The sequence below is a fragment of the Bubalus bubalis genome, chromosome 17 (assembly GCF_019923935.1).
Source record: "Bubalus bubalis isolate 160015118507 breed Murrah chromosome 17, NDDB_SH_1, whole genome shotgun sequence".
NCBI lineage: Eukaryota > Metazoa > Chordata > Mammalia > Artiodactyla > Bovidae > Bubalus > Bubalus bubalis.
The window spans coordinates 3,895,820-3,946,989 of record NC_059173.1 but is presented as its reverse complement, the minus strand read 5'-3'; the positions used below and the strand labels follow the sequence as shown (position 1 = coordinate 3,946,989).

Sequence of the window (51,170 nt, the reverse complement as noted above, 5' to 3'; positions counted from 1 at the left end):
TTATTCACCTTCTAAATAGGGGGCCCTTGCTGGGGGTTCCCATGGCCCTCTCATCTTGTGATTCAACATAGATTATGGGGGGACTTCCCTGGTGGTTCAATGGTTAGGACTCCACGCTTCCACTTCAGGGGACACAATCCTTGGCTGGGGAACTAAGATCCTTCAGGCCATGCAGCATGGCCAAAAAATGAACAAGGATAAAAATTGATGCCAAAATAAATCCATTATGAACAACAACAAAAAACTCCTCCCAAAGCAACAACAACCGAAAATTCCCAACGTGGATTAAGGGGGAACGTCTCAGCTGGGCCAGTGGTTTAGACCATGCTTCCACCACAGGGGTCACAGTTCAATTCCTGGTCAGGGAGCTAAGAACCCACAAGCCATGCGGCGCAGCCACCAATAACAACACAACAACCACAAAAACACACAGATTCTAGAAACAAAGGCCAGCTCTGCTCGCCTCCAGCTAGGTGACCTTGTTGGGGCGGGAGTGCAGGGTTGGGTCGAGTTGCATCTCCACTATGATCTTCAGTTTCCTCATGTGGAAAATGGGATGACAATATTAATAATAATAATAATGCCTAGGGGTGCTTGGAAAGACGTGAGAAGATGCTTGTGCCGTGCTTAGCACAGGTCTATGGGGTAGTTTTGTTACATTGCTTTAATGAGGAAGTTAATGGGGTGGGGGGGGAAGCTGGCACAGTTTGCAGGGATCAGCGCCTAATTAGCATATTCAATCCACAAAATGCAGGCTGAGAGCTTTGGGCACGAGTGTACAGCTGAATCGTCCAAGTGACCCCCTCCCCCCACAGCACTGCTGTCTCAGCTGCTTTAAAAGGAGGTGTTCCCTACCTCCTTTGCATCCCTCGGAGGCCGGCACTTTCTCGTGTTCCCTTCTGTCCCCCTTATCTTGTTCCTGGCGTCTTTAACACTGTTGCAAACCCAAGCTGCCTCGTGCCTTCCTGAGACAGACCTTATCTCCTCCCCACACCTTTCTCCATGTAACAGAGTCCTGTCTGCCTCCGACCACCTTCCTTCCTTCCTGACGACTTAGCAGACTTCTGTCTCCCTCCCCTGTAGGCCTTCCAACAGAGAAGCCGCTTCCCGCCCTAGAGCTGCAATTCTGTGGGATGCCTTATCTTTTTGGTTCGCTAAGCTTTCCTAATGAAACCCATCCTTCAAACTGCAACCTCCAATGGGTATCCTTTCCTTCTGCTAGAAGACTGTGGCAGAGTGGAAATTTGCAAAATATGTCCTGTCTGACTTGCTACTCTCCTTTCTGTTCTCCAGCCCCTCTGTCAATGCAATGACTTGACTAGAGGGCTTGTATCAACAGAAGTATGGAGTGTAGAATGAGGGAGGTGATAGGTTCTCTTTTTCATGCTGAGCCAATCACATGTGGAGTATTGTGGTGGCTGGTTTAAGCGCCAAGCTATACTGAGGTGGGAAAACCAAGGGGCTGCAACTATGGACTTTGGAGGCTGGCATATCTGGGTTTGAATCCTGACTCAGCCATGAGCAAGTGACTACCTTGCTAAATGAGGCTTATAATAACACGTACCACCCGGCTTTGTTTCAAGGATTCAGTGAGGTAGTTAACGTCCAGCAAGGCTGAGCGGGGCGCCCAGGGCACCCAGCACACACCTATAGGCTGGCTTGTGCCTATCTCCTCTCCCTCTGCTCCTGTGTGTCCAGGCCATCCTGAGCCCTGGGAGGACTTCTGGGAGGACTGCCCTGGAGCACTGGCGGGAGGCACCCATCACCCCTCGCCTGGGGCCCTGTGAGCGGGGCTCTGCTAGGTCGCTGGCCACCTCACAGCAGGCCGGGACTTTACACACCTTATGCCAGCCATCCTGCCAACATCTCCGATCTACAGACAAGACAGCTCTGGCTTAGAGAGGAAAGGCCACCTTGCTCAGAGTCACAGGGTCGGGGAGTGGCTGAGGCCAGCTGCGTCCTGACCCCAGAGCCTGGCTCCTTCTCTGAATGGCAAAAGCAATATAGGCTGCTGGCCATTCAGAGGCCCCTGATCCCTGGTGGGACGTTCTGGCCTTGCCCTTGCTGCTACTCTGAGTTTACAGCTTCGGGGGTGGGGGGACCAGTGCTTTTGTGTGCGGACCCCTCCTGGGCGGGGGAGTCTGGTTTTCCAGGTGGGACAAGCACATGCCTTCCATTTAGCAGGTCACCCACTGGTCCTCACGACGTCACTCCTCTCCTGGGACCTGGGGGTGGGGCTCCGCCCATTGGCACGTGGATCCGGTGAGCCTGGCACAGGAGCGGGCAGTGGCCTTCCCCTTCTCTAATCAGACTCCCCACCAAAGGGGTCTCAGCTCCATGGTTCCCCGGCTCCCTAGAGGCAGGGGCCTGGGGGAGGCTGTTTCATGACAAAACTTGCCCACAAAGGCAAAAGCCTTCCCCTCATTTTCTGTCCTTCTGCTGGGAACTGTTGGCAAAAACGCAGACGCTGGCAGCTCTGGAACTGTTCATGCCCCTGGCACCCCAGAAGTCCATGTTGACTAATGCGCCCTGACCCAGAAATAACAGGTGATTTGGGCAAAGAGGTTTCCGGCAGGGTGATTAAAAGAGAGCAGAGGATGGGACTCCTCTGGCCATCCAGTGGTTAAAACTCTATGCTCCTAGTGCAAAGGGCACAGGTTCAATCCCTGGTAAGGGAACTAAGATCCCACCAATGAGGCAATTAAAAAAGAGAGAGAGAGAGAAAGCAGAGGAGGAAACTGCCCCAAATGCAGAGTGAAGGGCTGCCCACGACAGTTTTTTTCTCTCAGCTGAACGAGGTTCACTGCTCTGAGTGTCCCCCAATCATGATCCAATCTGACCCCTCCAGTTACTGGCCCCCACGAGGTAAGAGGGCTTGGAGGATGATCATCCCCATTCTGCGCAAAAAGAAATAGAAGCCCAGAGAGTGACTGACCTAAGGTCACACAGCTTATTGAAGGCTAGGGCCTGGGCCTCAGCCTCCTGCCTCTTCATCCAGTGCCTTTTTTCATCACCTCTGGCCACCTGTATGAGCAAAGTAACAATAAAAAGGGTGGACAAATAAGGCCTGGGGGTGTCTATGTGAAAGAACGCTGAGTAGACCAGATGGGAGACAGGGTGGGCGCCTGCATGTGATCTCTGTAAATAAAATTCCTAAGTGCACAGGAATGGTGGGTGCTCGTCCCATTGGAGGCTCTTTTTCTGCCAGGCTCTTCTATGAAAACCACTTTAAAGAGGAGAAAACCACAATTACCCCTTGGGATGGCAGAGCACTTAAGGGACATGTCAGGTAGCGGAGGGTGGGATCATGCCGCCAGAAAAAGCATATTCTGTCACAATTTCATCTTTGGAGAGCTAGAATTAAGAACCTCTTGTTTTTATAATTCAGACCAAGTCGAGTGAAAGAAAGCTCCATACCACCTCCAGGGCTGGGAAAGACCCATGGAAGCCTAGTAAATTCTTGAACAGGGTACACCTCCCCATCCCCAGGGGAGGCGCTGGAATCTGAAATCCCAGGGGCCTGAGATTGGGGCGAGTTGGGGGTTTTAAATAGGTTGAAAAACTCTGGACTCTGCGCCCTTTAAGGCTCCCTGAGTTCTGCCAGTCTGTGTAAAATTCTGTTGATGATTATCGACTGCTGGAAGAGAATTTCTCTTACGATGTGAAGTTGGAATTTAACGCTCATTTAAAGATGTCCCCAGCCCCCATCTCTCTCCCTCTCTCTCTCTCTCTCTCTCTCTCTCTCACACACACACACACACACACACACACACACGTAGGGCTGGAGATGGTAAATTTTAGACAGATTTTTTTACCTTGGTTCAGCCAGTGGAATTGCAAGAGCTTCTGACCACAGCCAAGGCCCTTCCCTGCTGTCCCAGCACGGAGAACTAGATTAGAGTTGGTGCCAGGTTGCCCCTGGTTCTACTGGGCTGCTCTGAGAGCTCCAGGGGGGTCCTGGCTCCCCGCTTCCCCTCCCTGAGGACCAGCCGCCCTGGCTCCTTCTAAAGACCCCATAAACACGCTCTAAGTGCTAATACGCCTTCCTCACCGCTGAGCCCTCACTTCCTTCTCTTTGATGTCATTCCTTTAAAAAAAATTTTTTTTTAATATTTATTTCTTTGGCTGTGCAGGTCTTAGTTGCTGTTCGTGGGATCTTTAGTTGTAGCATGTGAGCTCTTAGTTGCGGTATATGGGATCTAGATTCCCCAACCGGGGATTGAACCCAGGCCCCTGGCATTGGGAGTGAGGAATCTTAGCCACAGGACCATGACGAAGGTCCCTCAAGTGCCTTTTACATGGGCTCACTCTCCTGCCTACCTGGTGGCTCAGACGGTAAAGTGTCTGCCTACAATGTGGGAGACTCGGGTTCAATCCTTGGGTCAGGAAGATCTCCTGGAGAAGGAAATGGCAACTCACTCCAGTACTCCTGTCTGAAAAATCCCATGGACGGAGGAGCCTGGTAGGCTCCAGTCCATGGGGTCGCAAAGTCCAACACGACTGAGCGACTTCACTTTCTTTCTACTCTCCTGCCTCCTCTTCCTCATGTCCCATGCTTCCCATTGGCTATTTCTCCATCACTTCCTGGCAAAGCTGGGCATTGAGCCCCACTCCCTTAGCCTGCTTGACCTCGAGGCTGCAGCCTGACCTGGCATTCCCTCGCCCCTGTCCCCTCCCACTTTCACCCTGATCCTTGACTTTCCTGCCTCTTGGCCCCCTCCAGGGCCTCCATGCCCCCCAGCCTCTGCATTCCCATCTTAGCCTCCAGCCTTTCCCTCACTTCCCCTGGAAAGAGTCTCAGTGCAAAAACGAAGAACCATTCAGTAGGCTGAATGGCAAGGCTGGACACAGAGTTGAAAGGATACATGAATTTGAAAATAGAAAAAGAGAAAGTGAAGAAATGGAACAGAGCGCCTGAGCTCTGGGGACACAGTGGCAAACGGTCCAACACACGCGTGATCGATCGGGGTCCTGTCAGCCTGGCCTGAGGAAATGGCATTTCCTGTCCTCTTGTTCTATAGCTGTTGGACTTGTATTTTTTTTTACTTTGTAAGAAAGGTAGTACAAGCATTCGGGGGTAGGGGGAAGAGGGATGGCAGGAGACTTCAGGGTTAAGAGTCGGCTTTAGGGGACACTTCTGAGACCAAAGCCTCTCTTGGTCATTTGCTAAACGTGTGGCCTCAGGCAGGCCACCTACCCGCTGGGTTCCTCAGTCTCCCCATCTATACCTATAGGGTGAGGATTAAGCAAAAATGAGCCAAGCAGAAACTCTGGCCAAGGCAAGTGCACAGTAAGCGCTTTTTATTCTAATAATGAATAATTGTGGTTTCACCACCACCATCATCCATGCTCTTATCATCATTTCTCATTATGTATATTCCCTTCCAGACTTGGAAAAATGAAAAAAAACAAAAACAAAACAAAACCTTTTTTCTAACATTTTCACAATCACAGTGTATTATCATGTAGTCTGCTTTCAATTTTTTTTTTTAAATTTTACTTGGCCTTGCTGCTTGGCATGTGGGCTCTTAGTTCCCCGACGAGGGATTAAACACCCGCCCTCTGTACTGGAAACATGGTCTTAACCATTGGACTGCCAGGCAAGTCCCTTAAATTTATTCTTAAAAAAAAAAAATTCTTGCATTTTTGGTTTCTCATGTTGCTGCTAAGTGTTCATTGACATCATGTTTAAGGGCTATGCAAGAGCCCCCTGCATTTTTGGTGGGCTTAACTTTTGTTTGTTCTCTCCCTGTGTTATTTAACCCAAGCTTCTGGTGTGGCCGGGACAGGCGGGTTCTTGCCAAGCATTTAACTCTTCCAGCCTGTGCCTGGACGTCTCAGGGGGCCACTCAGATAGGATCTGCGTTCAAGCTCTACTGTTGTCTTAACATGGGCTCTGGGCAAGTTACTAGGACTCTTGAGCCCCCCCGCTTTTTACTCACAATGACAGGCTCTGCCCACCCACCTCACAGAAGCACAGGTGTACTTGTTCAAACTAACACGTCCACCATCACTGCCCTTCGTGGACTAGAAACAAAGACACTCTGGTCTTCAGTCCTTTTGGAGGTGCAAGATCTTAAAAGCTTCCTGGGAGATGCCTCTGATAGTGGGGTTCTCTGCCAGGGTACAGAGAGGGCACTTACAAGATTCCTGCTTAGGAGCAGTCATGGGGGTGGCAGAGCCATTGAGCCGGTGGGCAGGGTTCCAGACCCCACTTCATTTATAACACTGCCCATCTTACACCCTGGGGCTTTCTCGGAGGATCTAATTGGCACCAAATGGAAACCATTCATCTGGTCCAATGTACCCACTTTATAGATAGGAAAACTGAGTCCCCAAGAGGTGAAAGGGTATGCCTACCAGCACTATTCTGGGGAGTGGTTTTCTTTTTTTTTTTTTTTAGTTCTACCAGTTTATTGCTACCAACCCATCACCCTCCACCCTCATGCACACATGCTCAGTCATGTAACCCCATGGACTGCAGCCAGCCAGGCTCCTCTGTCCATGGACTTTTCCAGGCAAGAATACTGGAGTGGGTTGCCATTTCCTTCTCCATCTGGTGACCCCTGAGTGGTTTTCTTTCGAAGCACCCCTGAAAGGGGGCCCTCGTGGTCTGAAATGGAAAATCACCATGAAGTGATGCCTCCAGGGAGACAAAGTTGGACCTGGAACTTCATTCTGGAAAATTTCAAAAGTGATCTGTCTTCTCATGTCCTTTACACCAGGATGCCAACGTGAAGCCGGAACTCCAGGTGGTCAGGAGGAGATGATCACGTGCAGGTGTGAGGGTTTGTGTAAACAGTGAGGCAGGTATGGCCAGGGAGCCCCCCGCCCCACCTCACTTCACTCCAGGGCCAAGAGATGGGCTTGAGCAGTTGAGAGAAAGAAAGAGAGAAAAAAATGGGCCTGACCCTGATCTGGGTCCCTGGGAAATGCCTCCAGGAGGAAAGAGAGTCTTCCCACTGCCTGTCAGGACGGCTGACCCGGGGCCTGATCTCAGCTAACTTGACATTTCGAGGGGAGCACATCCCCACCCCCGTATCTGCTCTGCGTCTCAAACACGCTGAGAGAACTGGCGCCACAGAGGAATTGCTATTGATTTCCACTTGTGTGGGCCGGCCTAACAAAACCAATGCGTCGAGTGCCTGTCTGCCTCACTGCTTCAGACACTCATCCCAACCATGTGCAAATAAATGGCACCAGCATCTGGGGTGATTTGTCAAGGTCCAGCTGGGCAGGGGCCCTGGCTTCCGCCGACGGACTCCGGGCCAGGCCAAATGCGGGGGCTCAGCCCAGCAAATGCCCCGCCGCTGATCCGTCACCGATCGGCCACGTTCTGGGCGGCCCAGGAATTGGGAAGTCTGGCAGCCACGGCCATGCTGGGAGCTGGTTGGCCCTGGCTGGGAGGGGGCTTTTGAGGAACAAGGCCTGAGGCCCACTTGTGTCAATGCAACAGGGCCCGGTAGTGGCATTATCACTTGTTTCTTCCTGTCTGTGATCCCTTGATTTCGGAAGATTTAATGGAATGTATGTGTGACCAAGAGCCACTGAGTTCTGGCTCTGGTGTGGCCACTGGCCGGCCATCCTTGGGCAGCTGTGAGATGGAGAAAACACCCCTGTTGGGACCAAGGACCCTGTGAAGGCCAGGGCTCAGCCTGCGTGTCCAATCCCTGGTCGCCCACCTCCCGGCTGTGGCCTGGGCAGCCACCTTTAGGTCTCAGTGCCTGGCCGCCCTCCCTGGCACTATGGGACTGGAAATTGTACCTGCCCACTCCCTAGGGTGGCGGCTGTGGGGGCTGCGTGAGCTCACGGTAGGGGCTGGACAGCAGGGCCTCACACTGGCCCCTCCTTCCACAGGCAGGGAGTGGAGGCTCAGAGAGCGGGGTGATGGTCTCCGGCCACACAGCGAGGTAGAGCAAGATCAGGAGGGCTTAAAGTGGGAGGCAAGCACGAAAGGCTGATGGACAGAGCACCGTCCTGCCCTCTTCCTCTCCTGATGGTGGCCATCGCTGGACTAGGACGGCGGGGCTGGGTGGGGGCTAGGGACGGGGAGGGGAAGAGGTCACAGGCCGGGCACGGATCCTTTCTTGAAAGGGTCAAAAATTTTATTCGAGGGCCTTTTTTGTTTTCTGTTTGTGAATATACAAGCTTCCCACTGTCCGGGAGAAAGCGAGGTGGTGTCTGGCTGCACAAGGTTTGGGAGGCTGGCCCTGGGGCTCCGTTCCCGTCCCTTCGCCTGCTCGCTGGCCTCGTGGTTATTCGGCCGCGGGCTAAGGCACTGTGTGTTCTGCAGGAAGGCGCTCACGGCTGGCTGGTGGATGACGAATGAGGTGGCCTTCTCAGGGGCTGCGAAGCTGAGGCTGTCGAGGGGTAGACTTGAACTTGGGGCCCTGGCAGGGGGCCGACTGGCGAGGAGGCCCGGACCTCCCGCTGGTCCCGGCGCAGCGGTCTCACGATGGAATCATGCCTTTGCTTCTCTTGCGGTCGGCCATGGTCCTCCGGTTGTGGTTGGCTCGGGTGGCCTTGCTGGCTTCCTTCTTCCTGCGTTCCTGCATGGTCTCTCGGCTCTGCCCGTGGCCCCGGGGGCTGCCGGCCACCGCTGTGGAGCTGTCCTGCCGGTACCTGAGGGAGGAACAACCCACCCCCAGAAGAATCCATCAGCCAGAGGAGGTGGCCCTGACCAGAAGGGGAAGAGCCCGCTGCGTTCCTCCGAGATCCCCAGGAGCAGACACCAAGCTTGGGCCAAGACACCCCCGTGCCAGCTTGAGGTCGGAGGAGAAATGGAGTCTGCCACCCACTGGCTGTGTGACCTTTGGCAGATTACTTAACACGTCTGGGCCTCAGTTCCTTCATCTATAAAATAAGGACAATGACAAGACTAGCTACTTCCTAGATCTGTTGCCAGAGCAACATGTTAACACATGTAAAGCACTTGGGGGGTGTGTGTGGGCTTCCTGGGTGGTGGGCTGGGGCTTCCCCTGCCCACCGATAATGGCACCGTAAGCGCTCACCCCTTCCTGGCCAGGAAGGCCATGCGTCTGGCTTCCGCTTTCTCTCGCAGCACCGCAGGGTCCTGCACAAAGTGGTCGGGCTGTGGAGAAGAAGGGAGAAAAGATCACGAGCTGCCCCCTTTCCCGAAGCTGGGCTGTATCTGGCCCCATCTTGGAGATGCCCCCCATGCCAGGAGCCGGGGGGCAGCCACAGCGCAGCAGGGCAATGCCCCAGAACCCGGCTGGTTGTTCTGGTCCAAGGTCTCCACCTGAAGCCCCCTCCTCTGACCCTTGGCCTTCCTTGTGCCCATTCGCGGCAGAGGTGGCTGACAGGTGGTCACAGCCGGAGCCGGATGATGACAAGGGGGAGTGAAGGGGTAGGCCAGGAGTGGGACCTCTAGAGACCACGGGGAGCCTGGAACCCAGCAGAGCCGCCCGGACACTGGCACTTCCCCTCGCTGGCACCAAGGCTGGGGGAGACCGGAACCCAAGGACCACAGACAGACTGTGGAGGCCTGGGCTGTGTCAAAAACACAACACAACAAGGGGAATCAGTAATCTGTGGAAACGGCAGGATTTGACATAAAAACCTGGGCTGACCCCTTGCCTGGAAGGAGGGAATGCTCTGGAAGGTCCAGGCCTCCGCTGTGCCGAGGAGCTCCCGGGCAGGGGTGCCTGCTGGCCCAGGCCTCAGTGCCCATCAGGCCCTGCCACTCACTGACGTTGGCGGCCCGGCCCCGGACACAAATGAACTTGTCACCCTGGTGGGAGGACGCTGTGGCGGGGTTGGGGAGGGAAGGATCCAGGCCTCCAGGCTGCAGCCCTGCTCACCCCGAGCAGTGTGGCTCTCATCTGTTTTCCATGAGGCATTAAGATTTCAGTAGAAGAAAAAGTTTAGTGGCTAAAAAATAGTAAATGTTCAAACCCATCATCACAGATGACCTTGGGCTCTAACGCCTCTCTGATGTCAAGAACTGCCAACCTGGGCATGGAGGCTGGCCCCCAGGTTCCTGGGCCTAATGAACCCAGCAGCTCAAAGGCCTGGCCTCTGATCCTTCCCCCGGGCCCTTGAGGGGCCTCGGAAGAGGCTTCTAAGCCGACAGCTCTTCAAGCAGACATCCTGGGCTCAAAGGGACCCCCTTTCCGGGCAGTGATGCTGAGGATGCCTCAGGGCCAGGCTCTGGGAAGTGGGGCGCAGCCCCTGGCTCACCCCTCAGAACTGTACCCTCCCCTCCACCTGCTAGTTGTCAACCAGGTACCTTGGGGGCTTCAACTGTAGCCTCCTCCTCCTCTTCCTCCTCGTCCTCCTGCCCTTCACCGGGCACTCTGGTTCTCAGCACCTGAGGGATAGTGAAGGGCCTGAGGGTTGAGACAGAAAGGGAGATCAAAGACTAGATTAAACTTGGAGAGTGGAGCCTCCAAGGGAGGAGGGGGTCCTGCTGAGAGGGCCCACCAGGACTGGAAACCAAAGCGCCTTTGAAGTCAGCTTTGCTCCCGCCCTTGGACTCTGTGTGGGTACCAAGGTCTGAGGTGTGGGCTTCGGGGAGGCTGAGCTGAGTCCTGGGGCAGGGGTGGTCTCCAGTCCTCTCTTGTCAGGGCGGCACTGCCTTTACTGGGGGAACTGGGGAACCTCCCTAAGATCCCACTGGGGAAAGTTTTCTGCAGTTAAGAAGAAAAATGGAAAACTGCACGAGACCCAGTTGATGGCTCCTCACTCAGGGTGGGCTGGACCAACCGGCCAGGGGGCTGGCTAGGGGCTGGAGGGAGCACTGGACCAGGAGTCGGGAGGCTGGGGTTCAGGCCCCGGTTTGGTCACTGACTTGCTCGCGAGATCTGTATAAACCAGAGGCTGGGGGAGGGCCGCCCACACCCCCGACGTCGACAGCCTCACCTGCGGCTGATGAGCTCGTCATCCGAGTCAGCATCGTTGGCGCCCACCTGGTTGCCATCGTATGTGTCGTCGTACTCATCCTCGTAGTCGTCCCCGCGGTAGGGCGAGCCCTCCCCGGGCTGCAGCGGCACCTGCGACGGCCGAAGCGTGGGTCCGCGGGGCCCGGGCTGGCGGCCGGGACGCCTACCCCACGCCCGCCCCGCCCCGCCCCTCCCCTCGCCAGCCCCGCCCACCTCCTCCACCACCACGCTGTACTGCTCATAGCGCTGCCGCTGCGCCTGCACCTCCCGCTTGTCGTTCAGCAGGCTCCGCGCGCTCTCTTCCTTCCTGACGTCGAGAGGGAACAGCGGGGAGACACGAAGGAAAACCATCAGGCTTCGAGGGCAGCGGGAGGGGGCCGTAGCGCGAGGGTCCAGGCAGACCACCGCTCACTTCTCCCGCCTCTGGCCGCCGCATACTGAGATCAAGCACCGGCGGGGGGCGGGGGGCTCACCGTCCAGCCACTTCCGAGGCCCCCCTCCCCAAGGAGCAGCTGTTAGAGTGTAACACCTGTCCCCCCCTTTCAGCCGGGAGACTTCCCTTCGAGGCGTCCACCCCGGAGAAACGTCGGCCCCCGGCGCAGAGAGGTCTAATTGGGGATTTTCTTTTCAGCACTGTGTGTAACAATGAAAAACGAGAGCAACTCATGTCCATCATGGCCCAAGGACAGGGGCCACATGACGCTGGGTGGCAGTTCTCAAGAGCGACAATTTGTGCTGATGGAGACAGAATTCTAAGACATCCTCCAGGGGAAAAAAGCAAGCGCAGAGAAACACACAGTGTGATCTCATCTGTGTGAAAAGCAGAGAGCAGACCAGACCTGTCCTCTCCTGCGAGGACGTCCTTATCTATGCACAGGAATAGAGACAGAGGGCTGGTAGGGCCCCACCCCCAACCTGGGCTGCTCTGAGGAGGGGCCTGGGGTCACCGGAATCATTTCAAAGGAACAAAACCTGAAGAAACAGCAAGCCCACGGGTGGCTTTCGTAATCAGCTTGGGGAGCCCCAGCCCCTCCCTCTCACCCCGCTTTTCAGCCCAGGGACCCTGTCTGGCCTGCGGTTCAATCTCCCATGTCAGATGGCACGGCGAGAAAAGTCTGGAAGTTTGACTCCCGTCCTGTCACAGGGGAGGCCAGTCGGGGGCGGGGAGGAACATGTTTGGGAACACAGCGAGCTGCAGCACAGCCGCGGGGACTCGGGACTCTGGACTCGAGGCTTTGCAAATCTGTAGAAGAACCTGGTTTGTCGGACACACAGGCCTGTGCAGTGTAGTTTCTAGCCCTGCAGGGTAAAGTCAACATGAGGTGCCAGGCAAGAAAATCCAGCTTAGCTGTAAAACCGGGCCTCTGGAATGTATCAGGGGTAGGGGGAAAAAAAAAGAAGAGGCACAAAGCCCGCAGCGTCCATAAAAATCTTCTATTAACAGGCTTTTAGTGCAGGGAGGGCCAGGGGCCTGAGTCTGGCGGGCTGTGTCTGGCCTGGGAGCCTGGGGCAGATCAGAACTGGGGTCGCCAGCACGGTGGGTTAGGACCTGCTTCCTTCAACTTTTTTTTAGTTTTCTGTTTTTATTTGGTTGCGCTGGGTCTTAGTTGCAACATGTGGTATCTAGTTCTCTGACCAAGGATCGAACCCAGGCCCCCTGCATTGGGAGCACAGAGTCTTAGCCACTGGACCACCAGGGAAGGCCCCCTTCAACAGTTTTTAATAAGGGGTTACTATGAGCTGGGCTGGGGAGAGATTCAGAAGAGTTAAGATCTGGATTTGCCCTCATGGAACTCAGTCTAGTGGCAAAGAGCAGAAGTGTGCTAGATGAAGGCACATACGTCCTGGAAACACAAGGAAAGTAGAAATGGATGGGGGTGCAGGGGGCTGAGTCAGGGGGTCGGGGGAGGCGCTGGAGAAGGAGTCTTGGAAGCTCCGTGATGTGGAGATGTTTGGTCTGGACCAGGGAACCATCTCGGGCCACAGGAATCTGTCACCTCATGCCAGAAGAGGGAGCCTGTGACCGTGGCCTCGGCCCTTAGCAGGCACTCTCTCTGCCAAGCTGAGGGGTGGAGAGGAGAGAGGCAGAGAGGAAGTGAAGGGGCCAAGCTCGTTCAGGTGGAGCTTTCAGGTGAAAGCGCACCCATTCAATCAACAGAGGCTTCCTGAGGTCCTGCCAGGTGCCGGGCCCCGCGCTGGGCCAGGGGACCCAGGATGAATGAGCACTGTCACATTCTCTCTGCCCCATCCCACGGCCCCTGGTCCACCCGGTCCCCAGTGCGGACAGAGGGAGGTTCTTTCACACTGCGTGGCCTCTGGTTATGTGGCTCCCCGGTAGGACCACAGAGAAGGCTGGCAAAGTGCCCCTGCCTCAGCTGGGTCCTAGGAGAGGACACAGGTAAGGACAGGGTACCTCGTCCAGGAAGGCTCTGGGCCCATGACCTCATATGAAGCCAGAGAAGGAAAGAAAGAAAGAAAGGGGCAAAAGCAGCCAGGAGCAGACACACCCGAGGGCCAGGTCAGCCAAGACGCGGGAGCGCCAGAGCCTGTCTGGAGCAGGGCGCGTCCTCTGCCTCCCTCAAGTCCAGGTACATGCGGGCTCCCCTGAGGCTCAACCACCTTTCTCCTCCTCACCTCCTCCAGCCTGTCCTTCAAGATTGGCCCTCAAATTGGCCCTTAGAGGGGTGACACTCTCCTTTGAATTTCTAAAGGGTCTGCAGAGGCAGTAAAGCCCTCATATTCCAGGTGAGGAATCAGGGAATCCAGAGAGGCCAAGTAACCCTCCCAAGGTCACACAGCTTCCACCAGCATAGTCGGGGCCAGAATATAGGTCTCCTGACTCAAGTCTGCTCGGCTATTTCCTGAGCGGTGTGATCACAGGCCGGCCCCTTATCCTTGCTGAGACTTGATCTTGCCTCCAGGGATGATGCAAGGATGAAATCAGATGATGCCCAGAAGTGGACCTGGCACCTGCTGAGCTTCACAAAGGAAATCCAGTCCTTCTGACTACAGGACTTGTCAGAGCCTTTAATGGGCTAAGGTGCTCTGTGACTCTCCAGTGAGGCACACAGGGTGCCTAAGCATTTTTGGCAACAGAACTAATCTGAAAGAGAATGCCTTATCTTCTGGGGCACCACTGTGGAAAGGAGTCAGGGGACCCCGCGTTACCCTCACCGCCTCCTTCCCTAGCTACGATACACCTGCAGCACGTGTGCTTAGCGCCGACCTAACAAGCCCCTCACCTCACCCCCATTCCTAGCAGCTCCTCATTTTGCTCAGGCCCTTCCTCTCCCCTCTTCTCCAGGAGCGCTGGAGCCCAGATCCCCAGTGAGACGTGAGGAGGCTTGGGGGGCCGCTGGGAAAGGTCTCCTGGTCTCTAAGAGAGGTGCAGAAAGACTTGACCCTGACTTCCTGGTGGCCTGGTCATTTCTGGACGTCACACTGCGGCCACCCAGGGGCCACGAGAAAGCAAGATGCAGCCTTGAAGACGTGCCTGCACCACAGGTCAACCGTGCTCAACTGCCCTACCCTGCGCCCGCCTGTCCCACACAGGGACAGAGTTCCTCATTTCTTGAGCCATTTAGGGCTCAAGTATCTGGTTTAACGAAGCACATACGTTTTAACTTGAGGGTGATCTGCCTTGTGCTGCTTGATTTCTCACGTGTTCTGTGAAGACAGGGCCTAGGCCCTAAGCTCCCCGCCCTGCCCACATCAGGACGGGTGACCCCACTGAGGCCTGTACGTGCACCTCCCAGCACCTCTGCACTCTGTCGCATCTTGATTGATGGTCTAAGTCATTCCCAACGTCTCTGTGCCATGGGAGGGCGAGGCCTGGGTGCCCCGTTCCCCGTGGGAGGGTGAGGCCTGGGTGCCCCGTTCCCCGTGTCTCCCAGTGTGTCGAGCACAGGATCTGGCCATAGTCAATCACTTAATAAATATTTGCTGAGTGGATAAATAAATAATGCGCATATGAACAGAGCCCCTGCCTCTCTGTAAACCCCAACCCCTGGGCTGCCCAGCACGAGGCCAGGAAACGTCTGCCGCGGTTTCTGCCTGGACAGCCCTCGCCACGTGCCCCTCTCCTGCAGCAGGGCCTGGAAGGGCGGCCACTGAGGCGGGACAACATGGCCAGCCCTGGATCTGGGGATGTCGCAACGTGCGTGACTAAGCAGTTTGCAATAGCTTCCTGTCCAGCCAGCCAGATGGCTTTAGAGTTGCTCTGTGCCAGGTCCCTGAGCCCTCAGACAGCCACTCTACCAGCGCTGGACGGTCCTGGGAGCAGGGAACAGCTTGTGCTTCTAGCACTGGGGCTCCTGTCCCAAGAATTGGACAGGGCCCTCTCCCCTCTCTGCCCCTCACTGCCTCCATCTACGTGATAAGCGAGAAGGCGCACTGGACTTGCCCAGTGGCCCCCAACTTTGTAGATTCCATGAAATGGTTCCATTAACACTGCAGGGCTGGCACCGGGCTGTCAGCATCTGATCCTGCCACCATGCCATGGGGCTGCTGACTCTCAGTCCCTCCAAGGGGTCCCGAATCCAAAGCCAGGGGATCCTTCCAGAACATACACTGTACTGGTGAAGGGGACCCTTGCCATGCTCCCCATGGCCTCGGGGCCACCGCCCCTGCTGTTCGGTCCGCCTGGAAAGCTTCTCCTGCCCGCTCTGCACAACTGACCCTCCCTCGTCCTTCCACCGTCCGCCCCAAGGCATTGTCTCCGAGAAGCCTTTCTGCCTGAACTAAAGCCCCAACTAGAGGCTTGGGAGTCTGCGCGCCTCCACCTTGGAGAATCTGTTTCATCTGTGAGTTCACGGGGCTTGTTTGCCAAGCTGATCAGTACAAACGCCACGTGGGCAGGGGCTGTGTCTGTTCCACCCCCCACCATGTCCCCAGCACCTCATAAATCCAGGGCCTAGAAGCACCAGGCAAATATTTGTTGAATAAATGAATAAATCATGAATGGACTTTTCAATGCCAAAAAAGTACGAAAGACATAGAGCAAAAATAAGTAGAAAGGCCTTCAAATGTAATATACTCATTTGGGCAGAGGCCTTCGTTCTCCCGTTGTGTCCCTGGGTGGAGAGGCGCCAGTCAGGGAGCACCGCTGAGGAGCACTCACCAGCTCTCCCACCCGGGGACTCCTCCTAACATGGGACAAGGGAAGAGGGGCTGGTTTGGCCCTGCTGGCCTTTTGCTGTCAAGGAGGACTCACTAACTCTGCGCACAGGGTTGGAGCCTAAAGCCAGACTGTTAGAGGCCCGGAGCCCGGCTGCAGGGAGCATACTTATCTGGGGTATGGGGGAGCCCCAGGCGGAAGCTCTGTGATCACTTCCATCAAGATGATGGCCCTGGGTTTCTCTCGTCCTCTCTGCACTTGCAGAGTTGGGGTTTTTGGGGCCCCACGGCCCACCGGACTCACCTCCTGCCCTTGTGCACCCGGCTCAGGTCCACCGAGTCCCTGCTGAACACATCAAACTCGTCATTCTGGAAGACGTTGTGACGAGACGTCAGCAGGGGCGTCGGGTCTGGCTTCACCTGTCTGGGGGGTGGCACAGAAATCCATTTCGGGGGGATGCTCCCGCTCCCACATGCGGTCCGTCAGAGCCTCCACTCCCCAGCAACAGCCACACCTGGGACACAGGCTAAAAACCTGCCCAAGCCTGCCCTGGCCTGGGAAGGTGGCCACCCTGCACACGTGCCACTCACACAGGTGTGTTCCCGACAGCCCTGCAAGACAGAGGTCACTTGAGCTGGGTTTTTTTTCTTTTTGCCTCGGTGCCTTCACTGTAAAATGGGCACATGGAGGCTGAGGAGTTGGTTCAAAGGCAGAGCTAGCTTTATTCACTCATTCATTCAACAAACAACATTTATTCATGGAAGAAACATCCATTTACACTCATTCCTGTTGCCCCTGGGGGCTTCAGGGAAGCAGTGGGCCCAACTCAGGAAGGGTGGGTGTGGGGGAATTCCCTGATAGTCGAAGGGTTGGGACTCCACACTCTCACTGCCAAGGGTCCTGGTTCAATCCCTGCTCAGGGAACCAAGATACTACAAGCTGCGGTCAAAAAAGCCCCAAAAAACAAAGGAAAAGAAGCATGGGTATGAAGGAAGTGAGAAGCTTGGCTGTGCTCCCTCAGTGACCAGGCAGGCAGCAACATCAGAGCTCAGAGGGCTGTAACCCCTCAGTCGCCCTCCGTACCCCATCTCCCAGGAGGTGGAGCAGGGAGGCCCAGCGGTGCCCACTCTGTGCTGCAGGGGGCATGTGAGGACCTCTGGGGGCCTGAGGTTTCTGTTTCCCCAAAGAGGACGTCAGCTTCCGTGGCTGGGAACTGCCACTGTGGGGAAGTACCGAGTACGGGACACAGGAGAAAGAGGAGTGGGAGGCAGAGGAGATGGCAAGGGCCCTGACGAGGACCCCGGGGCAGTCTGGGCACCGCGAGCTTCCTCCCACCCACTGCTCCTACCTGTCCAGGCCGCGGTCCAGTTGGCCGAGGGCGGGGGCCAGCCGCCCTTCCAGGATGTTGTTGATCACCTGCTCGGGGTCGTAGCTGTAGTGCTCCAGGCAGGCCAGGATGAAGCCCTCGCCGAGGTCCGGCAGCAGGTCCTTCACTTGGGAGATGAGCGAGTCCAGCTCCACACCGCACACAGTGGGGCCCGGGGCTGCAGCCGCCCCCAGGCACTGCGGAAGAGACAGAGGGGATGCCTGGGCTGGGCCGGGGACAAGTCCCAAACAGCACTGGTCTCGGAGTCAGGCGACCTGGTCTGAGTCCCAGCCCTGCCCCTCCTGGCTGAGGGACCTTAGCCAAGTCTCTTAAGTCTCTCTGAGCCTCCATGTCCTCCTGTGTGAAGGGTGAGCTACGGCTTAACAGCTGAGCTGCTGCTTCTGGCTGTGTGACCTTGGGCAGGGCACTTAACCTCTCTGAACCTCAGTTTCCTCCTCATAAAGCCCCCAGACTACACCTACTTCATGGGGTTGTTTTCAAATGGTTCAAAGAGACGATACACAAAAAGTGCAGCACCCAGAACCTGGTGTGGACGAGGCTGTCCACAAGCGGCCGTGGCTTCTGGGAGCCAGCTCCTTTCCCCCTCTGACAGCCTGACGACTGAGGTCGGAGGGGAACAGCAACCGCTGGAGCTGGCTGATGTGGAGAAGTGCCCCTTTGGCTCGGAATGGGTTAATTTTTTCAGCTTTTCAATTAAGGAAATTCACAAATCAAAAAAACAATAATAAAACTCCTCTGTGTCTGAGGCAAGAAGCCAAATGGGGAAAAGGTTGTGGGGAGGGAACCACCAATCTCCAAGGGCCTGGGACAGTGGGCATGGGGCCTGGGGCCTAACAGAAGGACAGCAGCGTCTGGCAGCGGGGCACGGGGGCCGATCACTCACTCCTCGCGGCAGCTCTGAGCACCCACGTGGAGACAGGGACCCTGCCACCCCCCCTTTACAGGGGAGGAACCAGGGCTCACGTGAGGGACATGCCTAAGGGCTCAGAGCTGGCAGGTGGCAGAATCAGGGTACACCCCTGAGCGGCCTGACCCCAGAGACTGTGTCATCTTAATCCCCACGTCACGCTGCCTCCCGACACGCAGGAGAGAGCGCTGGGTCAGCGGCCAATCAGGAGGATCACAGAGGTGGCGATGCTGGGCTCTGGCCACGTCCGGAGCGACAGCACCAGCTCCGCGGCTTCCCCTGTTCAGAGGTGCGCGCCGATGGAGAGCTCATGTGGAAAAAGCTCCCGTGCTTCACCTTGTGGGGGGAACTGAGGACCTGACGGCTAAGCGCCTTGCCTTGCCTACCTCACAGGCCATCCAGCTCGCCCTCGGCTCAGAACCCTCGAAGGGCAGCGTGGAGCAGGCTGGCGGCTCAGAAGCTGTCAACCCCAAAACAAACCCTTTTCCTCGCAGGAACACAGAAGGGAGGTCTCCCGCTGCCCCGGCCAGTCCCATCCATCACACACCTCCTCCTCCTGGGGGAGTGAGGACGGCCCGCTGAGCACCTCTGCCTCCTCCCCGATCCCGTTAGGGTTCTCGGCTGTGGCTGAGTCTCTGGCACCCGTGGCTTTTTTCCGGTCCACCCCTTCCCAGGCACTCTCCACCGCCTGGAGGATGTAGGTGGTCCGTGTCTCGTCCCTGGGAGGACGGGTTAAGGAGTCTCTCTTCACAGCCCTCTCTCCACCCCTCACTGCATGGCTGAGGCTAGGGGCTGCCTGGGCTGCACCCCACGGGCACCACGGGCTCCTGGGCTGCCTGGGGAAACGGGCCAGCCCATGGCCGCATGAGCCTCAAAACCCAGTACCCACGCTCAGCAGAGAGCAGCTCTGCGTAAGGGCAGGGCCAGGGTCTGGCAGTCGGGGGTCCTGGGACAAGGACCCCCCAGTAGGAGGGCCCGGCGGGGGCACTGCCACCAGGCATCCTGTGCAACCCGTTGTGGGCTTTCTGCAAAAGCTGGGGGCCCAGAGGGTGTCCCTGAGGCCGGACTGAGCAACCTACCCCAGCTGTCCAAATGGCCCGCAGGCCCATTCCTCCCGGCCCCTTGTCCCTCTCCAGTACCCCGGGGGCTGCCAAGTCAGACGCTGGGTAGTTGCTCTAGACTCTTTCACTCTACTTTCTTAAAAAAAAAACAAGGGCCACCCCAGGGCTCATCTGCCACGGCCAAACCCAGCCCCCACCAGACCCCTGCACCTCAGCGCCTGCAGGCTGCACACAACGTCTGTGGGCTCAACACTGTGCCCCGGGGAACACTTAGTTCAGGGCTGGCCATCTCCTATTCCTTGCGCTACTCTCAACTTGGGTTTCGCTTCTGTATGGCACCCCCTCCTCCCCTTGACTCCCCTGCCTCTGGGTGACACTCTCGCTGCCTGTTTACTTATCTGTCTCCCATCCTGCGTGAGGTCCCCGAGGGCAGGGCTGAGTCCCTCTTGGTCACACAGGCCCAGACGCTCAGCAAAGACCAGGGAAAGGAGGGCTATGTGTACCCCGAGGATCAGAGCAGTCTTCTCCCAAAACAGGGAAAGCTGGCTCCCACGTGTTCTGGGGCTAAACGGTCCTTCCACATCTCTGGGTCCAATCCGGTCAGGACCCAGGACCCAGGACCCAGAGCCGGGCCCACCCCGGGGGCCGCGGTGGAAGGATACAGGGCGGAGGAGGCCTGCTCCAGAAGGCTGACATCATCGGCCACGGGGAAGAGTGCATCGTAGTCCCGCAGGAACCTGGAGGGGGGCGGGAGTCAGAGGTGTGGTGCCGCGGGGTGTGGGGGAGCGGGAGTCAGAAGGGTGGTGTGGCAGGAGGGGGGCGGGAGTCAGAGAGGCGGTGCGGAGGCGGGGGCGGGAGTCAGAGGGGTGATGAGGCGGGGGCGGGACTTAGAGGGTAGCGGGGACACCAGGCTGGTTTGCCACTCCCCGTGTCTGCTGCCCAACCACAAACACCAAAAGCTTAGCTCGTGGTGAGCACAAGGCAGGGGCTCTATTACGGAAGGCTTCTCCTGGGGCTGGTGGGAGGACCGGGTGCCCTCCCGCTGCTACTCCCAGCTCACCTCTTCTCCTGCAGCAAGGAGCTGAAGATCTGAAGGAAGTCTTCGATGAAGCCCTGAATGTTGTCACAGCTGGAACGGGACACAGAGAAGAGGATGAGCTCACTCCCTGCAGACAGGCTTGGCTCCTTCCCCACCCGCCCCACCCCTCTGCGGCCTCCCTCTGCCACTCGAGGAAAGAGGCATTCTTCCCGGTTTCCCATCTTTGCTGGGCAACCCTGGGGCAGGGGAGGGAGCCCTGTGCAATGAGGCCAGCGCCCCGGCGGGGCTTGGGGAGGGGGCTCTCCTGCCTGGGTGGGCAGAGGATCCCAAACGCCCACCTGTTTTCCAGGACTGGGAGGAGGCAGGTCTGATTCAGGAGGATGTGGAGAATCTCCAGTAGCTTCTTCTTGGAATGGGAGAGCCTCTGCCACAGATCACCTAGCAGCCTTGGAGGCCAGAGAGAAAGAAAAGTAGATCTGAGAGGCAGAAAGGCGCCAGGGGAGCTTCTTCACAGCCTTTGCAGGTGCCCCCCACCCCACCCTCCATCCCCGGAGGGCTGAGAAAGCCTCAGTTCGCTGCTGATAGCAGCTGGCAAAGGGCGACAGGCTCTGAGAGGCTGGCTGGTTCCAGGGCCACCTGTCAGCTCAGATGGTGGCTCAGGAACCAGAGGGTTCATAAGAGTCTGGAGCTACAGCTGAGGGGGAAAGGCTTCCTTGCTGCCAGGAGGCTGCTAGGTAGGGAGGGAAGCACTAGCTGAATTTGCGGGGCCTCTCGTCCCTGGCCCTTGACCCTTGACATAGAGAAGGGGGTGCCGATGCCCAGGATGGGTGGGCTGGGGCTCTCCCACAACAGCCCTCAGTTTTGTCCCCGCCTCACTTGCTGTCTTCAAGCCTCCTCTTCTTAATTGCAGACTCCAGTTCGGGAATGGCTATTTCGTAAAAGGAAGCTAGCCTGCAATGACACACACAGGGTAAAAGGCTGGATTAGTTCAGAAATCTCACACTTAGAAAAATCAAAGCACGCTCAAGGGAGCAGGAGGGCACATTTCTTCCTGCCAGGTTGTCCCCAAGACAAGTTTCTCCCTCAGCCTGGATTGCTCCCCTGTGGCTGGTCCTAGGAATAGCCTGGTGGGCAGTGACCTGGAGCTCGCCCCCTGCTCAGATGGGAATCCAAGATCCAGAGGGGCTCGTTCTCACAGAGCAATGAGCAGGCCACCTAGGACGCAGCAAGCTTTGAGGAATAGGTACAAGGTGACTTTCTTCTTGCTCAGAAACTGCCAGCAGCTCCCTACCTCCTATGATATCAGAGTGAAACTCCTCTCTCTGGTGCATCTGTACCCGGTACAGCCCAGCCAAGCTGGCTTCTCACCTCAGTAACCTTACAGCCACCTGTCCTCAACTCAGACTTAAACTCTCCATCCCCTAAATTAGGAGATTGAGATTAACATATACATACTATTACACGTGAAAGAGGTAACTAATAATGACCTACTGTACAGCACAGGGAGCCCTACCCAATGTTCTGTAACAACCTATATGAGAAAAGAATCTGAAAAAGAATGGACACACTTATATTTTGTTGTTGTTGTTTAGTTGCTAAGTTGTCCGACTCTTTGCGACCCCATGGCCCATTGCCTGCCAGGCTCCTCTGTCCATGGGATTTTCCAGGCAAGAATACTGGAGTGGGTTGCAATTTCCTTCTCCAGGAAATCTTCCCAACCACTTGTGTCTCCTTCATTGGCAGGCAGATTCTTCCCTGCTGAGCCACCAGGGAAGCCTATATATATATATGTATGTATGTATATGTGTGTGTGTGTGTGTGTGTATGTGTATATATATATGTATGTGTATGTATATATATCTGATTCACTTTGCTGTACACTTGACACTAACAGACCACTGTAAATCAACTATACTCCAATAAAAAAAAAGCACACAAAACCCAACTCTCCATCCTAGCCACATGTTTCCTGACCATAAGCTCACCCTGTGACCTTTCCTCTCTGGAACCAGACACACAGCACTCAGAAGATGCTGTTCTTACACCTTAAAATGCAGCTACCTCTCTTCATGGCGTAAGTCTATCTCTGAACATCTTAAGTTCCCAAAGCCAGAAAAGCAGCTGATTTCCTAGGACTGAGCTGAATCTGCAGCAGCAGATGTAATGTACCCCGTAAATATTCGTCTGTCGATCGCTGGCTCCTGGCAACTTTTTCCTGGTGTGGGGCTGTCCGTAGACATGGGTAGGCAGGCCAAAAGAGGCGGGGCTTTTGAGGCCCACAGTGTGGCACCCAGAAGACAGAGAGGACAGTCTGGCTCAAACAGAGGCAGGCGTTGCCATGATACACTGCTGGTGAAAGGGTAAATTGAAACAGCCCCTGTGGAGGGTGATTTGGCGAAATCCATGAAAATTTCAAATGCATGTGCCATCTGTTCCTGCAATTCTACTTCTAGGAATTTATTCCTCAGATATAGTTGTAAAGGTACACAATGACCTAGGTGCAAAGTTAGCCTTCATGCCAATGTTTTTTTTTTGGTAATAGCAAACAGTTGGAAAAAACCTAAAGTGCCATCTCTGGGGTCTGGGGTCCCCCACAATGGAGTTCTACACAGAGATACCAAAGACTGAAGGGGGTTCATGCACAGATATGCATTAAATTTAAAAGTAAAATGCCTACAGTACATATAGCATTCATAATATACCAGTATGTATGCCTGCACAGTCATGTTCAACTCTGCAATCGCAGGAACTGTAGCCTGCCAGGCTCCTCTGTCCATGGGATTTTTCAGGCAAGACGCTGGAGTGGATTGCCATTTCCTCCTCCAGGGGATCTTCCTGACCCAGGGATTTAGCCCGCATCTCCTGAGTTTCCGGCACTGGCAGGTGGATTCTTTACCACTGAGTCATCTGGGATGCCCAATATGCCAGTATATGAAATATTAAAAAGAGGGTGGAGGTAGATAATGTGTTTATTTGCTTATATGTGCATATTTACATGCATGTCTTTGGAAAATTCCACAAAAAAACTAACCCAATGGTTGTGTGTGAGGAACAGAAGTGGAGAAGGGGGAGAGGGAGACTTTTCAAATGTGTGTTTTATACACCCTGTGAATATATTATTTGTTCATAAAATTAAAGGACAGAAAGAGAGGAAGGCGGAGAAGGCTGCTCAGAGAGCTTAGCTGGGGGTGCTTGGTGAGGCACCTGCCTGGAGCCCGGGGGCCACGGCCTCCGCGCGGCGCCTTGCTGCCTCCAGCACAGTTGGAACCGGCTGAGCCGGCCTCAGGCTACGTGTGGGTCTGAGGCAGCATCTCTTGCCAAAGGCAGGGTCACTCGCAGTCAAGTGTTTTCCTTTCTTGCTCCTCACCCTGAGGTGGCTGGAGCTGTGGCCCTGCCTCCAGGGGTGGTTGTTGTTCAGTCCCTAAGTCGAGTCCGACTGTTTGTGACCCCATGGACTGCAGCACACCAGGCTCCCCTGTCCTTCACCGTCTCCTGGAGTTTACTCAAACTCATGTCCATTGTGATGCCTTCCAGGTACCTCTTGGGAAACTCAGCTCTTCCGGCAAGGACCCTCCCACCATCTCCAGAGACCCTTTCCAAGGCCATCTGTGCCCCATTTGGGAAGATGCTTTCGCAAAATGGGAAAGTGCTCATGGTGAATGAAAATAAGCCTAAGAACAGCCTGATTGTTCAGAGTGATTTTCATTTCCTACCTCTGGGGAGTTCCCAGGTTTCCAGTTTGCCATGAGGTAAATACCTTTTAAAAAATTGTGACAACATTTTTAAAAGTCCTATCCCCACCCTTTTCTTCTGGGGACAGTGTGGATTGGCGCTTTTTTCTAACATTCTCCGGGAGGCTGAGCAATCCTCACGTCTGATTTTCAAGAGCTCAGGGGACTCGGTGGGCTCAGGGCGCCAGCTGCCATCTCTGGCACGTGTCTGCGCTAGATAAATGTTTTGTGGACTAGCTGGGCAAATGACCCAATGGACAGAGGGCTGGGGGGATGGAGTTGGATAGCTCCCAGAATGGTGGGGGGAGATGCCTGGCAAGAACAGCTGGAGGCCACTGAGAGCAGGACAGGCCCCCAACCCCCACAGTTGCCGGGCAACAAGCCAGTTACCAGCTCCCGTCCCGGCACCCCTTTCTCACTGCCCAAGGAACGGATGCCCACGTGGCTAAGTGGGCAAAGAGGGCCTTTCTCCCTCCCCTGTATCCCCCTCCTGGTCTTTCTCCATCACAGCAGGATCTTTCTATGACTTCTTTGGATAGAAGCCTCCAGGGTCCCTCCTGCCTCCACGATAAAGGCCCCACTCCCTGCCAACACACAGCAGACAGCAGGTCTGACTTCCCTGGGGCCACATCTTGTGGTCGCCTGCTCCCCAAGCCCACTCCCCCACTCACACCCCCCATCATACTGCACTGCTCGGCTTTCTCCACCATCTGGGCCACCGCAGGCTTTCTCTGCCAGGCAGGTTGCTGTTCATTCTTAAGGTCTCATCTAAGTGTCACCCTGAAACCGTCTCTTATTCCTCCAGACAGAGCAGTGTTCCCTCGTCTGCATTCCTGGTGCGGCCCCACCAGCTGGCCCCATGTGGACGCACCTCTGCTCGCGTGTGCGCCTCCCCACACTGGAGGCCGAAATCCGTAGCCTGAGCCTCCTCAGCCTCTGGCACTCCCGTGCCCACCCATGCTGGGGGCTCTGCAGCAGACTGGGTCTGAACGGAAACTGCCCCGCCCTTGGCTGGCGTTTTTCTCCCTCTCCTCCCCTGCTCTTAGCCCCTCCAGTAAAAGTCATTCTCAAATGCAGCCTCCACGCAGGTGGGTGCTGGAAGAGGGGGCCCGGCAGGTTCTGAGCGTCCAGTAAATACTGGCTGAATGTGGATGTGAATAACTGCAACCGCTGTACCTGTAACAGAAGTCGTGTTTCTGGAAGGTCGGACAAGCCAGAGGGAAGATGTCCAGAAAGGCCCAGAGGGTGGTGCACGTGTCACAAAGGTAGAGGACAGCGTCCTTTAACTCCTGTCAGGCAGAGGAAAAACACCGCATTAGTCTCCCCCAGGGACAGCCCTGCAGAGGGTCTGAGGCAAAGCGGACAGAGCCCAGGGTCCCCCTCGGGTCCGCCTGCCGCAGCTCCAGAGGACGCATGCCCAGGGAGGTCTAGGGTGACCTCTCGCTCCAGGTTAATACGATTCTTTCTTTGAAGCTGAAGGAGAACCCATCCCTGAATCTGAGAACAGTGCCGGAGGTCCCACACAGAAATTACACCCCAGGGAGGCCAGGACACCCAGCCCCCACGCGCCGTCGGGTCTGGAGAGCGTGTTGGACTCCCTGATTCTCCCAACAACTCAAACAAAAGGCTGGGCCGCAGGTCAGATCTCCACTTTACAGATAAGGGAACTTATCTGAGGTTCACGGGGCAACATGCCCTGTTCCCACGGCACTCGCTGTGCCCTTTTCTGGAATGCTTGTTTAAGGCCTGCTTTCCCACGACCGCGCAAGCTTCAGGAGGGCAGCCCACCGCACCCTCGCCCCTGCTCTAACTCCCGTGCTAACACAGGCGTCTGCTTCTGTAACCACTTGGGCCTCACAGCCCAGCCTGGGGGCCTGGCATGTGCTGGGGGCTCCTCGGGGCATGCTGGTGCCATGGATGAATGGCCCCATGAGTAATGCACCCAAGAACCCGTCCAGCTGAACTAAGCGAAGGCTAAACCTCCATGCTGTTCCCTCCGCAACTCCATAAATGAAGCGAGAAAGCCTGCTGAAATGTCCTAAAGCCTGTGTGACGGGACGACCCGCCTGCGGGGTGGGGTGAGGGGCTGTGAGCAGGGGGGAAGCTCCAGGCCTTCTCTTGGCCAGAAAGAAGCCGGGCTGAAGGGCAAGCTCACCGGGAGAGGCATGTCGCTGGGGGTGAGCCGGCCTCTCTCCTCGAGCTTCTGGGGTGTGGCGCTGGCCCCGTCCCCACGCAGACCGCAGTGCTGGAGGATATTGCTGAAGACCTGTGAACACAAGAGGTGACTCTCTCACATCCTATTGAACCGGCAGCGGGGACCCCCGTCCTGCAGTGAGGGACTGGTGACCCCAACACTGCCTTGGAATCTTCAGGATATATGCCGGTGTCCCTGGGACACCAGGTGAGACAGTGACCTTCTCAGTGACCATCTCAGAATGGAAGCTGTGTCAAAAGGGAATCATGGGGACATCCTTCCCACGGGACTGTGGTGAGGATGATGACGAAATGTATGTAAACCCTGTGGATGTGACCCGGATCGGCTGGACAAGTGTATGGGGATGGATATTTAAGAGATACAGTCAGCAACATGTATTTTTGGATGCCCAGGGCAAGGCGATTTATAGGAACTGTACTGAACAAAAGACAAATCAATAGTGAGGGGAAAACAGAGCCCATTGTGGGTTGCACCACGTTTAAGCTGGAGGAGGAAATGGCAACCCACTCCAGTATTCTTGCCTAGGAAATCCCATGGACAGAGTCTGAGCCTGGTGGGCTACAGTCCATGGTGTTGCAAAGAGTCGGACATGACTTAGCAACTGAGCACCACATTTAAGTACACTACCAGTAAAATTCTAGGAGGTACTGTGAACAGTGCTTATCTCCTGGTGGCCGGATTACGGAGGAAGATTAACCTTCTTCTACTTATTTATTTATTTTTTGGAATTTTCCAAAGTTTCTACAATGAGCATTATTTCATAAAAATGATTCTATGAGGCTTTAGAGCTCAGACTTGAGAAACGTACAGGGGTATCCTCAGGGGCAGATAGCTGTTGACAGACAGCACAGAATGCACCCCAAGCTCCTTCCATATGAGTGCTGGACGGCCCTTAGATTTCAGTCCTGTTCGAGAGGGGAAAGGACAAATTTGAAGGAATGAAGTGAGGGGGACAGAACACAGCGATGGTCTCGGGATGTGTCTGGTGTGGAGAGGCGGGGAGAGTTCTCCCAGACTCTTGCAGGAAAGAAGAGCAACATCTCCAGGTAGGAAAAGGGCCTGCCTGCCCCCATCCCCCCACCCTCCCCAAGGCAGGGCGAAGAGCTGGTACCTGAAGGATGGTGGGCATGGTTTCGTCCAGGTCATTGTAGTAACTTGGCTGCTGGATAAAGATGTTCCCTGAAAAGAGAAGAGAAAGGTAGAAATTGGGGAAAGACGTGGGGGTGGACAGGATGGAAGACAAGTTCCACATGGCTGCCAGCATGTTCTGTGACCTTTCGCCCCTCTCCTGAGCTTGCCTGCACCAGAGCAGTCCTGGCCCCGGGCCCTGCTGGCACAGAGCTCTGGCCCAGCCTAGAAACTTCCCCAGGGTGAGGGAAGGGCCTCGCCTCAGTACAATTTAACCTTTTAAGCACCTCTGCCGTGGTGAATTACGTAAAAGACCCACCCGCCCTGGTCAAACCAGCTCACCCTGCCGTCCCTGGGGAATGATCACACTTGGGCACCGTGCCTTGTATGACTGTGTTGGCTTTGTAAATGGGAATGAGTCATCCAGGAAAGCTAGGAGACGTGATCTCTTTGGCCAAGAAACCTGGGTGCTACAGTCCAGGGGTCCTGCAAGGCCAATTCTGGAGAAATTCTCTAGAAAATCTCTCACCCTCTGCTTTTGAACCTGCTGGCCATACACAGCCCTCCTCCACGGTGAGAGAGAAGCTGGCCAAAGACCTTGGGGGGAGGTTTACCACACACGTGCAGTTATTCCCAGAAAACGAAGCCCCTCCCCAAGTGTGCGTTGCTGTTGAGTCGCTCAGTCATGCAATCCCATGGACTGTAGCCCTCCAGGCTCCTCTGTCCATGGGATTTCCCAGGCAAGAATACTGGAGTGGGTTGCCATTCCCTTCTCCAGGGGATCTTCCTGCCCCAGGGATCAAACCCCTGTCTCCTGCGTTGCTGGCGGACCCTTTACCATAGAGCCGCCAGGGAAGTCCCGAGTGTTTACTGCTGCCGTGAGTGTGGTGGTTAGAGTACACGGTCACTGGGACAGAAACCAAGTGTTCCGGCTGCCCAACGCGGAGGGGGAGAGGATCACTGCTCGTGAGGGGCAGGACTGTGCAAAATGGCACCGCCTCAAAAAGGGGCCTGGCTTCCTCATCCCACTGTGATCCTGGCACCGAAGGCTGGCTGGCTGTCAGGACGTTCTGAGTCCTAGGTGTCCTCTGTCCTTGGGCAGGGCTGTCCTTGGCTGCCTTCAACATAACCCTGCAGCCCTCAACCCATCCTGGAGGGCTTGAAAATGAATGAGATCAGAGGCCATATGGGGCTGGGTGAGTAAGTGAGTCACTAGGTGGCTGGACTTTCTCTAAATGCTTTTCTGCAGGCCACTTGGTCCTGGGATTCCAGAAAGTGTTACTGGCAGGAGCTTGCTTGGTGTCTCCCACTCCAGATGGGTGCTGACCCCTCAGCCTGTGAAGGAAGTTCTCCCTGACCATCTGCGCCCACCTCCTGCTCCTGACGAGCAGGGAGTGAGTGACTGAGCTGTCTTCCTCTGCTCTTCCTCATTGAACCTTCCTAGCAACATCCTGAAGGTCAAGTTCAAACTCCTGACCGTGGCATGAAGGGCCTGCAAGATCTGGCTTCTGCTGGCATCTCCCGCCACCCTCTCCCATCCCTTGAATTGCATTCTTCCCTCACACCATCCTCAGCCTCACAGAATGAAACTGCCCCTCCCCTCTGCCTGCAGTGACCTCCCAGCGCTGAGTCCACCAGAAGGCAGGTGTCCCAGTTGTCGGGAGCAGGCCTCCTCCCACAATCCCCAGGCCACACGGTGGTGCCCACCACACCCGGAGTGCTAGGCATGGGGGAAGGCACTGTCTCAGGATCCTCCTCACTCTGAGGCCTGAGTAACAGGGATGCTCTATGAGCGTCAAAATAGATCACATTTCACAGTCTACCCTTGGGCTCTTTGGAGCCTCTTTCTTCTCCTTTATCTGATCCCAATGACAGGGAAGATCTGACTTTTGATCTCCTAAAGAAATAATTAAAAAGCCAAAGCAATGGCACCTGTCCTCAGACTGAAGTAGTTCAGAAACCCAGGGTGGATGTGAGGTATGGCTAAAGAGACCAGGGCTATCCTCTGCAGGGTCAAGGTCTCACAGCCTAACTGAAAGGCCCAGCTTTCACAATTACACTCACTGATTCACAACACCAGCCTTGGGGTTAAAAATAAAAGTGGGAGGTGGGGACAGGGGCCTGGGCTTCTGCCCGAAGGACAGTTGGCCAGTTCCTGTGCTCCGCCCCCTGTCTCCTTTGTCAACCCTCTTCTTCAAGCTGATTTGCCTTGCTCAAGAGCTTCTGGGGCAGAGAAAGCAGAGGCTGCCCTACACTGTGTCTCCTGTCTTCTGCTCAAGGGGTTGGGAAGAGAGCTAATGCATGTGTTGGAGGGTGTGGAGAAGGGGCCTGCAGACTGACAGGCAGACAGACAGACACGCACGCAATCAGAAGGGGCGCCTGATGCCTGATCCTGCCATCTTGTCTGTGAACCAGCTTCCGTGAACCAAAGACAGTGCTTCCCTTGGTAAACTGATTTCAGATTCTTAATCTGGGGATGAGAACATTCTTAAACAGCTCAAAATCTATGAGGGGCTATGTCTTCCTGGAGACAAGCTTTCGTCTGATTCTCAGAGGAGTCAAGTGACCCGAAAGATTGGAACCCCGGCAGCAGGCGGAGCTCTCTTGCTCCAGCCTCACCTGTCTGCCGCCAGACGGCCTCTTCTCCTGGATCCTTGGAGCGGTTGACGGCCTCCAGACCCAACGCTGACCTTGCCTCTACTCACAGCACACACCCCCCGCCTCCTGCTTCCCGACCCCAGTTCACTCCCTCCAGCCGACCTCATGAAGCCCCATCGACTCTCCTCTCGGATGTCCTTTTCCACCCAGGCTCTCCCCTTCCAGCCCACGCTGAAGCCCGGCCTCCTCCATGGCCTCCTATCACCACCCTCCCCACCTGCACGCTGCCAGATTGACCGTGTCAGCAGATGGCTCCCCGCCCTGCTCCGTGCCCCCAGAGGCTCCCACGGCCTCATCACAATACGAGCTCACACTTACCAAGTGTCTGTAACTTGCCAGGCTCTGTGCTGCGCCCCACCTCATATTCACAACCTACAACCATCCTACAGGCTGGATGGATCATCAGTCTTCCCTTTCTTCAGATGAGAAGACTCAGGCTTAGAGCGGCCAACTGCCCGAGTCAAAGGGACACAGCCCAGAATACAGCTGTGGACTGGGGAGTTCGACTCCAGGGCCTTCCCTTTTAGCCACCGAGCAATGTACCCTTCCTCAGGTCCCTGGCTCGGAGCTCTCCCCACACCCCCAACCATCTGATGCCAGCTTCTTCCCCTGACCCCACGCTCCCTCCCAGAATGCCCTGCTCCAACTAGACTGGCCTGATAATTGTTTCTCTAACCGTGCTGCTTCTGTGTACACACCCCATCCTCTCATTCTAGAGTATAATTATTAAGGGTCTTTTCCCTTAACTGATGATCAGGCCAATGATTAGACCTGAATGAGAAACCAGAGATTGTGCCAGTGAAAAAGCTGGATGTGAAATTTCATATGCATTAGGCCCTAAATACATTTTTCAAAAATACGCAGAGAAAAGACTAGAAGGGAATAATCACCAAATGATCGTCTCTGGGGGTGGGGGTGGGGCACGAATTTGATAACTGCTTTCCTGCTTCTTTATACTCTTCCAGAATTTTCTAAATTAACCTATATTACCTTTATCACTGGGGTTAGAGGGGAAAGGGAGGAAGGAAACCATTTCAAGGGGTGACCGAGCTCCGTAACTGGGCATTAGGAAGACCGTCTCCTACAGTCTCAGGGTGAGGAGGGCTGACGGAGTGTCCAGGGTGACCAGCTGGGCCAGTTGCCACAAGTTCCTCTTCCAAGGCAAACCCCTGGGGCCACTGTCCCCTCTGGAGCTTCCCAACAAAGCTTCTGCGTGAACCTTCCAGCACCCGTGCCTCCCGACAGGCTCCAACTGCTGATGTCTGTCCCTCCACAACCCCAGGGGATTCCTTCTAACCCCTGGCCCTGTCCATTCGCAGAAGCAACTCAAATCTCAACATTTCTGAGGTGGCCATGTCACCCGTAAGGCGGGGAGTGACTGAGGCCCAGAGTGTGAGCCTCAGGCCCACGTGACTTCAACCCCAGCTTGGCCACTCATCAGTCATGACCCTGCAGGCAAGTCCCGAACATTCGACCTCAGTTTCCTTAACCGTAAATGGGGGTGGCACCGCTAACGTCACAGGGCGGCTGCGAGGATCGCCTGAGGGGACACGGGGGGGCGTGGGCGGAGTCACCAGTGCATACTCAGGCAGACGGTTAGCTGTCACCGCGGAAGCCAACGCCCCCCTCCTTGGGCCAGGACACCCAGCCTGACGCTGGGGCTCCGAGATCCTGGAGGAGCTCTCTTCTGCCCTTGTCTGTCGCCCCTCCCCCACAGCCACTGAGTCACGTCTTTCGGAGCTGACACACACATCTGGTAGGTCACTTCCAAGCACCGCCCGGTGCTATTGCTCTGATCCCCCTGTGGACACGTGGGAGTCATCTCTGCACCACCCACGCCCCACCCCAGGCCCTGGGCCCCACATCCTACTCACCTATCATCTTTTGCAGCAGCGGAGAGTTGCCTTTTCCAAAAAGCACGCAGAGGTCCAGGATCTTTGGGATGTCGAACAGGAAGTTGTTGTAGAGGATTTCTCCGAAAGCAGAGGGTGAAATGAAGTGATCCTAAGGAACAGCAAAGAGAGGATGAGCGACCTCCCTAAACACGTGCATGGCAGTGTAATAGCAGGCTCACAGGAAATAACCTTCGGGTCCATTGAGGGGGCCTCGCTAATAGAAGCAGCTCCGTCCACACCAAGGATGCGTCCAAGCCAAGGGGACTGACCTGGAGCGACAGTCACTCACCCTAACGTAAAACAAAGCAGACGCTCCCTATGAAACACATCAGCTGGGGATTCATTCTAAAGTTATTTACAGGTAAACTACCATGATGTCTGGGACTGCTTTAAAATACTCCAAGACTGGACTTCCCTGGTAGTCCAGAGGTTGAAACTCTGCGCTCCCAATGGAGGGAGGCTCAGGTTCCATCCCTGGTCAGGGAACTAAGATCCTGCATGCCACATGGCACAGCTTCAAAAGGACAAAAATAAAATACTCCAAGAAAAACAGAAAACTCAGTGGGGGAGAGAAAACAAGATAGGCAAGATGCTAACTGTTGAAGCCAGGTAATGGGCACATGGGAGTCATGAAACTTTTGTGTATATTTAACAGTTTCCATGCTAACAAGCTAAAAAAACAGAAAAGATACTATTTTTAAAGTAAATATGTGGGCACCACACACACAGAGACACAAACTCATTGAAAGGAAAAAAGTTCCCTGAAGGAACAGGCACCTTAACAGTGGTTATTTTGAGGGAAGGAAATTTTGTGGGCGACTCTCACTATCTGCAAAATATTTTTGTTACATTTGTTTAAGGGCAGCATTATTATTTTTAAAATTTGGGGGAAGGACTTCCCTGGCAGTCCAGTCAGTGGCTAGGACTCCACACTTCCACTGCAGGGAGCAAAGTTTCAATCCCTGGTTGGGGAACAGCCTGATTGCACATGCCACACGATTTGGCCAAATAAATAAATAAAATTAACAAAAATAAACCCGGGGTGGGGGAGTAAAGGCTTTTAGAAAGCACATCCAAGGTCCTCTAAAAAAAATCAGAATCGATGCTTCGCCCTCTGACGCGCAAGGAAAGGCAGAGTCACGCGTCCCTGGCACAGGGCCCTCGGCTCCCCAGTGATGGAAACACTGGGTATAGCGCAGGCGACCTGGCGGCTCAGAGGACGAGGGAGGTGGCACAGGCTTCTTCCCCAGCGGCAGGAGTGAAAGCGGAGGGGAGACAAAGGGGACACTCGATACTTCCAGAGCTTGCATTCCCAGGGGTGTGGGGGTGTCAGCTGGCGGGGGCGACCTGTCACAGGGCCCGGGGCTCACTTTGGATTCCTTGTGCGTGGACATACGGAGGAAGGTAAGAAAAACGCTGCGGTGGAGGCGCCTCTGCATGTCAACGACCTCGGGGGCCGGGGCCACCCACTCGTCGAACTTCCGGGGCACATAGCGCAGGTAGGAGTCCAGGCACTTCTGCAGGGTCTCGTCGAAGATGACCTAAGCCAGGTGACAGGGGAACAGCCAGGCTGCGTCACTGAGGCCCGAGGGCCTGTGGGTGGACGGTGCGGGGCTCACAGCCAGTCAGCTCTGGCCTGGGGCTAACACGCCAACCAACCCCAAGGGACCAAAGAGGCATAAATGAGCCGAGGGCTAAACACGAGTTTCTAAAAATGCCATGGTGGAAGGCATTTGTGTAAACATCATTAAGATGGTGATAACGAAACAGTAATTCCAATCACAATTTGCTCTTAGGGATCCAGTGTAAGAAGCAGAGGAAGAAAAAGCATCTCCTGGGGAGAAAAACAACAGCACCCAACCAACGGCATGGCATGTGCCTGGTCTTAGCGGGAATGGTGAAGAGTGTTACCTGGCACCAGAATTTATCATGCGGCAGGGCCAGGAGCCAGTCCAGGTCATTGGCTACGAAGGTGGCGCGTTCCAGGTACTCCTCCACTAGGGCGGGAATGTTGTCTTTAGGGGGCGGTTTGTATAACACAAAATACCGGTCTGCCTTCTGCTCGGGGTGCTACGGATCCAAAAACCACGTGTTAACGTGGCAGAGGTTAGTCAGCAAGGGCCCCTCTGCCAACCCACAGCAACAGCCCTGGGCTCTTCCAACCGGTGACCCTCAGGCATAAAGAACCGAGTGTCTCTGACAGAGGGAGGCTTGGCCGCAGTCAGGGAGCGCCAGGCGAGCATTAAATACCATGTTTTCTGGAGAATATTTAATGACACAGGGAAAGGTTAAGGGAAGAAAGACACAAACCCCTCTATTTATACAACCATTTTGGGGATTAAAAAAAAAAAAGCACCATATTTAACACATTTACACACTGGTACGGACTTTATTTTTTAAAAGAGCGTGGGGCCGGGGGTTGGGGGACACCTCAAGCTAACAGTGGCTATCTCTAATAGAAAGGATTAGGACCTGACTCTCTTTTCCAATTTAAAACAGAACATGTATTAGTTTTTTTTAATTACACCAGTGAGGCAGGAGGGTGTTTTCTTTCAAAAACTCACAACAGTACAGAAAGATAAGTCGCCTGGGACCACCACCCCGGGTCTAGCGTCAACCCAGAGGGAACCCCTCCCCATCCTGTGGGCATCCGCACTGCCCTTTTCTAGGCGTTTACATTAAAATGTAGCCACACGAGGCATTTGTTTGGGCCCATTTTCATCTTTCTGACACAATGTCGTACTGTACATATCACTGTGCTGTTCCCTTTGTAATAATCAGAGAAAAACCTCAGTAATTTTTTGGTATAAGATGCTAATCAAGTAATTGCAGGTCTCGGCTTAGCCTCACAAGTTCTCTCTTCTAACCCTTACCTTGCCGGGAACAAATCTTACTTTGTTCGCCATAAAGAAAGGATGAGCTCGGTTTTCTCCTCTGACTACACAAGGGCTGCTTTCTGCGGGGGAGGCGGTGACAGGAAGTAGGCCGCCTGTTTTCGTCTCAGCTGTTATCAACCACAGTCCACCCACTTCCAGGTCTCTCAGCCCAGCGGGGACAGGGATGCCACGGCTGACGGGTCAGTTTCTTCGAGAACCACCTAAGCCTCCTGACCGCAAACTGCCGAGTTTTTGAGTTCCACAGGCCTCCTTGGGGGCTTGAGGAAGGTCCCCCGCCCATTTAAATCACAATTTATACAAAAGGAATCCTGCTGATTGAAACAAGTTCAAAGCTACTCTCAAGGGCCTAAATTCATCTCTGTGGTTTCCAAGTTCCCCTCCTCTACCGGTTGATGCTTCACCTCTCACTTAGGTCACTTCTCAGGCCAGGCTGCTCACCGACCCCCACTTGCCCAAATGACACACACATGCGCACACCCCTGAGATTTGACCTTCCTGCGATCCATCCTGTGAACATCTACTGGCACCCTGCTCTGCCAGGTGTGGGGGCACACAGGAGAAGGGGGTCTGCGTGCTCCCAGAGCCCACTCTGCAGAGGGGATGATGCACGGCTGTCATCAGACGAGCACAACACAGACAGCTCAAACCTGGCAGAGGCACTGTGGGAGCGCCTGGGGGGCAAGGGGCCGCTTCCCAGGCCAGGCAGCATCCAGAACTGGACCTTGGAGGTGGAGCAGAATTTTTAGATGGAAGACAGAGTCCGATGGGCCATTAAAAAAAAAAAATGGGATGGGGGCACAGATTGCACTGGGCAGTGGGAGATGGAGTTGGAGGGAGAGATGCTGGAAAGATAGAAAACAGCCACCACTCACCAAGGACTGCCCTGTGTGGGCTGCTGAGCAGGCCAGTCCCACAGCCCATTTCCTTTAAACTCACAACAACTGTCTCAGAGGGAGAGAGTATTCTCCCCATTTTACAGAGAAGGAAACCAAGACTTGGTGAGATTTAGGAACTCAGCTAAGGTCACAGGGCTAAGGAAGCAGCTGAGGCAGGATTTGAACCAAAGCTGACACTGCATACCTATTAAGTGACATATGATACCACAGGCCACCTTGGTCTCACTGCTCGTCCTTCTGACCCCAGCTCTGACCTCACTTCCTCCAGGAAGTCTCCCAAGCCCCATCCCAATTAGGTGAGGGGTTCACCCTGGCTCCCCCAACACCTGCATTCTATGCTTTCCTGACTGCAACACTTGCTGAACTGTATCAGAAGTGCCTGCAGATCTGTGGTTGTGGTGGAGGGGGACAGAGAAAGGGGTAGATTATAATAGGGGGTGGGGGGTGGGGCACCAGGACACTTCTGGGAGTGGCAGAAATGTTCATTATCTTACTTACGGTAATGGTTTCATGTGGGTTTACAGATGTCAAAACCAACCAAACTGTGTACCATAAATATATGCAGTTTATTGCCCTCCAATGACACCTCAACAAAGTTAGATTGAAAGGGAGGGCCTGCCTTCTGTCTTCCCCGCAACCCTGCAGGTCTCTGGAGGGGGTCTGAGTCTTGCTCACACAGCAGTCCCAGCCCCTAGAGCCAGGCTGGCATCGAGAACTCCCTCCATACACACCTGCAGGTTGAACGGAGGAATGCATGGAGGTAATGAAGGACCAGGTCCTGCCAAGGTCTTTGAAGCACCTCCGACACCACGCCCAAGAACAGGGGCCACGGAGGATCCCAGGGAGAGGAGCTGCAGGCTCTCGCTGTGTCTCTCACCCTTCAGGCCTGGCCTAGATCCCACTAGCCCCACGAAGCTTCCTGAACATGCCCTGCCCATCAAACTTGTGCCCTGTTCATCTTGATAAGAAACTATTCTGTACTGTTCTCCAAATGCTCCCCTTAAATGATCCTTATCTTTCTCAAGAGCCCATTCAACCACTTGGGTGCCAAACTTGATTTCTTTACAAGGCCGGGCTCCTTAACTCTGTGATACCGCTTCCACCCCCAGGGGCTGGTGTAAGAATCAGGCTCTCAGGACTCCGGGACAATATACCCAGGTGCTCCTGCCAGGCCCGCCCTTCTCCATTGCTCTGCCCGGCTGGTGCTTATTCACCCTTCCACACGCAGTTTAGGATCTCCCTCCTACAGCAGGGCATCCCTGGTGGCGTGAGCCCTCCCACCACCCCAAGACGTCTGTGCACCCCTCCCTGGTCTCGATCAGCAGCGTGGACTTCCTTTCATCACGTCCGCATCGTGTGTGCTGCAGAGAATCCACCAGTCTGCTTCCTCTCCGTCTGTGGGCCCCACCAGGGCAGTCTCTTCTCTCTGTAGCTCCAGGGCCTGTCCCAAAGTGTGGCAAGGGTCCTTGACTCATTTACTGGCTGTCTCCTGAGAACCCATGATGCACCTGGCACTGGAAAACCAGAGTAAAGGGAAGGGACCAGTCCCTGCTCCCAGAGGGCCCCCAGTCTATCAGCCTGGTGTCCAGGACATGGGGAAGGGCCTACGGAACCAGTCTCCACCGGCGCTGTCCAACAGAACCTTGGAAGAGATGGAACCGCTCCAGACCTGTCCCATGCTGGCCAAGACAGCAGATTCTCACCACATGGGACTATTTTAATTTAAACGAACTAAAACTAAAAATACAGTCCCTTGGTTGAATCGCCCACAATTTCAAGAGCTCCATAGCCACATGTGGTGAACGGCTAACGTACTGTACAGAACAGTTCCTGATTTTCTAATCAATATCCTCCTTACCTAAAAGAGTTATGAACATGAGGATATATTCAGGGAACATGGCTAACATTTTATAATAATTATAAGTGGAATATAACCTTTAAGGTTGTGAATCTCTATGTCATACACCTGAAACACATAATGTTGGATATCAACACTACCTCGATTTTTAAAAAAAGTTACAAAAAAGAAACAAGAGGCTATATAGCAGGAAGGTGAAGAAAATACAGACTCCAGGGACAGTTTAGCTGGGGTCCTCTTCTGACTCCCCTAGTGTTCTAGTTCTGTGACCTTAAACTCTGAGTTTCCTCATCTGTAAAATGGGGACGACCAAAATGCCTACTCAGAGGGCTCTGGTTCGGCTTCCATAAGATAATCCAGGTGAAAGGTTTGGCCCAGAGCAAGTGGTCTATAAATATCAAGCACTATTATTAGAGAGTAGTCAGGAAGCAATAGGAAGCCATCCAGAAAGCAGGAAATAAAACACCAAGCTCTTGTTTCCCATGACTTTACTCAAGCACCCAGAAAATACTTCCTCCCACCTTGTTCAAGTAAGCTAATGTTCTTGGGAACACAGCAAGGGGGTATGGGGTCTCCGGTCCCCGCATCTGTCTCCTCCTGGCACCTCTCCACAGCTCTAATCTCTCCCACAGCTGGTCATCAGCATGCTCACTTCCATTCTCAGTCTCACCAACCCTGCTGGGTCTGCACATAGTGCTTCTTAGCCCGTTCAGACCTGACCTCTGACATTATTAGTGTCCCCCTCCTCCGTCCCCCACCGCCAAGTAGACCACAGCTGGGACAGCTCTGAAAAAGGCCCATCTGAAATCTGAGCGCCTCCTGCAGGGTCCAATCCCCAGATCTGGCTTTGGGCCAGCCCCGCTGCCCGGCCAGCTCGGGCTGAGTCAGAACTGCCATCAGACTTTGATTCAAAATGAAATGCTTTGCAGGGAAGGTATGGGGTGGTATGGGAAACATGGGACATGGGAAATACCACTCAAACTCAAGCTACTGCTGGGAAAGAAAACTCCTGCACTGGGGCTTGGAAAGACCTAGCAGCATCCTGGCTCCTGAAACGTAGACTGTGGCCCTCAGGTCATTCATAGAACCGTAGAACCGATAAAGAAGGAATTTAATTTTTTGCTTCTGGATTGATTGCAAGTGCGATAGTATCAATATCGGGCTGAACAGCCTCAAGGCACCGGCTCACCAGCGCAGGCGAAGTCCTCAGCTTTCCTGTCTTCAGGTCCTCGTGGGTAATTTGGAGTTGGTCCAGGGGCAAGGCGGGCATTGTGCTGCGTGGCCCTCCTGAAAGGAATACGGACGGGAGGAAGATAGCAGACACAGAGGCTCCAGGGGCAGAGGCCTGCTCTGGGACTCACCCCAGAGCCAGGAGAGAAGCTTCAACCTCTGGCCTCAGGGGGCTCCTGGCGGGCCTCAAAGGCCTGGTTCCCACAACTACTCACCTAGACCAGTGACTTTTTTGCCTAAAGTGGCAGTTCTCAGCTGAGGAGGAAAACACTTCCCAGGTGACACCTGATACGGTGGTGGTTTGGTCACTAAGTCATGTCTGATTCTTGCAACCCCATGGACTGTAGCCCACCACGTTCCTCTGTCTATAGGATTATCCAGGTGAGAATACTGGAGTCGGTTGCAGTTCCTTCTCCAATTCCCACCCAATTCATGAAGTACTGGTTAAAAGTAACTAGATTATCTTTCTCATGGCCCCAGCTCCGTGCCCTCCTTGGCCTGGGAGCTCTGGGGAGCCGGTGCCTGGGTTCTCCTTCTCTTGCTACCTTTGCTGTGACCAACACGGGCCTGGTCCAGAGGTGGCTTCATGAAATAGTTGATGAACAACTGACTATGATAACACTTTTCTTACCATTTTAACCAGATTTGGGGGGTTGAAGCCATGGGACTTTCCTCCCTTGCAGAGGGTGTTAAGATTTTACAAACTTTCTAGGCTTCAGGGAAGAAGGATATGGATAAACAGAAGGGCCAGAAGGTTTTCACAGAGAATTCATGGAAACCTGCCAGAGTGACCTCCTCTCTTAAGAGAGGCCCAAACTGGCCACAGAGTCAGTGAGGGGCAGACCCCACGTCTCCTGTCTTCTGGTCCAACACTCATTTCTCAATGCCACTTGGCCTGATCCACAGGAGGGATGTGCATATTGGCTGAATCATGGAACAGAAGTGACTCTGGGCTCTTAAGAAGACATGCCACAAAAGCCTGGCACATCTCAATGACGACATGAAGATGTATGAAGGGTAGGATGAGGAAACCGTCACCTCCTGAGCCCTCCCTGAGGTGCTGAGGGACATGGTCAGCCACGAGTCACTGCAGTCCTGGCTCTCAGATACCAGGCCAGGCCCTAGTGTTACAAAGACAGATTGATAAGGCCCGGGCTCTGCTCTGTGGGAGTTCCGATCCAGTAATAATGATGACAATAATAGCAGAAACACGCCTCTCAGGTGCTGCTGCTCTTCTGAGCCATTTTCTCAGCATGAACTCGCTTGTAGACACCTTAACTGGCTTCACGTGTACGAATGCTTGTAACAAGTCCAGGGTTGGTGCTGTTAATCTCATTTCCTTCATTTTACCGATGAGCTTCCCTAATGGCTCCGATGGTAAAGAATCTGCCTGCAGTGCAGGAGACCCTGGTTCGGTCCCTGGGTTGAGAAGATCCCCTGGAGAAGGGAATGGCAACCCACTCCAGTATTCTTACCTGGAGAATCCCATGGACAGAGGAGCCTGGCGGGTTACACTCCATGGGATTGCAAAGAGTCAGACGTGATTAAGCAACTAACACTTTACCAATGAGGAAGTAGAGGCTCAGAGAAGATAAAAAAAAGCTTCCCCTAGGTCTCAGAGTTAATGGCTGGTGAAGCAGGCTGGCTTTTAACCATTTGCTGTGCTGAGTCTAGGGCAGTTGAGCTGGGGGCAGGGGCTTGTGGCTGTAGGGAGAGCATTTCTAGAGGAGCGCCTAAAGGCTCAGGAGAGCCTGAGTTGAGGCTTGATAGTGGAGACTGGGAAGAAGGGTGTCCCAGGTGGAGGAAACAGCAGGAATGAAGGTAAGGAGGTGGGAAGCAGCTTGGTGCACAAGGAACCTTGGTTCAGGGGCTACTTTAAAGACTGAAGATACCCATCTTCACGTGGGATGTAAAGAGAAGGAACTAGTCCCTAGTCTAGTCTGCCCCGTCCCTGAGGCCCATTCTAGCACTAGGATCTCAGTGGATAGTGGTTCAAACACATGGTCCCTGTGACTGAGCTTTCATCTTTCACGTCTGCAAAATGTAGATCACACCATCTGCTGTATATTTGTTGTTGCTGTTCAGTCGCTCAGTCGTGTCTGACTCTTTGTGACCCCATCGACAGCAGCATGCCAGGCTTCCCTGTCCTTCACTATCTGCCAGAGTTTGCTCAAACTCATGTTCATTGAGTCAACACACAATTTCTAATTGAGCTACTATCTTACTGGCCTTTCACAACAGCCCAGTTAAGAACGACAAGGATTATTATGCTCAGATGTCCAAAGAGGGGCCCTGATTTGCTCAGGCAAATACCTGAGTAGCCAAGTTGAAACTGAAGCCCAACTCTTGTGCCTTGGCACCTGGGTCTCTGGTGCTGAGTATGCTAAAAATACTTCTTTCCTAATCCCTGAGAGATGCTGGGAGGACAGCTGGAAACATCAGTGCTCAGCTCACCAGTGCAGAAGTCTAAATGAAGCCCAGGCCCAGTCCTTTCTATGCTCACCTTCCAAAGACTGGAGGGGGAGTGTCCAGCGTGGGGACCTAGGATGGGGAAAGAGTCATAAGGAGGAGGCGGCTCTCCACCCTTAAAATTCTAGTTCCCAGAGTCCAGGTCTAGACAGGTACAGACAGCAACTTACTTTTAGAAGAAATCTACTCCTACAGGCCAGAGCCTGTCAGGGCAATTTAGACTCAGGCTGGTATGATGGTCAAAAGAGAAGTTTATAGTTCCACAGCCTGGGTTCAAGTCTCAGCTCCAACCTACCCATATTGAGACCTGAGCAGTTCCTTAACTTCTTTACGCTCTGATCTCCTCATCTGTAAAATCGGGATGAGAACAGTACATAATCTCATAATCTCTCAGGGTTGACATGAGAAGTAACCAATACTAAGTGGTCAGCACAGCACTCGGCACATAATAAGCGGTAGGTAAAGTTTGTTGTTGTTTAGTCACTAAGTCATGTCTGACTCTTCTGTGACCCCATGGACCATAGCCTGCCAGGCTCCTCTGTCCACAGGATTTCCCAGGCAAGAATACTGGAGTGGGTTGCCATTTCCTTCTTCAGGGGATCTTCCCAACCCAGGGTTTGAACCCATGTCTCCTGCATTGGCAGGCAGGTTCTTTACCACTGAGCCACCAAGGAAGCCCCCAGTTAAGTTTACTTGTTATTATTATTCAAGTCCCAATCATAAGCCAAGCATTTGGGCTTCCTCAATTACTCAGCAAATACTTACTGAATATCTTCTGGGACCTAGGCATGTAAATGACTATTAATCCGTGTAGTTAGAGCTGTAACTGGAAATTTCCAAAACAAGCACAGCACAGAAAGGAAGACTGGCACAGAAAAGGTGACCTACAACCTGGCTGTTGAAGGACAGGAGAAAAAGATGGAAAGGAAGGACATTCTAAGCAGAGAGCAAGCATGAGCAAAGGCTCAGAGCCTGTGGCTTTGAAGGATGAGGGAGACATTTGGTGTGGCTGAAAACACAAGAAGTGGAGAGAAGAGGTTGGATAGAAAAGATGGAGCCACTTTAAAAGGAGCCTCAAATACTGTGCTAAAGATTTGGCTTTTCATCTGAAGACGAAGAGAGGAGTCATGTAAGGAGAGGAGAGACATAATCAGAAAGAGAAGGTAACAGCCTGGTGGCGGGAGAGGCCTTTTATGAACCACTGGACAGCAGAAAGTGTTAATAACCTTACTTGTCCCTTCAAATAGTTTTTGAGTACCTACTATGTGCCAGGCACTGAAGCCTGGAGAATCCTAAGGCGGGCAAATAACAGACCCAATTCTGCCCTTCACAGAGTTTACTGTCTTGATGGTTAACAAGACATATATGAACCAAACAGCCACATGAACAAGGAAAATTCAATACTGTGAGTATGCTTTGCAGGCAAGGCCCATGAGGCTATGCCAGCATTTAACAAGGAGAACTGACTCGACAGAGAGAGGATGTCAAGGAATATTTGCGTTTTCGTCTACAGTATGAGTAGAAATTAACTAGTCAATAACTGGACTCTAAAAATGACAAGGTCAATGATCATGATGATATCTGTGCCCCACCCCACAGTGGATCCTCAGTGTCAAGCAGGGCAGCAGAAGTTAAAAATTTAGGAAAGGGCTTTCTTTTGAAGGGGAGCTTGGAGTAAATGCAAGAAGGCCTGGGAGCATCCCCAAGGCTACTCCTGTCTCAGTTTCTCTGTCTTAACCCTTCTGGTCTCGCTTCAATATTACCCTCCTCCGAGATTGTACCAGATTGCCCTATCTAAAGTATTCACTCCTCCGGTTGCAGTCATATCTTTAATTACCTAGTGCATTTCTTTGTCGTCGACTGTCCCCGCCCACTAGACTGTAAGCTCTATGAGGGCGGGAACTTCCTCTGTGGCTCTGTTTATATCCCCAGTGCCTAGCTAGATCTGTGCCCACGTAGGAGGCGCTGGACATAACATTTGTTGAACGAATGAATGAACCCCGAGGAAACTGAAGCTCGAGGTGAAGGTAGGAGGACAGCGTCTCGCTCAAGGCCAATGTCATTCTGGGGCCGATCCTCGAACCCAAGACTCTAAGCTCTGGCGGCCTGACTCCGGGTCGGGGTGGAGAGATAGGAGGAACGGGGCGATTCATGGCCCCTGGGGCAGCCTCAGCCTTGGCCCTGCCATCGAGGCGGGAGGCCCGAGGCCGCGAGAGGAACGGCTGCAGCCCCTCCCAGGTCCGATGCCCCACATCCGCAAGGATCAGCCACGCACTCACCTTGACGGCTCCTATGCCGGCGATGTGCCGCCGCCGCCGCCTCTGCCACCGCGGTCCACGGTGACAGTTCGCAGAGCGCAGGCACTTCCGGGGTCAAACAGCTATTCCGCAGGCGCAGACAGGAAGCCTCGGCCCGCCCCCGCCCCCGGAGCCAACTGCCGCCGAGAAGCCGGGCCCGGGGCCACGCCCCCAAGCCAAAACTCCGCCCCCTGTAGGTACAGGAGTGGCTGTACTCACACTTTCCGCTCCTAGCACCCTTGCTGCTTTAGCAGAGATAGTGGGAGGTCGGCGGAGAGCAGGTGTGGTTCCACCTCTTGGAAAAACCAAGTGTGCTACCTGAGTTCCTCAAGTCCAGGAGGAATTCTGCAGCTAAATGCTATAAACTGTGTCAGGACAGGGGATGCGTTCTTTTATTGACATCAATTTTTTTCAGGTAAACTTGTCATCCAGTGATCTAAAAGGGACAGAAAAAAACGTCCTGATCACTCTATTTTTTTCCCCTCCTGCATCACACCCATTTGATGGCATCACACAGGCAATTTAATTTGTATCTTGGTGGTTGATTGTAAGAACACACGTGGCAGTCTTTGATACAAATAAAGCTTAAAGTAGGACTTCTGGCAGAATGTATGGATTGGTTTCATTATTTCCAATGGTATTAATGTCACTGAAGTTTTAAAGCTAATTAACTTGACTATGGGCTTCCCTGGTAGCTCAGCTGGTAAAGAATCTGCCTGCAATGCAGGAGACCCAGGTTCAATTCCTGGGTGGAGAAGAGCCTCTGGAGAAGGGATAGACTACCCACCCCAGTATTCTTGGGCTTCCCTGGTGGCTCAGTCAGTAAAAAAATCCGCCTGCGATGCGGGACACCTGGGTAAGGAATATTCCCTGAAGAAGGGCATGGCAACCCACTCCAGTATTCTTGCCTGGAGAATCCCAGAGGAGCCTGGTGGCTGCCATCCATGGAATCACAGAGTCAGACACGACTAAGCACAGCACAGCATGACTTATAAAAAGACAAGTTCCAACAAGACACCTGACTTCTCTGAACATGTCTCAGTTTCCTCATCTGTCAAAAGGGGATCATTGATACCCACTTCGTCATTTGGAGGCTGAATGAGATAGCACAGACAATACCAAGCACATAGTAGGTGCTCAAGAAATGTTAGTGGAGGGAAAGGAAGGAAGAAAGAAAATGAGGAACAGAGAGAGGGAGGAAGGAGGCTCCTTATCCATTGGAGTGATTTAAAAAAAAATTATTTGTTTATTTTTGGCTGTTCTGGGTCCTTGTTGCAGTATGCGAGGGCTACTCTTTGTTGCGGTGCTCAGGCTTCTCATCGTGGTTGGTTTCTCTTGTTGGAGAGCAAGGGCTTTAGGGCACACAGGCTCAGTAGCTATGGCTCATGAGCTTAGCTGCTCCGTGGCTTGTGGAATCTTCCCAGACCAGGAATCAAACCTGTGTCTCCTGCACCGGCAAGCAGATTCTTAACCAGTAGACCACCAGGGAAGCCCTTCCTTTGAAATGTTAACCCTTATATTTATTTCATCTTTGTTTTCTCTCATTTTCCAGAAGAGATTAATGAGAAATGTGAGGTTCCAAAGGAGACATCCTTGTCTGAGCTGTCATATGTCCAAATGAAATGGAATTTAAAAACCACATTAACAGGAGAAGCCTCAAACCATGTATCAGTTACACACAAGTATGGAGGAATTGGTGGGGGGGGGGGCTGTGTTTTCTATATTAAAAGAAACACAACCACAACTAACTTAATTTAATGGCAATTATTTGGATTGGCAATGGAGGCAAGTGTCTGTGGTGCTCAGAATCAGTCAACTCTAGGAATAAAAAGAAATACTGTCAGTAGTTGGAGCTAGAAAATCAGCACTGAAATATCTGGGTCTGAGTCCCACCCAGCCCAGATGCTCTGAGTCACCTAAAATGAATCAGTATTGCCTTTGTGCTTCAATCCTCCAACCAGCTTGTGTTTGCAGAGTGCCATTGTTGAGGTGAGCTGTTGCGTGGCCTGCACAATGTTCATTTCCTCTATTTTCCCACTAATGGCAGCTTGACCACTCCTCATGTAACCAAATTGGGGTCTGGCTGCTCGCTGCTCAAAAACCAATAGAGAGGCCAGGTTAGTGGAAAGGAAAAATAAAACAAAATAAAGTTTGCTTTATTTTGGATGCCAGCATTGGGGTGGAGTGGGTGGGCTTCGCTGATGGCTCAACAGTAAAGAATCCACCTTCCAGTGCAGGAGACATGGATTTGATCCCTGGGTGGAGAAGATCTCTTGGAGAAGGAATTGGCAACCCACTCCAGTATTCTTGCCTGGGAAATCCCACAGACAGAGGAGCCTGGTGGGCTACAGTCCATGGGGTCTCAAAAGAGTCAGACACGACTGAGCGACTAAAACAACAACAGCAACAATGAGGCAGCAGGGTGGGGAGGGGACAGATTCCTGTCCAAAGGCTGACTCCCCCACTGACAATCAGGGGGCAAGGGCTTTTACAAGCGGGGGTGGGGGCCACATGCAGAAACAGCACAGTCAGCTCTGACAGCCATCCTGAATTTGGTCATCGGTGGTCTGCCTAGCGTCATCCTGAATATTTGAGGTACAGCTCATCTGCAGTTCCATGGCCAGTTTGTTCCCATGCCCTGGAGGCCAGTTCTCAGCATTGTGGCAGTTTATTGTTGGCTGCAGTCTGGTCATCATGTATCTATCAGACAGTTCCTAGGATGATTCAGAATATTATCTATAGCCCTTGAGAAGGAATGAGAGGTCCTTGACTATGCTTACTGACTAAACTATCCTTATTTGGTCTCCTTTGATAGTTTTCCTTCTCATCTCCCATTGAACATTCTTTGGCTAAAGTTCTTCCACAGACAAAAAGGCAGGATGAGGATAGGGGAGACGGACCGTAGAGTCCTACTGACTGCATTTCACGCAGAGAACCATCCTTCCCAGTTCAGTCCACGTGGAGTAGGAGTGACTCTTTACCCAGATTTGAAGGGTGAACCACTGTATTAGTTATCTACTGTTGTGCAACGAATTGCCCCAAAACTCTGACATGGTTTCTGCGGGTTAAGGATTCCAAAGTGACTCAGCTGGGTGCATCTGGCTCAGGGTCTCTCACGAAGATGCAATCAGATGTAAGCTGGGACTGCGCTCCCCTGAAGCCTTGATCAGAGCTGGAGAATCCACTTCCAGGTGATCCACTCCTAGGGCTGGCAAGTTGGTACCGACTGTTGGCAAGAAGCCACGGTTGCTCTCTGCAGGGCTGCTTGCACATCCCTGCAACGCGGTCCCTGGCTTCCTTCAGAAGGAGTAATCAAAGAGCTCAAAGCAGAAGCACCTATGCCTCTGTGGTCTAGCTTTAGAAGTCACACGCCACGACTTCAGTCATATATAGGGTCTGATACAACATCACCTCTTCCACATTGCATTGGTCAAAGCAAGTTGCAAGGCCAGCTTTGATTCAAGGGGGGAAAGAACTAGCCCTCCTCTCCACCCACTGTTGTTGTTTCGTTGCTAAGTCATGTGCAACTCTTTGTGACCCTAAGGACTGTAGCCTGCCAGGCTCCTGTCTCCATGGGATTTCTCAGGTGAGAATACTGGAGTGGGTTGCCATTTCTTTCTCCAGTGGACTCTTTCCCACCCAGGGATCAAACCCAAGTCTCCTGCATTGGCAGGCTCTTTCTTTACCACTGCACCACAATAGGCAACCACTAATCTACTTTCTATGGATTTCTGATGGCCGTTTTTATAGGCAACCTGCAACAGCTGGGGAGACTGTGCAATGAGAGAGACTTGTGTGGAAGATGATAGTGGTTTGAACTCAGGCAGAGGCAAAGAATCCTCATGAGAAAATGAAACAATGGCAATGAAATCTCTTTGCAAAGTGTTACATAAAAATACGAATTTCATAATCCATGCTGTCGCCAGCCAGGAACTGCTGTCCCCAGCAGCTTTCTGTTAAGCCAGGCTTTCTCTCGATAGGCCGTGTCTGTCCGATCCCCCTGCCCTCTGTTGAGTTCATCAAAGCTTCTGCTGACTCAAGAGTAATCTGGAGAATGATCACGGCAGTGGAAGTATCAGATCATCCCCCAGGGCCCCTAATAACAAAACATCTGCTTGTCATTCTTCCCTTTCCCTCTGGGTTGTGGTGAGAAAACAGCGTTAAAGGATGATAATGATAAACAACTTAAAAAACTAAGCCTCCTGGCTTCCAAGAAGGGAGGCTTAATTTGAAGGCAGCTAATTATCTACTCATTATAATTTACAGATAGTGGTGGTGATTTCGCCTTCTGTCACTGGCCTATGAATAGTTGTTGGAAAGATTTTGAAAATGTCCGGGTTCATGCCTTTTAGAAAGAAGAGGGCAGAGAATCCCCAAGTCAAAGAAAAGAACCTTATCAAACATGTAGTCCCAATCTCTCCTTTGTCGGATAAGGAAATTGAGGCCCAGAGAGGGCATGAGATTTGCCCAGAGATGTCCAGCAGCTGGCGAGGGGCAGAAGGGGCCCCAGAACTGAAGCCTCCGTGCTGGCTCCAGCCTAAAGCTCCACCCAGGGAGATGAAAGGGTAGCTCTGTCTGCCCCATGCAGCTTGGCGACACTGCTCTCAGACCACCCATCAAAGTGGCAATTGGTACATCCAGGCTTTCGGTAATCATCAGTGTGGGGCCATGGAGCCACAGAACCAGGAGGTACAAATAATTCCTCTGGGGTTGGGAAATAGTTTAAATTGCAGCGAGGGCTGGGCTGGGGTATTTTTGCTTCGCTTTAAGATTAAATGTTTTTGGGGGATTCTCTGGCAGTCCAATGGTTAGGACTCCATGCTTCCACTGCAAGGGCATGGGTTCGGTTCATGGCACGTATGCCATGGCATGGCCAAAAAATAAATAAATAAAACATTTTTTATTTGGTAGCATCTATTACTTTTAATGTAAGATATGAGACGAAGGGCTTTCAAAAGACACCTTAAGTTACTCTGGTGATGGGAAAGTTTAGTACTTGATGTTTTTAACCAATAAACCTGAAGTTTCAATGCAGTGAAATAGTGCCAGCTCGTTAGCTGTCCTTGGGAGAGCATCAAAAGAAGTTACTGGAAGATATGCCTTGGCTATCATGAAAAGAGAGGGACTCTGCCTTCTCATGTTCCTGGATGTTTACTCCCTGGGCTGCATAGTCCCCAGCAGACTCCAGAATGAAGCCATTCAGAGCTTCTAATTTCTTTTTTTTTTCCAAATTTTTATTGGCATATAGCTGCTTTATAATATTGTGTTAATTTCTACCATAAAGCATAGTAAGTCATATATGTGTGTGTGTGTGTGTGTGTATATATAAAATATACCTTCTCTTTTTTTGGATTTCTTTCCCACTTAGGTCACCACAGAGCATTGTTCGGCATAGTTCTCTGAGCTATACAGTAGGTTCTCATTAGTTATCTATTTCATACAGACTAAACAGTGTGAACTCGTGCGTGCTCAGTCATGTCCTACTCTTTGCCATCCAGGGCCTGCCACCCCATGGACTGCAGCCCACCAGGCTCCTCTGTTCATGGGATTTCCCAGGGGCAAGAATACTGGAGTGGGTTGCCATTTCCTCCTCCAGGGGGATCTTCTCAACCCAGGGATTGAACCCTTGTCTCCTGAGTCTCTTACAATGGCAGGAGGATTCTTTACCACTGAGCCAGCTGGGAAGCCCATCAATAGTGTATATCTGTCAAAAATATGGAGCACTTCATGAATTTGCACATCATCCCTGCACAGGGGCCAGGCTAACTTTCTCTGTATGGTTTCAATTTTAGTATATGTGCTGCTGAAGTGAGCACCTGATCTTCCAACTCCTTAAGTGCCCCGGCCACCTCACACTTCAGGGCCCTATCCATGCTGGTTCCTCAGCCTGAACTACCCCCAATGCTCTCCTCATCAAGGTGAAGTCTTCATCTCTTCTTTCTCCAAGTTCTAATCATTCCCCTGACATATACACTCCTACCTAGCTCCCTGCACTTCCCCTGTGTAGCACTGATCACAACTCATCACCTTTTATTTTTTTGTGTGATCATTTAATCAGTGACTGCCTCCTCATTAGACTATGTGTCTTGACAAGTTAGGAACTTCATCTGTTTGTTCGCTAACCTTATTCCCAGTTCTCAGCTAGGTACCTGGCACCTAATAGCACTTAATAAATATTTGTTTGATAAATGACTGAATCAGAGCGCCAAGATAATCTAGACCGACTCTTCTAATTCCAAGTAAACAAACTGTGGCTCAGAGATGGGCAATGACTTGCCCAGTGTCACACGCAAGCTTCTAATAGCTCCTTGTTGATTATTCACTCTCTTCAAATACCTTGGCACGTGGGACATGGCCATTTCAAGGCACTGCAAGGCTGGGGGACTCTGCTGTGTTCCACATTCTGGACAATTATAGCCCCTCCTTCAGGGAAGGCTCCTTGTGAGGCAGGAATTCTAAACCTGAGTCAGTGAAGGGGCTCCAGGACCTCTGCATTCCCTGAAATGTCTGTGGATATACTGGGGAGGTGTTTTTTTTTTTTTTTTCAGTAGAAGGGCTGCCAGGTTTTATCCTCAAATGAGCACAATCCTGAAATGCTAAGAGTCAGTCACACTAGCTCTCTGTTGAACCTCTTTTTTCCTTCACACTAGAAAACCCATTCCACACCTCTAGAATCTCTGGCAGCAGAAAGATGGTTTAGTGCGAGACTGTGAGGTTAGTAGAGGTCAGGGCTAAGTAACTAACATATGGGATCAGAGAGAAATGCATTTTTGCTTCAGTTGGTTGAGGGTATCATGGAAGGTTTCCTGGAATAGGTGCCAATGAAGCTGGGCTGTAATGAGCCATAAAGGTTTAAGAGGCTGGAAGTGATCGAGGGAGAAGGATAGGATCCCAAATTCCCTTCTGGGAGCCCCACTGTCCTCATCATTTCCACACACCTCCAAGGAGGGCTCATTTCAGTTGTCTAGCATCAGAGTCACTTGGGTCCAGACACCAGCTTGGCTGTAGAATCTCCTTTTCCTTCTCCCTTTTGAAGGCAATACAGTCTGTTTCTGTGATGCCAAACATTGCCGGCAACACTTTGTCCCCTCTGTTGAATTATTCATCCTGTGAGATGAATTATTAATTTCCAATTTTGTACAGCAAATGCCAGACAAACAGGTAGAAATGGAGTTGGGACCCTGGGCATGGAGCCACAGACCTCCCCAGGTCCCCTGAAGCACAGGCCACCAGGGCCAAGAAATTATGCAGGAATCTGCAAGGGGCTCGCCCTGGAACGCATCTGACCGAGCGTGAAGCTGGTACAAGTTCATGGTGCCCTCAGAAGTGGCTGGGCTCCGCTTGCCTCTGGCTCTCAGGCCCCTCGATCTCCCGTGTCTTCCCTGTGGCGAACCTGACAGGCTCCAGGACTGGGCTGCACTGCACGTCCACGGTGGGCCTGGCTGCATTTGGTGCAGCCCCTTAGATTTGATTCTGAGTCTAGCA

The 51,170-nt window shown here is 53.3% G+C and overlaps 1 protein-coding gene and 1 non-coding gene across 4 annotated transcripts; both read right to left on the bottom strand.

The window, feature by feature from the left end:
- Positions 1-8,082: 8,082 nt before the first annotated feature.
- On the bottom strand, positions 8,083-43,821 carry ASCC2 (activating signal cointegrator 1 complex subunit 2). Of its 3 annotated transcripts, none has more exons than XM_045163197.1 (21): positions 43,668-43,741; positions 41,423-41,460; positions 38,879-38,976; positions 33,950-34,108; positions 33,409-33,579; positions 32,018-32,147; positions 27,469-27,536; positions 26,298-26,408; positions 25,319-25,431; positions 21,288-21,362; positions 20,750-20,857; positions 20,433-20,501; positions 20,035-20,109; positions 18,859-19,030; positions 17,366-17,580; positions 16,321-16,440; positions 11,115-11,208; positions 10,882-11,012; positions 10,250-10,349; positions 9,012-9,091; positions 8,083-8,622 (listed from the first exon to the last, which is right to left on the bottom strand). In XM_045163197.1, exons 3-21 carry the CDS (start codon positions 38,957-38,959, stop codon positions 8,451-8,453), a joined length of 2,244 nt encoding a protein of 747 aa, XP_045019132.1. In that variant the 5' UTR covers positions 38,960-38,976; positions 41,423-41,460; positions 43,668-43,741; the 3' UTR covers positions 8,083-8,450. The 3 variants fall into 3 exon arrangements, with proteins under 3 accessions (XP_045019132.1, XP_045019133.1, XP_045019131.1); XM_045163198.1 differs by having other exon boundaries at positions 33,950-34,035; positions 43,668-43,739; XM_045163196.1 differs by lacking the exon at positions 41,423-41,460 and having other exon boundaries at positions 43,668-43,821.
- A 5,573-nt stretch (positions 43,822-49,394) lies between these two features.
- On the bottom strand, positions 49,395-49,501 carry LOC112580043. The gene has a single exon (XR_003104399.1). It is a non-coding gene; the product is annotated as a U6 spliceosomal RNA (small nuclear RNA).
- Between the last annotated feature and the right edge of the window lie 1,669 nt (positions 49,502-51,170).

Bases quoted from the DNA above. Each gene is read 5' to 3' on its own strand.
- ASCC2 (XM_045163196.1), bottom strand. From the start codon at position 38,959: ATGCCCGCCTTGCCCCTGGACCAACTCCAAATTACCCACGAGGACCTG. The intron at 11,013-11,114 runs GTGGGCGGGGCT...CGGCCGTCGCAG, and splicing joins ACAGCGTGGTGGTGGAGGAG to GTGCCGCTGCAGCCCGGGGA. The intron at 10,350-10,881 runs GTGAGGCTGTCG...CTCAACCCTCAG, and splicing joins GACGAGCTCATCAGCCGCAG to GCCCTTCACTATCCCTCAGG.